This window comes from Saccostrea echinata, unplaced genomic scaffold, assembly GCF_033153115.1.
Source record: "Saccostrea echinata isolate AGI-Se365-2 ecotype Australia unplaced genomic scaffold, CSIRO_AGI_Sech_v1 ptg000064l, whole genome shotgun sequence".
In the NCBI taxonomy this organism is placed as follows: Eukaryota; Metazoa; Mollusca; class Bivalvia; order Ostreida; family Ostreidae; genus Saccostrea; species Saccostrea echinata.
Window position 1 is genome coordinate 3,960,966 of NW_026889813.1, and position 60,948 is coordinate 4,021,913.

The window sequence follows — 60,948 nt, forward strand, 5'->3', positions numbered from 1 at the left end:
ATTCTATAGTACTTTGAAAGTGCTGCTAGAATCGTGTGGTCAACAGGGATTGATGACAAATCCTTGATCGTATGTACAATACGTAGAAATTTTGGTAAGGTTTCATGCGAAACTTTTTGAATATTTTTTCTGTGTCGGTAGAGGAGGATTCTAGCAGCACTTTTTATGGCCCAATGATGTTTTTACAGTATTATTTTCACAAAAAGAAATGAATTATCCCCGGGGTAGTGTTGAACTTTTCACTTTCTCATTAAGGCAATTTTTCTATTTATAGACGTCATGTGATGACGTCGTAGCGGAGTGCCTCTTTAAGCCTAAAACTCAATGAAGTCTATGCAATGGATAATAATAGTAAATGTTTTATCTATGGCTTTTCCGATTTATCAATGTTACATTTTACGAAAAAGTCTAAATTTGCCGAAAAACGATCTGGGCACTGTCTTAACCTACCTGAGATGAATCAATTACAGCTGTGTTTTAATAATTTTTTTATTTCTTTAAACATGAAAGGTGATTGTAACTGGATTTTTGTCTTTCTCTTGTGCATATTGAAATATTTGAAGTAGCGTAACGAATTTTAACTTTTGCTTTTGGTTATTCTAGTTAAAAATAAACTCACTAAAGTTCAAGGATGTAGCTTGAGTTAGGTGATTAAATATTTACCTCAGGATCAGTGTAGAAAACTTCTAGCATGTTTAGAATATCATCCCCCCCTTTAACTCCCCTTTCCGGAAAATTGTTCAGTATTTGTGCTCTATTAGTGATCGGACAACAAACACATTTTCCAGATAGTCAATTCTCTTTTGTACAGTTTTTCAAAATGTATACTGCTGAATTGTAACATTAATGAATCTTTATTGTAAATAAAAATGAAATATTGTATTAAAAAAGTACTTTGTTAGCACATAAATAAGTGATTATGTCAGAATTGGTTCTTATACTTTTTTTTTAAAGTTGTAAATGTGGTTTTTTAAATAATCAGAAATAATACCGATTATTTACGTCTGTTTATATGGTCGATAACCTAAATTTTAGCAAAAAATGTTTCCTTTTTACACATTTTTCTCCATTATACTCAGTACATGTGTCACAAAAATGCCACACACAACTACAATTTATGCTTCCAAATTATTCCATATGATAGATTGTTAATATTGGTTATAAGGGAATACATAGTCATCTTTTACATGTTAAATGTCGTGAAAAATTTGATAAATATACAAAGTCTTTCGAAAATTGTTAAAAACCATTTACTCCCATTGTATTTTTAATTTTGAATCCTTCATTTCTTCATTGAAGACCTGATCAAACTTGTTATTCTGTTCCTCAGTAAACATCGATTTCCAATCACCAACCTCTCCTAAAGTATGGATGCGAAAATTCAGAACATTTATTATACAAATTTGTATACTTTTTTTTAAATGGATTCTTTTCTTGAAAGATATTTCATCTTAGATTTAGAAAACTCTAAGTTTTATCCTTTTCTGTAGATAAAGTTCCATATTGAATCCTTTTCTCTTTCTTTTACTTTCGCAAAGGTACATTCATCATTAACAGCCTGAAGAAATGTAGGATCAGACGAGGTTCCGAGAAAATTGGATATCTGTCGCATCGTCTCCATCCCATTCTCAATTAAACATTAAAACAACCTATGTCCAGTATCTTTTAATTAAAGAAAAAGTGGCATTAATTACAACAGAATGCCTGGGGATGTTAACGCAAAAAGTCACTTTGTTGAACATACTTTCTTAAGATCTTCATAATAGAAAATCAGCATCTTTTCGGGATTTTTTCGTGCTGCTTCTTCCCACACTTTCTCTCGTTCAAACCAACTTCCATAGTAACAGTCTGTTTAAAATTAAACTTGAGATGAGTATTTCTAACGAAGAATGTATATGGCACGCAGCTCTGTTAAGGCGTACTACGAAGGATCAACGGAAAATGGACGTCCATAAATACATGCCATTTTTAAACTGAATTTATTTTTATAAATCTACTATATGACTTTAATATTAATCGAAATAAAATTGTATACGCCTCCCTGTATTGAATTTGCTTTGGTCACGTTATTTGACAGCCACGTGATAAATGTATATAATGTGTACTATATGTAGGTCATGAACAAATATCAATATCGCAAGGGCATACAATAGTTAAAATTAAAAATTTAAGTAATAATTTGTTTACGAAAAATGCTGCTGCTTTAAATAGAATTTGCATTTTATTAGTTTGAATTTCAAAGCTCTAGTCGAATATATGTGACCTTTACCAAGTATTTTATGCATTTATTAAGTAATGCTCTCGATTTCAGGAAAGCAGCAGCACTTTTCAAGTTAAGGAATATGACCGTTATGTGTATTTAAAAAAAATGGTCAAGATCTATTAAGTGTATGCCCTTGCAAAAAGGCGATGAATGAAGCACCTCGGCGTGAAACATGCAAAAATGTGTCAAAGACAGGGTAGAATTAATTCAACACATTCTCTTGATAGTTTTTAAATAATGGCAGTAAACAAAGGTTTCAGATTTGTATTAATGATCTAACTAACATTTGCAAATAATATTCTCTTTAATAATAAAATGTATTTTTTGCTGTGAAAAATTACTTGATTTGACTCTCACTGCACAAAAAATGCGTCAAATTTTACCATGATGACGTCACATGGACAAGTGCATAGCGATCAGTGACTTGTTTATATCTTGCTGTGTGGGATTTAAATAGCAATAAAAATGAATGCAGTGGTAAGTTTTGATGTTGTTCGTTATTCTTATGCAATTAAAATCGCAAATTATTTCATTTTCATTTTTCAAGAAGGTGGGCCAGTCAAGAGGCACGTAGTCCTTGATAAATGGATCTTTTGTATAATGATGAAAAGCGGACACTACAATGTCTTTCGAGTTACGAATGGATTGGATAATTTTTCCATTGTTTTCCTTTGGAATATATTTAACTGGAAGATGGGATGCCATTATTCGAGGCGAAGGAACAGTCTCCAATTCCTGTAGATTTGGTATAAACTCTAAGAAGGTGTCGGTCATTTTGTGAGGGGTGTCCAGACATGAATCTAAAGGCGGGGAACGATTTCATTCAGCCAATGGTTTCCTTTTTGAAATTAAATGAAGTAAAATGAGTTCACCATGCATAGGACATATACCTTGCTTCGGACATATTTAAGCAATAATCTTGGATCAACTCTGAATGTTTCTGTGTTTTGATTTGTTTCTGTCTTAAAGCCTAAAATTTAAACTTTTTAATGATGCCGATATTTACTATCATGTTGTGATAAAAATACCACGATAACGACATTGAAGTGACGTCATATTTAACATCATCATAAAAAGGAAATAACCAGAATTTTACGATTTTTCAAATTTAAAGTTGTCTTTCTTTCATTATACCTCAAGGAAACGAGTCCGTCTTTGGTGAAATTGGTGAAGTTGCCATAGTACCCAGCTTTGCAAAGCATTTTTATGCGATGTGATGCATTTCAAATCTCTCCATCCTTGTGGATCGATTGAAGCAATCAAATTAAGCTAGAAAGTATTTCAGAGATAAATATTAAAAATATTTTCATGCCTCTTATTTAAAAGCTCAAGTGTTTTAAGGGTCAATGAGATAAAAATATGACATTTGTATGGATCAAAAGACTGTTTGTCCGCTGCATGGTGAATATTGTCCGATTCATGGTGAAATGAGGCTCCTTCCATAAAAATTCATTTTTAATGATTTTTTCTTAATAAATAGCATTAAATAGTGTCACAAATTCATATCTGGATCACAGGTTACATGTTTAGATTCATTTTGATAATATTCGGTAATAGCAATATCGCTAGAACTTGTTCAAGTACGAGGGTGTCCGATGCATGGTGAATTAACCCTTCTCTCATGATGTCAAATTTCATTGGATGCACCCCAAAAAAAATTGATATAAAAGATATAATGAAAATTAAAAATTCTATATTTTTAAGGATATTCCTTGTTAAATCATCCAGAGGATTCAGAAGGAGACATAGCTAATACATTTAATTGGAGCATGTAGACTCAATGCATCTTTGAACCTCTCAAAAACGCATACGTTTGCCATTATCATTAAATACAATTACATATCTTTGTAATTTTGACATCAAATAAATTCTTTATTTTTCTTTCTTTTCATTTGTTTACATAAGTTTTCTATGTATATTTCAAATGGTGCAATTGTTATAATACATATAATTTTCAAAAAAATCCAAGTGCATGTTTTTTTCCAACTGGGGAACAATTTCTGTATAAAGACAAATAGAACAAATCCGAAAACGTATAATTTTCTAGCGTTCCTGAGTAGACAAAAAGATGGCTGAAAGAGGATAGACTATCAATGATCAGGAAGTAAACAGTTTTACACTGTTACATCAATCACAAATACTCCTTATGATCCATACTTAGACATAATCTACTGCTGAATAATTACTCAATCTAATTATCATTAATAATATTTTTAACAAAAAATATTGAGAAATTAAACTAAGATTCAGTGCACGTTTTGATTTCTATGACACAAAATATCAACTGTTGTTATCAAGCATAAAAAATGACATATAGTCATATGTAATTTGTGTTTGAAGGAAAGCAATGAACGATTTCACAGTAACTGCAGCGCTCATCACAAATGAAATCCTCCGATTGAATTGAGATCTCCTACGTTTGCTGAAATGCTGATAAAACTTAGTTTGTAAAGTTCATTTGAATGTACTAGTTGAAGCTTTCTTTTATATTCTATATAACTTCCATTATCCTATGTTATGTAATTTTTTAATAGTCGACTTATCGAATGTGCTTTACGCATGGATTAGAAAGGTAGAGATCCGTGGGTATATTTCATTGAATTGCAAATGCAATGTCGAAATACAGTTATTTCTTTCATTGCAAGGTTCAAATTTGGCCACATAAAGAAGTGTTAATCCAGTTGGTAGATACTCTTTCATGCAAACGACAGATGTGTAACAACTAAATACATGTACATTACTAATAAGAAAATGTGTTTTTATTCAAATAAAAACGCATTTTAAGTTAACAAAAATATTTATGCATTTACCTAAATCCAGAAAATAATAATTTCGCTAAATTTTAAACTTTCACAATTTAGAATACTTAGATCGTAATAATTATGAATTTTCTTTATCTTATATATGTTTCAGAATTATTATATAAAAATAACATTGTCTTTCATTTTCCACAGATAAGAAAAGATAAGAGCTATTTGAAATATTTATCTACCGTTCTAGAAACAAGAGAATAGATACCATACGAAAAAAAGTACCTGATTTTGGATAGCAAATACCAAAAACGTCATCTTTCCTAATGGGTAAATTTTCAATACCTGCAATTCGTTTCCGGGCGTCTGTTAAGGTTTGAAGTGGCAAAATGCTGGAACTAGCAGTCCGTCTACACTTAACTTTTCCTTTGTCGTCATCATAAAATCATAAACTGTCTCCTCAAAGTAACATATCAAACTGAAGTTAAATTGACCCACTCTGCTCTCACCCCTCAAAACTTGCTTAAATAGCGAAGTTTAAGGCAGTTTCAAGTATTTTTAACAATAGCACTTTACCATTCTGCATTATGATTTAGGTCAAAAATGCATTATGTAATATTGCAGACACGCTTTTTCCCAACTGGAAATAATTTATGCTATGTCACAAATTTTCTGCGGAACTTTGTCACGTCACACTTAAAGTGCATTTGAACATAAAATTGCAATCCAAGAAATCTTCGTAATTTTATACCCGCGGATTGAAGAGAATTCGAATTTTTCGATTCCACGGAACTATGTCTCCGTGGGGGAAAAGTATGTGTACAGTATACCTTTCGTGTTGAATAACATTTTAAACTAGTGAAATATGGAGATTACAAACAGCATTCAAGCTCAAAGTCGATTAAAACAATACAAATCGGGAGCACAGCGAACACGGACCTCCAAACACAGAGGTGGGATAAGGTGCCATGGAGGAATGAGCATCCCCTTCCGACCGGTCAAACCCGCCGGATGCATCTTGTCATGATCGGTAAATAACGGAAAAATCTGTCGACAATTCAGTGTGTAAATATTGGCCTACCAATTAGTATGAAAAACGTCAGTCAGCATATGACTTAATGATAGATTGCATTTGCTGACTAGGTCATTGTATCGACCATAGAACTTACGAAATGATGATTTTAAACGAGACTGTTGATATTTTTGTTTCATCAACTTGTTTGTCAATAACTTACATCGTTCTAGAAATTGTTCACACGAATCGAAGAGCATGCTTTTGCGAGAGTTACACACCCCATATGCAAGTGATAAGGGTACATTGATGTATAAGTAAGGGAAGTTAACGATTGAAAAGTTAAAGTCATCACGTTTATCATAAAGCTTGGTTGTTAGATTACCATTAACGACTTTGTCTAGTAAAATATCCAAGTATGAAAGAGATGTGTCAGACTCTGTGGTATCTTTTATTTCAAGCACACTTGGATATATCGTGTCGATATATATATTGTGTCGATATGAATGGAAATAACTATTGTTAATTGATAATACGTCGTCGATTCATCTAAAATGTCGAGTCGAATGCCACAGCAAGAGATTTTTCTCATGTATAAGATTTTGAATATGCTTTATATAAATACAAAATAGGTCTGCTAACAACGGGTGCAATTGGTACCCATGGGAATTCCAACAGATTGTTGGAAGACCTGGTCTCCTAAAACCTCATAGATATTGTCAATCAGAAACTCAAGCATCTTTTTAACTTCAGAGTACTTGTATAAGCAGAATGCTTTTTTAAAAAAATAATTTTGCAAATGACCAATGACAAGGTAAGTAAATTTACGAGTTCCATTTTTATTGAAAAAGCAGCTGCCAATGATGTCATAAAAGGCCTGGGCTTTAATTTATCGTGGGGAATGGTTGTATGCAGAGGTGAAAAGTCGTAAGTTTTTATGTTATTGATTTTGGTAAAATATTGTGATTTCAAATTTTCCAAATTTTTCTTGGAATTTTTAAGTATCTACATCTAATTTGCAACACTTCCCGAATATATTGTTAACAGTACTCCTGAAGTTTCTCCTTAATTGATTTTAATGTTATAGTGAGGAGCAAAGAATGAAGCTTGGAAGAACGCTTACTGGAATCCGCTATGTATCTTTGTAAGGATTTTTATGAAGTTTTGGAATCCAATTTAAATATGATAATTCAAATTCATTTGGTTGTTGGGAATATTAAAAATATTTGAACTGACATATGATTTTCAAGATTTTCTTCCTTAGAAAGGGAGCTATGGGTGTAAGTTGCATTGCCATTTGTAGAATTAAATCCCATTTCTTCTATATTACAATTAAAATAATAAACCTTACAAACAAAGACAATGTTGTTACATGCTTGGTAAACTGGGACCAGTACATACTGATCTTGTAGTATATCTTATTCTTTTTTCACTTCTGAATTATTGAACACAGAAGGATAGATGGTTTTCATATTGCCCCTGAATTGCTAAATGATAAATAATAAATTGATAAATAGATCAATAATGAAAAAGCAATCGAATGTAAAATACTGACGTATAAATTTTTATGTGAAATGTTTACCTTTAAATTTTAAACCGTTACATCACTAAATAGGATGAATATAATGAAACTCGTTCACTCTGTGAATCTCTGCCACTAGAGAGAGAGAGAGCGACCACTCTCTAAAATTTGTTAACAATAGCACTACTTTGCTACATGAAACTTTGCATATTATAGGATTAAACGTTCTTTTTGAAAAATGTATCGATGTGTAAACTCTTGACATTTTACTCACAAACTTAACATAAAAGTTAAGTTTGTGAGTATAATGTCAAGAGTTTACACATCGATACATTTTTCAAAAAGAACGTTTAATTCTTATAATTCCAATTACGAAGTTTAAAATTATTTATCTTTGAAGCCTCCATACAATCCGTTATTTCTGTATATAGCGTAGGAATACTTTATGTCGCGATGTGGAAATAAAACGTAATTGAGATGGACATCGATAAAGTTTAACTTAAATTATCAAAACATTCAATAAAACAAACTTATAAAAACTCTTTGAATATTGTTTAAGTCAACGAATATCGTATATACAGGTGGACTTTAGAAGAATTCGTCCTTGACCATGTTGACATTAACGACAGACGCTCTTAAATGAAAGAAGCATACTGACGACACCCTTGATTTGCTCTGGTTTGTTGAAAGACGGGACAGAAAATAGGATGTAGAAATATGAATTTGATGCTGATAAGGAAAGATTCTGAGGTACGTTTCTTTTTCCTAACAGCTACCGAGAACTGAGCTGATTTGCTTTGCATTAGGAACGACGATAATATATTATGAGAGATTTAACTCGTGATCTGACAGTGACATAAACATAATATTCCCGTCTGTCAGTCCTGTATGTCGTCAGTATTGTTTTTATTTAATTTAAAGTTTCTTTGAGCGTTTAGCTGAAACGGACTAAAAGTAATGATTTGTTTTATTTTTTTTTTCACAATAAAAGCTACATGTAGGACAAGAAAGTAGTTGTGGTCTGGTTGAGAGATTTATTGATGTGTAAACTTTTTCTTGAATTTGCTCTTGTCCAATCAAAACACAAGAAATCTATAAATAAAATTTAATTGGAATTATTGGGCAGTGAAAGAAACCATGGAAGAAATTTATATTTTTTAGCATGAATCAGTTACAGCTGTACTTTAATATTCTTTTTTATTTGTGTAAACATGCCAAATTGATTGTTAATTGATTCCGTTATATATTTGAAATATTTGCTAAATAAATAACATGTGTATTGATACATGCACAGTTTGTTACTGGGATTTAAAATTTTTAGACGAGGCAAAAACATTGTCCTGTTAATACTAAGAATGTCTTTAAAGATTTTTTTCTATCTTATTTACAAATGTAGCCAAAGAATGAAGCTGTGTGAAGAAAAGAGTAATTGAATAAAAGCCTTGTCGATATCTTCATCGAGAGGGATCTCTTCTTTCGAAAAACAACTGTAATAACATAGAAATCTTACGTTCTTCAAGTATTGCCCGTAATATATACAGAGTTGTAGGGAAAAAAGGAAAACTATACATATACTTTGAATTTTCAACATAACATTAAATATTTTTACTCTTGAGAGTCAGATGATTTGTACATGTAAAATTGAGTATTATAAACTTGGTTACACAACCACCAATACGTTACAAAAAATGAAGCAGCCAACCTCAGACTCCATGTTTTACTAATATCAGAAATCTTCAGCAAAAAGGATTTAACTATTTAAAGTCTTAATGTGTACAAAACGTTCATACTTTTAAGTTCAAATCTTTACTTAAAAGCAATTTATTTAAAGTATTTATTTTATTTAGGGTTTTCTACTTCATTTTGTCACAAAAGTATTCATCATTTCATACTATTCTTGATCAGAGTAGACTTTACTTTCCTTTTTTGTTGCTTCTTCTAGAAAATTAGCATGGTGACATATTTAATTTACCTGCTTGCCTCTACGTTTGTCTATCTTGAATCACACTACACTGCATTGAAGACTCATTTCTTGAAATTCTTGTTAGATATTATAAACGTTGGCTGATACTTTAATAAACCAATGACTTTCATATTCAATTTACTTTTCAGTTCAAGCGCAAGAAAGTCAAGCAGATACAACTTGAAGCTCTTCATTTATATGTCCAGGCATTGTAGAGTTAAACAAGAAAATTGAGATGTCAAAAGCCTGCCGTACATATCATATCATATCATGTATATATATATATATATATATATATATATATATATATATATATATATATATATATATATATATATATATATATATATAATTTTTAGGGATGTCAAAACGGTCAATTTTTGATAATCGGTTACTCGGACGTTTTTCCGATCGAGTACCCGGGTACTCGGTAAATATGTAAATACAAGTGTGTGTTAATTTTCGTGAGCCTCGTTAAGCTCTGCTTAACCCCAAAGCTGTTTTTGTCAAGTTTATAAATAGAAACTTGACCCATTCATATTCAAAAATCATTTTTTATGTCTCTAATAAACCCATTTTCCACTAAATGTGCTTTCCTGTCAACTTAAAAAACAAATTATAATCAATCAAAAAGTCATTCAATAAAATAATTTAATTAAATGTGTTGAAGATGACATTATTGAAACATTATTTTAGAAAAATAAAACTTTTCTGTGAACTTTGATAAATGAGAAATATATTGTCCCAGAGCGGGGGACCGTCCTCGCCTTGTACACCCCTTTCGTTATTTATCAAATAAACACAAAAGACACAATTAATACATTAAAATTACAAATGGTTTACAGTTCTTGTTTAGGATCTATTTCATCAACACAGAAGGAGCTTGGACAATCTGTTGCGCAGGTTTGCATTGTGATTATTAGACTAGCGAAAGAGAAGGAACGGACGTTGCTGGGATCGCTAGTCTAATATTATTTCATTTGTTGTTTGTCCCCTCCCCTCCCCCCTTCCCATATACGCTTAACTTACTAGGCAAACTGACTTTCCAAATTTATTTTTAATCTTTAGTTATTTCTTCACTTTTGAAGTGGGTTATGCATGTCCGATTTCGCTGTAGTATATTAACTGAATAATTTAAAAATGATTTGAGGATAATAGACCATACTTAAACGATGTTCACTGAAAACAATTATTGAAGCCATCCAAAAATTAATTAAGCGCCACAATAGGTGAGAACAGTTGTGTACCAAATTATTGGTCACTAATTACTGTATATACACAGCCACAGGCGATAACGGGTGTTTTACAGGTGTAGATGACGACACGCTAATTACCGTGTGCATATTTAAGTTATTTTTTGACAGGTTTTTGATAAAAATATGTACTTTGAAATAAGAAAAAATACACATCCTTGTAACCAAGTCCCATTTTTAGTATTCGATACTCGGACGTTCGATCGAGTACCCGGTTAACCGGGTACTTGTTGACATCCCTAATAATTTTGTTTGTATTCTAGTTTCTGATTGGTTAATATCCAAAAAGGAACACAAATTATTTCTGTATAACCTGGTTTGGTATGTGCCCCCCCCCCTGACAACCATCTGAATCATCTGTATCCATATAATCCTCTCATTTCCAGTCCTCGGGATTCATGGAAATTTCCAGATTTAATAAATGTACATGTACCTTTAGCTTCAAACAATAATTCGATCTTACCACATGTAAACAAACAACAAGACTGCTAGGCCTATGTATCAGTTTTTACCTCCCCTCGCTTCTCATCACTTCCGTTAATTCCGTTACTACGTCTGTATTATTGAGCGGCAAATTTGAACTAATGAAAAGCAACGAAATTTTACACCCATGGTTATTTAATGATTTTAAAATTAAATAATAAGGAATGACTCTAATTCTGGTCCAAATTATTCGAGTATAACTTGGTTTGGGTCAGTTTACGCTGTTTTATTATATATATATATATATATATATATATATATATATATATATATATATATATATATATATATATATATATATATATATATATATATATATATATATATATATATATATATATATATATATATATATATATATTCCTTCACCATTTTCAGATTGTTTAAGAGGTTTCCTAAGTGCAAAACAAAATTTAATTACCACTCATTGCTTTGTACCTCTCTCTCTCTCTTCAATGAGGTTTAGATGTCTTTAGAAATTGATTTTTAAATAAAGCAATATTTTACATTACAGTGTAATATTTGACAAATATAGCAATAGAAAATTTGAACGTTTCAATTTTATTTCATTTAAGAGCAATTCAATTATCAGAGATATGCTTATAGACACTTTGCAAAGCGAAACTTGTTACTGGATTACTAAATTTTGATCGGGCTCCTTGACCCCATTTTCGCAGTTTTAAATTTTAGATAATTTTGATGAATGTCATGATATATACAATTTATTTTTCAAATCGTTTGAATTTATTGTTATAATATGTCAACTAAATATGGTTATAATACAACCTTAAATAAGACAGTTAAGATTTTTCAATGACTCTTGTACATGTAGATAATTTCGTTATCTCTTTCTTTTACTGTGTCATCATAAACAGCTTGAAGAAATGTAAGATCGGGCGAGGTTAAAAATTTGATATGCATTGCATAGTCTCCAAGCCTTTCTTAATTTTGCCATAAAAAAAATAAATGTGTAGTTTCTGTATCTTTTAAAGGAAATATAATATTTACTACTAACAACTTGGTTTACCTAAGGATACTGTACCAAAACAGATAATATATCGCTGAACATTACTTTTTTCAGATTTACATAAGAGACAATCAATTTGTCTCGCTGCTTTTTGCTGCTTCTACCAAATCTTTCTGTGTCTCGTTCAAACAATTTCAGTAAAACACTCTGTTTAGAATGTTTAAAAAAAATCAACAAGAAATGTAAATGACTTCTCTATTTTGATTATCCGTTTCTAAATTGTAAATATCAAAGTTTTTGTATGACTTTTGAAAAAAATCTATGTACAAGTTCTACTGACAAAATGAATACCTGCATAACAAGCTACTGGGACCAATCATGAAAAATACATTATCCTAATCAACTATTAATATATTTAATATACGTAACAGGTTTTCTGTCCAAACAAAAATGTTGTTGAAGTACAAGATCATCTTATTGAAATGACAACGATTTGACTGTGCTATGGTGGAAAGATGAATCTTTCCTTTGTTTCTTTTGATTTAGTACTGGAACATGGGAAGTCATGTATATTCGAAGCGAAGGAACGGTCAACAATTCCTCAATATCTGATAAAACGTGTAGAAAGGTGTTTAACAGTTTGTGAGGGTTATCCATACATGAATAATGAAGGCGGGGTATGGTTGGTTTCGTTTTGAAATTTAATTCACTGCAAATTTATTCCAAAAAAATAATGATCATAAAAATATAAAATAAAATGTTTAAAAGGGTGGTTTTTTGATATATCTCTCACTAATCAGAGGATACTATTTCTTTCCATTAGTCAGAAAGCTGAGTCTTTATCAGTGATTCGAGCACATAGGTTTCATACCCTTTTGACTTTTTTGCCATTACATGGACTGGCTCTACATATTACATATAATTAGTTATGGCCTGACATAAATGATTTTATACTATAAATGCCTTATATTTTATTAATCTTTTCATTTACAAATCTGTAGTCATTCACCTTTTCTTTGTATCTCTGAAGCTGCCTAAATATCATTAGTACTGAAAACACATTTTTTTTTTTTAGGATTTTATATTAATTGGGTAATCATAATATATATATTTTTAAAGTGCTTTTATAATAAAATACATATAATCATTTATTCAAAAACCAAGGTAAACTTTGATCTTTACGTTTTCTAAACAAGTCACTTCAATACAACAAGTCGTCCGCGTGGCGCAGTGGTTAGAGCGTCTGCTCTAGAGTTGCGAAGTAAGGAGTTGATCCTTACGTTGCGGGTTCGAATCCCACTGCGGGACGTGGAGACCGGTCCTTCGGATGAGATCGTATAAACCGAGGTCCCGTGTCGCAGTAGGTGCTGGCACGAAAAAGACCCCTCACTGCTCAATGGCCGTAAGTGCCGAGCATAGGACAAAATCTGCAGCTCTCCACCGGCAAGTGGTGGCGTCTCCATACATGTATGAGTGAAAAATTCTCGAGAAGGACGTTAAACAACATACAATCAATCAATCAATACAACAAAATACCAACCTTCTGCGATATCAATGAATATAAGAATGGCTATACTCCTTTTGTATGTCCGATTTCTTGTACATTGTAAATAGCGTTTAACTACTCCACAGAAGGAAAGTGATTACTGAGCGAATGCGGAAGGGAATTTTTGAAAGGATGGAGCAATGAACGGAGAGCGATTGCAATACGCTGAAGGAGCGAGCGTGAATATATAATGAAAACTGACAAAGAGCGAAATGAAATTGAAAGAAGAGTGAGGTTTATACACTGAAAGTGAGTTCTTAATCAATTTATTGTGTTTTTTAAATAAAACTGATGTACAAAACAAGTTAATTATTACATACAATGTTTATCATGAAATAAGAGAATATGAAGTGTAATTTTGATGTGCAAATAAAATGCAATGTATATTAACTAAATATAATTATCATTTTGACATGCTGACCTGATTTTATTATGATCATCTTGATTATTGAAGATTCAAGTATAAAAGAATTGCATTTATTTTTATTCACATATTTCATTTTTTTCCCCGTTTTTGCCACTTGTTTGCATTGCTGCAAACGGTAATTAAGGAACTCTGAATATATTGCAAAATGCCATTTTTCAAACCTTGGGGTACGTTTCCATGGAAACAATAACATGTAACAACCATTGTTTGCCTGATTTGAGTTTCAGACTTTAATCATGGAGAGTTCTCGAAATTCTAAGGCTATGCGTGTCACAGCTCCTATATAAAATTAAAGTAATTACAGAGAATGGTTCTTAATACTTAATCAGAGAAAGCTAAGACATTCATATATTGCATAAAATGGTTTGATAACCTCATTTATTCAGTTTTTCGATGAAACTATGCATTTAGATGATGGCCTGAATTAAGCAAAAACCTCATCGATTTCTGTACTAAATGTGAAAAAAATAAGTCATTGATTCATATATGGTACGAAATAGTTTCCAGATTCACTTCAATATTTTCAGTATTACATTACTCCTATTGATGAGGGCGAAGGGAGGCAGGGATCAATTAAAGGTCATAATTTTCCAAATTTCTCCAAATTACTGTCTACAAAAATGTAGTTTGCTAGGTATGCAAGGGCATTTACCACAGTTGGAAATGCGGGATAATTTGCATAAAGAGGGAAGCCCCCTATGCATAAATTATCCCACGTTTCCAACTGTCTTTCATGTCCCAGGTATACCCAACAAACTAGATAGCGTATCTTTATATTTACATTTATATGTGAAATAAAAATTTAAACATAAAGAACAAGGTACAGTTTCAATACAAATCTTGCCCAGTATTTTTCAAAAATATGAAAGTGATGTAAAAAATTAAAACTCATGCTTTCTGAGTTGTTGAAATTCCATGCAGTAAAAATATAAAAATCGTTTTTCTCATATGACTTCTTAAAGGCTAATTATGACGTCATACACTTGTGCATATTCCCGTATTTTCTTTAAAAGTTGCAGAAGACATCAATTTTCAGTGAATTTTTCTCTCAGATAATATAGAGCACATGCATCGCCCACAAAGATTTCCAGAAATATGATTTTTCAAAGGATTTTACACAACATATCCAAAAATTGCAATGGGCGACGGCTGTGGACACTATTTTCTTAAGGAAAATAACCCAGGAAATGAGTCATTTTGAGGCTTTTTCTGTTAAAAACTTAGAAATGTACCAAATTAATGACGTCATATTTCCAGAATGGTCATCCTTCATGCCGTATTCTTTCATGATTTATCACATTCATATACTCACCTCATATTTAAGCCAATTCCATAAGTTTTTGAAAACATTAAATTTTTAGGGCACAATAAAGCCAAAACTGTACCTTCTTTAAAAAAATGCTGCCTAAAAAAGACTGAAATTCTAGAAGCATAACATGATTAGTTCCATAGTTCCAACACATTGAGGCACTCGTTTGTTGCAAAAATGTTACACACAACTCAGATTTATAATTTCATATCGTATTTTATTTATAAAGTTTATTGGGGAAAAAATAAATATTACTACATTTTAGTGTAATATACGAAACAAAATTAATAACTGTATAAAATCTTATGAAAATTGTCAATATCCATTTAATTCTATTGAATTTTTAATTTTGAACCCTTCATTTTTTCATTGAAGACCTGATCAAACTTCTTATTCTGTTCCTCAGTTAACATCGATTTCCAATCACCAACCTCTCCTGTAGTATGAAAAGAAAAATACAGAATGTGTAATATAAAAAATGTATATGTTTCTTTAGATGGGTATATATATCATTTGGATTCATATCTGAAATTCATTTACGAATTAGAGCACAATAGTTTTAACCTTTTCTATAGATAAACGTCCACATTGTATCCTTTTCTCTTTCTTTCACTTTGGCAAAGGTATATTCATCATAAACAGACAGAAGAAATTTAGGATCAGACGAGGTTCCAAGAAAATTGGATATTTGTCGCATCGTCTCCATAGCATTCTAAATTAAACATTAAAACAACATAGGTCCAGTATCTTTTAATTAAAGAAAAAGTGGCATTAATTACAACAGAATGCCTTGGGATGTTAACGCAAAAAGTCACTTTGTTGAACATACTTTCTTAATATTGCTTACCAAGTTTTGAAGGTCAGTGCTCTAGCCTGTTTGCAGTGACATTTCTCTACACATGCCCCACATAGGTCTCACCAATGTGCTCTGCACAGGCATATGCCTAGGTACACAATATTGCTCACACTGCAGAAGACAATAAAAGACACCATCTGAAAGAGCGTAAAATTTCGAATCAAATGAGTGTTTCAAGTGCCAAATTGCACCAAATATGACCGAGATATCACCATTTTAAGAATCCCACCCCGTCACTCTTAGTAACGATTCATTCCGCTTATCCAAGAGACCACTATGACGTCACAGTAAAAACATTCATTTTTCTAACAAAACTTAAAACAAACTCCAAAAAGTCATTTATGCATCCATTTTCAGGCGGTTTTGAGTGTTGGGTTCGGTTTAATACTCTTTTCCGACACCTCAGATGACATCAAAATAAAGCTCTCCTATTCGCCTTTTTTTATTTAGTCAATTTGAGTGCTGTGTGCTCACTTATCTCAATCCTATTGGCGTTAAGCGACAAACTGTGCACAGATCTTGTCCCGGACACCTAGATGTATACGTATTTTGCACATAAGATCTTCATAATAGACAATCAAAATCTTTTCTGGATTTTGTCGTGCTGCCTTTTCCCACTCTTTCTCTCTTTCAAACCAACTTCCATAGTAACAGTCTAAAAATAGATGAAATATCAACAAAGAATGCATAAGACATTCTTAATGTCTCGGATAATCTATTGATACATTTTAAGGATCTAGGATTTTGTTAGCATATTGAAAATCTACATGGTTTTGGACAATGTACTGTTACGAATTCGGCATTCTCCACTATGGTTATGAACAAGTAAACAAATGACACTTTATTTCTTGCGGAATGAGTCATTAAAATAATGAGTGGATGAATGATTGGATGAATAATATATACTGATGAATTATTTTCATTTAGTAATTGTTATTATTAATTAAAGACAGGATCTTGATAAGAAAATGTCGTATAGTGTACACCTCATTCCGAATTTCCTCCATGTGACTAGGGAAATTCAACAGACAATGTAAATACACCATTAATGGTTCAATAACTACATTATTATACAGCTGAATATGCTTACCTCTGGTAATTTGGATAAATAATGAGACCAGTCTCTGAAAATTTGGGTAAAACCTTACAATTACACTTCAGTTTTCATATTAAGCGGTAAAAGCTGTAAAGTACGTTCGGAACACCTCGGATGAGTATAGTAAACTAACTGCACCCGAAGTGTTCCAGTGATTTGAAGTTATGGCGCCAAATCGTCATGCATTGGACGTCATACAGTGTCTAACTGGTATAAATACGAGCTCCGCGGGCTCTGACAGACAGACGTCTGCAGTCTCAATCACAGAGAGGTTCTACCTCAGACTATTAACCTGAACAATGACGCTTGCAGAGCAGAGTTCTGAAGAATTTAGATGGGTAATTATCATTAACCTAATCTAATACTAAATTTGTTAGCAACTTTTGATTGCTATATTATTGTTTCTGCATTTTACAAGTTTCTCTCAGACAGAAGTAGTGTTCTGAACTCACTATTGTTGGTTACTATTTACTCAGGCACAAGAAGTGACCTTAAATTGATATTATAACTCCTGACATTATTAACAAAGGCATGGTGCATTGTATTGAATTTTACTGAGAAATTAGCATAACTTTTTGTCCCTATACAAATAGTTGTTTGCTATAACCTCTGATATTTTATTCTTATACTTGCTGATGAAGAAATCACTAGTTCAATCTATTAACTTAGGCCTAAAGGTATTAGGTCTATTTGTGTTTACTAAAGGGTTTGTTTAAGGGTGGTTTAAGAATTAACATTTTTAGTGGAAAATATGATTGGTTTATTTTTATTTCAGGTGCAGACTGCAGAGTCAAATAAGAGTTTCGTGTATATTTATTTGAATAAAATCTAATAAAATAATAAAAACAATTTATATCTTGTTGTCTTTCATTCAACATTCAGATTAAGGAGCCCCACAATGTTACGCCGCTAAACATAGACAGCTGTAAGCCGTAACACATCTTTCAGAATTATATTATCATAACAATCAAACATTTCATCTTTTAAGTGTCCTTGTATCTTAGGAGTAATATATATATATATATATATATATATATATATATATATATATATATATATATATATATATATATATATATATATGGACCGCTCTCTGACAAAACCGGGCTTAATGACATAAGCATTGACGTTGAGAAAAACGTGTTTATTGTGACGTCAAAATTTCGCGTCTAAAACGCACATGTTCCTTTTTTCTCCCTTTTCACTTTCCTTTGTTCAGTTTTATTTTCAGAGTGAAAGTATAAATGGATGTGTATTATGATCGTCGTATCGTGTGTAAAATACGTTTCTTTGCCATTTTAAAAATATTTTCTCAAGTTACCACTGAGGGGTATTCTAATATATTACTTTGTATTTACTGTTATACCTTTGTGAATCCTACATACGTATGCATTTCGCTGACAAAGTTGAACAGCTGTTGAATGTACACAATATACAAATATCTTCAACAAACTTTTGTTCAGTTATTTTCGCTAGTTTTAATATCCTAGTAAAATGAATAATTAAAACCCCACGCTGAAACAAATAATGTGTCATAAATTCTTATTTATACGTAAACCCGCCTCTGTGAATGTAAAGTATTATGATCCACCAAACATCACAAAAGCCATCTTTATTTACATGACGTCACTAAAGCCAGACCTCAAAGTATAGCGAGTGAAGGCATGGAAGGGATAACCACAGACAGAAGAATGGACGATGAATTATTAGTAAGTATAATGTTTGTTCTTTGAAAGTTTGCATATACATGAAAATTGACAATATTAAATAAGTTTGCAATTGATTATTTTTTAATATCTTTGTGCGTTCACGCAACATACATCAACCTGTTCTATGCAGCATTTTGTTAGTTGGCGGATCGAAATTCATTTTGTTTTCCGATATTTATTCATGTATAATACTTTTGAAGTTTAAGAAGTGAAGGAAAGCGGTTCTACCTCTACATCCCCACCCCTGATCCACCACCTTTACGAAATAAGTTTTTCACGTTTGAAAGGGGTGTACGTTTTTGTTTGCTTCTTTTTGCTAGTCAACCAAAAAGAAAAAAAAACCCAAAAAAACTATGGTTATGATTTTTTTTTACTAGTGTGGAATCCCCCCCCCCCCTCCCTCTGGAAAAAAAAAATCTTGGATCCTGGCTTGATTCCGATACATAATGGTGTAAAGCCAAAAGAGGGATAGAGAGAGTAGGATACTGATATATCACAGGCAATCCTATATTTTTAAAAACATTCTCCGTCAAATTTGTCATTCTTATTATTCTGTACTTTTATCAAGAATTCAAAAGCAAAGATATTCACACAAAAAATTGTAAGTGTCTCAAAGATGGTTGATTTGATTTAAATAAAGCAAATACCGAAAAGTAACTCAACCGGAGAAGGGGAGGGTGCAATAATTTACCATTATATACCAGGGTACTTCACAATAGAAAACAAAGTTTATTAAAAGTTTTACCCCTAAAAACTTTACCAGTAAATACTTTACAAAAGAATAGAAAGATAAGTTACAGATGTGCACCTCAAAAGTAATGTGACTTTTTCTGGTTTAGTTTGTTAACTTTTTTCTGTTAAGCTGATCCCCCCTCCCCTTTCAACTAAAATTACCTCCTACAGCCTGTGTACAACATGTTAAGTCTACTTTAATCTTATTTCGTTACACTTTTAAAATAACATATTCAAAATTATATATAGCATGTTAAATTTATGCGTGTTAGCTTGGTTTATTTACAGAAGCTTGGCAGTTTCAACGCTTAAAACTTCTCTCGGACACGGTCACAAGTATTGTACAGTGACATCACAAAAACTAATTTTCCGCTTCCATCGAGTTATACCTCGCTATGCTCTCCAAATGGGGCCTCCCTATAATCAAGACTCTGCAAAATCCAGATCTTTGGTTTCCGAATAGACGATATCCCCCCCCTTTTTTTTTTTTAAATTTCTTAACATGAAACTATCAGACTATAGTGTGTGAAGGTACAAATACTCATGGGCCAGAAACAGTTGTGGACCAGTTTTCAGTCGCAATCTTAGCTCCCGAGTACCCTGCATGACAGTTGCTGGAATGGGAGATTTTTCTAAGCCTCTACGAGAAATACAAAATTACCACTGATTTCAAAGTACAGAGCCTGGTATTATGTCCGTAGAAGAATAAATTTCATTCATAGCAGAAGTAAAGATCAGCATTTTAAAAGACGAGAAATTGTAACCAGAATAGACCAGATATTTTATCGCAGACGCTCGCATGCATTTTCCCATCGGGCCTGTTAACCGCTTGAATAACGTACATGTAATGATACTTAGCTTTGTTTTGTATTTAGTTTCCTATTTCTTTGTAATCATAGTTATTTTATTAGTCGTTTTCAACATTTATTGAAAGAAAGATTTGTTGTCTACCTTTATGAAATTAATTTGATATACATGAACATAATGTCATTCGCTGTGCAACATGTACAGATACACACAATTTATAATTTAATAAATGTGCTTCGTGATATTTTTATTCAAAATGTAAGGAAAAAATTAGGTTATTCTATTTTATCATCAAATTAATCTTAGTCTCTGTTTCTTAGGCGTCATTTTTTTTTAACAAAGTTAACGTTATTGAAAGTCTGTGTTTTTAAGACGTCATTTTTTTAAACAAAGATGACGTTATTGAATAACGACAATGACGCTATCTTTTCATTACGACATGTTGTGTTAAAATACGCATAGCTTAAAAAGTATAGCAAATTAAATGCTCAAATTTTGACTGTGTGTCCTAAATTTGTTGTAGATTTGAAATATTTGAAAAAGTCAATTTCGAAAATTTTGTCATTAAGACCCCTCTTCCCAGAGAGCGGTCCATATATATATATATATATATATATATATATATATATATATATATATATATATATATATATATATATATATATATATATATATATATATATATATATATATATGAAAATAAAAAAATAACAAGGCAACAATGTTAGTAAAACGTAAGCGCTTTCATTACTTCTTCAGACGTTTCACATTCCAAAACAATTGATTGTTATGATAATATAATTCTGAAAGATGTGTTACGTCACATGTTTGAATTGTTTTGGAATGTAAAACGTCTGAAGAAGTAATGAAAGCGCTTACGTTTTACTAACATTGTTGCCTTGTTATTTTTTTATTTTCATATTAATTACCGGACACTGTGATATTTCTTTTCAATATTGTATATATATATATATATTGATGTCAACGAGTACCCGGTTAACCGGGTACTCGATCGAACGTCCGAGTATCGAATACTAAAAATGGTACTCGGTTACTCGGATGTGCATTTTTTTCTTATTTCAAAGTACTTATTTTTATCAAAAACTTATCAAAAATTAACTTAAATATGCATACGATAATAATAGCGTGTAGCCTTCTACCCCAGTAAAACACCCATTATCGCCTGTGGCTGTGTATATACAGTAATTAGTGATCAGTCACCCAGCTGTTCTCACCTATTGTGGCCATTAATTTTTGGATGGCTTCATTGATTGTTTTCAGTGGACATGGATTGTATATTAATTTTAAATCATTTTTAAATTATTTAGTTAATATACTCAGCGAAATTGGACATGCATAGAAATGCCGCTACCCACTTCAAAAGTGAAGAAATATTTAGAAATAACTAAAGATTCAAAATAATGTTGAAAGTCAGTTTGTGTAGTAAGTTTAGTGTCTACGGGGGAAACAATCAACATATGAAATTGTTTCCCCCTTATACACTAAACTTACCAGAATATTAGACTAGCAATCCCGACAACGTCCGTTCCTTCTCTTTGGCTAGTCTAATAATAACAAACATGCGTAACAGATTGTCCTCCTTTTGATGAAGTAGATCCTAAACAAGAACCGTACCCCATTTGTAATTTTTGATGTAATAATTGTGTCTTTTGTGTTTATTTGATAAATACATTTAGTACCAAAAAGCATTTACGTTGGAATCGATGCTTATATACATTAATAAACGTGAAAAAACAGCTTTTGGGTTAAACGGAATTTAACGGGGCTCAAGAAAATTAACACGCTTGTATTTACATCTTTACCGAGTACCCGGGTACTCGATCGGAAAAACGTCCGAGTAACCGATTATCAAAAATTGACCGATTTGACATCCCTAATATATATATATATATATATATATATATATATATATATATATATATATATATATATATATATATATATATATATATATATATATATATATAATTCATTTACTAGATAAAATAATACTTTTGACATGCTATCCTACAGTACATGAATGATCAGTAGATTAGACCATTAGATGTCCTAATTTGATAATTTTACTTATCAGGGTGAAGAAAACTATATAACATATCGCCTTTCAACTCTTTGAGGTAGCATATAGTATTACATTTCCGGGTGTAGCGTTGAATAACATTCAAGAGCTTTTTACAATTGAATAGCCGTTTGAGCTTCACTGTGCTAAACACCGTATATAGACTGCTGTGTAGATGTAAAATCATTACTTTTAGAGAATTCGAAATCATATTTTTTTTTCATAATCAACGGCATCACAATATGTATTTCAAGATTTTATACAACCCTTCCTCTCTACAAATTAAGGATTAGTCCTTTTGACATCATTAACAACTCTTTTTTCAACAAAAATAGCTTAGAAATTTTCTTATTAACTGACAAATCATCTACAAAATTACTTTAATTTCTTTTTGTGATTCTACATGTATAGATAAGTACGCTTAGTTAACACGATGTTGGAGTTTCTCATTAACAATTTCTTTGATGTATTTGGAGACCAGTTCTTCAAACAATCCGTTGGAATCCCTATGATCACTTACTGACCTACTTTATAAGCAGACCTGTTTTTGTATTCTAATGACAAATAGTGACACATAAAAAATGACTGTGGATGGATGAATGAGATATCCTAAAACTTAAAAAATATTAGCCAAGGATCAAACAGTAGAGACTAGCTTATTAATTAACCAGGCGGAACTACATACTACTAGTCCTCTCAGTTAAATCAATTAAAGAAAGCATAAATGTGTTCAAAAGCACACTTTTATTCTGATGCATCATATTATTAAACATTTGCGAATATAATAGCAAATATACATAAGTGCTTTAAAGGCTGCATGAACATTTAATCTGAAAAGATAAAGAGTACACAAAAGATTAACAAATAATTTTTTTGGATAGTCAATTCTTTTTTCTAGACTTTTTTCAAAATAAATTCTGTTGAATTTTAACATTAATAAATCTTTAATGTACATACACATAAAATATTTTATTCAAGTCTTCTTTGTTAGCGGTATCATGTATTTGTGATCATGTCAGAACTGGTTTTGATCTTTCTTAGCGTTGTAGTTTTGTTTTTGGTAAAATAATCAGAAAAAATGCAGAACATAACTCTTTATATGGTAACTTCGAATTAATTAAACAATATTTCTTATTTATACAGTTTTTCTTTATTTTACTGAGTACATGTGACGCACAAATGCCACACACAATTACAATTTATGCTTCCAAATAATTTCATTTGATATATTGTTAATATTAATTGGTTATATGGGAAACATAAGCATCCTTTGCAAGTTGAATATCGGGAAAAATTGATAAATATACAAAGTCCTTCGAAAATTATTAAAAACCATTTACTCCCATTGTATTTTTAATTTTGAGTCCTTCATTTCTTCATTGAAGACCTGATCAAACTTCTTATTCTGTTCCTCAGTAAACATCGATTTCCAATCACCAACCTCTCCTGTAGTATGAACACGATATTTCAGAATGTGTACTACATGTATTAAAGGTTGTATCTTTTACTTCACATGCATTTCATATTTATCAACTGGATTTATAGCTTTTTTTTATTTCACTTTAAATTTAGAGTATTTTAGTTTCAACCTTTTCGGTAGATAAAGCTCCTTATTGTATCCTTTTCTCTTTCTTTTACTTTCTCAAAGGTACATTCATCATAAACAGCCTGAAGAAATGTAGGATCGGACGAGGTTCCAAGAAAATTGGATATTCGTCGCATCGTCTCCATACCATTCTACAGTAAACATTAAAACAAACATAGGTCCAGTATCTTTTGAAGAATAAACAGCATGAAGTTCAACAGCACGCCTAGGGAAATAAATACAAAATGTCACTTGTAGAACATACTTTCTTAAGATCTTCATAATAAACAATCAAAATCTTTTGGGGATTTCGTCGTGCTGCCTCTTCCCACTCTTTCTCTCGTTCAAACCAACTTCCATAATAAATATCTGTTTAAAATAAAACATGAAATGAATACTACTATCTCAACAAAGAATTATATGACATTTATAATTTCTCAGGTAATCTATTCATGCGTTCGTAGTATCATTGTTTTCAAAGCATATTGAAACTACAAGGTTATGGACAAAGCGCAAGTAATTGCACCACTGTGATGGTAATGGTCAAATGATAACGACTTGATCTTGTCAGAAAACAACAATGACTTCAACTTACCCCCGCGTAAGAAATCGTCAAAGAAATTTGGCCAATCTGGAAGCCAGTAGTCTTTAATTATTGGGTCGGTTGTAAAATGATAAAAAGCAGACTCTGCAATGTCCTTCGGGTTACGAATGGGGTGGATAATTTTCCCATTATTTTCCTTTGGAATATATTTAACTGGGACACATGAAGTCATTATTCGAGGCGAAGGAAGATTCTCCAATTCCTGTAGATCTGGCATATACTCTAGGAAGGTGTCTATCATTTTGTGAGGGGTGTCCAGACATGAATTCTGAATGCGGGGCACGATTTCATGCAGCCAATGGTGTCCTTTTTGAAAATAGATGAAGTACTATCATGATGTCCAATTTCATTTCCCCCACACACACCCAAAATCATCATTAAGCATATAATAAAAAAGAAGTTTTTGAATGTAATGATATTCTTTGTTAAATCATCTTTTCTTTTCCATTAACTAGAAGACAGTGCTATTATATTAAATGGAGCATATAGATTCAGTGAATTTTCGGGCCTCTCAAAAATGCATAATTTTGCCAATATAATTAATTACAATTATATGTTATTGTACTTTCAACATTAAATATTTTTTTATCGTTTTCATTTTGTCGTGCTGCAACCAATCAAAAATGAAATCGTCAGAAGGAAAATAATTGTACATGTATGAGTATCTCCTACTTTTACTTAATTGCTAATATAGTACCCGCAACGTTATTCTTCACATGATAAACGATAGGATAGGATACAAAAATATTAAAGTCCAGGTTTTTTTTTTTTTACATCTTAAACAGCTGCTTCTTCAATAAAAATGGAACTCGTAGATTTACTTACCTTGTCATTGCTCATTTGCAAAATCATTTTATTAAAAAGTATTCTGATTGTACACAAAAGTATTCTGATGTAGATATTAAAAATGTTCTTGAGTTTCTGATTGACGATATCTATGTAGTTTTTGGATGTCAGGTCTTCCAACAATCTATAAGGTTTCTCACGGGTACTAATTGCGCCCCGTTATTAGCAGACCTATTTTTGTAAAAGATCCCTCACTGCTCAATGGACCTGATTGCCGAGTACAGGTCAAAATTTGCAGCTGTCCACCGGCAGGTGGAGGGGCTGCTCCCGATTTGTATTGCTTCAATGGACTTTTGAGCTTGATTACGTTTGTCATCTCCATATTACATACACATACCATGCGATAGGATATATTCACGATACAATAGAGTTCACATAGGGTACGACAGGATTAACAGTTTTCACTATAAACTCAAAACCGATAAACACAAAATCTGATAAACGCAAATTATTATAAACACGATACCTGAGAATCGCAAAACTTGATAGGATACATGATTGGTAAATTAAAGTAGAGATAAGTGTTATACAAAATATTATATTTATCTTGAATAACTTTCTTTTTTTATTTCGTTAATAAATTTTATTTATGTACGTACATGTATGTATTCATTATTCATTACTTATAAATGCAATGTATTTCTTTTTCCCTTTGATAATATTTAAACATACTGATAGAAGACTTGTTGCTAATTTTACTAATTTTCATGTGTTCCATTACTACATTAGATTTACATGTGTATATTAAGCAGAAGTAATGATACAAAGCATGAAAATTCGTTATTATTTTCCGTTTTCTAAACATAGCTTTATTACCAATAGAAATGCATACATATTCCACCTCATTAACAGGGTATGAAAATCATGCAATATTTATACATTTGTTTTCTCCAAAATAAAGGACATCGTTTAGTTTGCATAATCATTGTTCTTCTTGGCATTCGCTGGACTGGACTTTTGTGTATGTTTAATAGCTGCAGCAATGGCGTAAGCGACTCAAATACATGTACCTGCTTGTTACTTAATAAAAACAAATCACGTCTCCTTCTGTTATTTTTCCAGTTTAGATAGGCCTGAAAATTAATAAAGCTGAAATGATACAGTTTTTTATAATTCGTGAAAAAAGAACACAAGTCATGTTTGTATAAGTGAAATGAGTTAAACCACATACGAGGGTTGTCCCAGAAAAACGCGAACATTTAAAATATTTCATAAACTACCTAACCAAAATTATTCATATTTAAAGCAATGTTGGGAAATGATATTAACGTCATTTTGGCTAAATAATTTAAGGTTGTTATGTCATATGCATTTAGAAAGAACATTGAAAGGGTGTTAAATGTCGGTGGTCGGCGCACGGTAATTTCTTGACTTTCAAAAATTGCGTTGACAGCGATGTTTTCTTTATTATGTCAGATTATACGGAAATATAATGTGACCAAAATTACATCCATAGATGATCTAGAGCTCTCGTGTGTAAAAAAAATCAATACTCTGACATTATGAATAAGAGAATTTTGACTTTATATGCACAAACACTATTAGCTGGATATTGTCAAAAACGGCGACGTCAGGCGATATAATTCGGCAAATTTTTAGTAATTTTTGGACCAAAACTAAAGCAGGAACACTTTTTAGAAATGCTTATGGACAGACATTATGCTTTCTCATCCGAAAACTAATAATTTAAAGCGTAGATACGACTTTTAAAGAGACTATGCACGACAAATTAAGGCCAGATAAATTCATGAAATTACTACATGTAACTTTTTAAAAAATATATTGTTGCGCCTCCCACCTCGGGAGAGAGTGGGGCAACTATGTGGGCTTTCCCCTCTCGTACGTCAACTTTATTAAGAATAAATAATTAAGTCAGAATAAATGTTCAACAAATAAAATTTATTTACACTATGTACAATTTGATATGACTATTGTAATAATAAAAATCACAATATCTGACACCAAAAAGTAATGTCACTCCCACAACCCGAATATGAATAATCTAAATCTCCCAAAATAATTATAAAAATTAGCTACTTGTACTAAAATATACTTTCCTTAATTTAATATATTTTATTTATACCTAACCTATAAGTCCTATATAGTTTTATTAATAAATTGTAACTCCTATAAATTCTCCCATAAGTTTTCCCGTCGATGGGTCTCCCAACTCTACTTATGGGCCTCCCACAGGGATATCTCAGCGTCTCCATTTAATATAAGTTGACTAATATAATTACCCATCTGGTCTGCATTAGGTCTGCCATCCCTCTAAAATGCATATGATGGGAGAACTTCAGAAGTTAACGACTTGGAGGCCTCAGTTATCCTCCCAACTTCTCCCCCCTTCTCTCTCTAGCAGTCGAATTTTTGGCTCTTTATATACTCTTACTGTACCCACTGGTTACCTCAATTAACCAATCGCTGAACCGAATCGACCCTACGCCACTTCCGGAATAAACAAATCAGGGAAAGTGCACGCAGTGAAGTTTTCTAATGGAGAATCATTAATAACCATACAAAATGGGATTTTATCTTCCAAAATGTGATAAGTACAAGTAGCTATTACTTTATTAAGTTGATATAAACAATGACAATGAAGTGTTCAAAGATGAAACGTGATAAATGACATTAAACATGCTATCGAGATCGAGACCGGGTCGAAATACAGTGAACCCGACTCCAAAACAATAATATACGATTGACAGCATATAATCAATATCTTTTACAACTATTTACCGATTATTTAATCACAATCATAGCAAGTATTATATTGTTACTATACATATTAATCTGATGAAAACAACGATTGAATAATACAATATGTATACGCTACGAGTGATCAACTGGTATAAATACACAACGTTAAGAAATGAATTTCGTAACAATATATATTTTGTAAAAAATTTAATGATCTCTACCGAGGAGCGGACCTTTACAGACTGTTATAAGGAAATTGAGTTTAAACATTAAAACTTAATTTACTCTATTTTCATATAACAGCCCTCCTTTTATGTCTACTTCATTTTTTTTATTTGTGAGATTTTTTTCCGGTTGGGGGGAGGGAGTGGTGAGAGTTCTTTTTAAAAGGGTATAGTTAGAACTTTAAAATGTAAATAAAACCAAGTTCCCTTATTCATTAAACATGCTATCGAGATCGAGACCGGGTCGAAATACAATGAACCCGACTATGTTACGAAATTCATTTCTTCACGTTGTGTATTTGTATCAGTTGATCACTCGCAGCGTATACATAAAGTATTATTCAATCGTTGTTTTCATCAGATTAATATGTATAGTAACAATATAATACTTGCTATGATTGTGACTAAATAATCGGTAAATAATTGTAAAAGATATTGATTATATGCTGTCAATCGTATATTATTGTTTTGGAGTCGGGTTCACTGTATTTCGACCCGGTCTCGATCTCGATAGCATGTTTAATGTCATTTATCACGTTTCATCTTTGAACACTTCATTGTCATTGTTTATATCAACTTAATAAAGTAATAGCTACTTGTACTTATCACATTTTGGAAGATAAAATCCCATTTTGTATGGTTATTAATGATTCTCCATTAGAAAACTTCACTGTGTTCACTTTCCCTGATTTGTTTATTCCGGAAGTGGCGTAGGGTCGATTCGGTTCAGCGATTGGTTAATTGAGGTAACCAGTGGGTACAGTAAGAGTATACAAAGAGCCAAAAATTCGTCTGCTAGAGAGAAGGGAGGGGGGAGAAGTTGGGAGGATAACTGAGGCCTCCAAGTCGTTAACTTTTGAAGTTCTCCCATCATATGCATTTTAGAGGGATGGCAGACCTAATGCAGACCAGATGGGTAATTATATTAGTCAACTTATATTGAATGGAGACACTGAGATATCCCTGTGGGAGGCCCATAAGTAGAGTTGGGAGACCCATCGACGGGAAAACTTATGGGAGTTAAAATTTATTAATAAAACTATATAGGACTTATAGGTTAGGCATAAATAAAGTATATTAAATTAAGGAAAGTATATTTTAGTACAAGTAGCTAATATTTATAATTATTTTGGGAGATTTAGATTATTCAAACGGGTTGTGGGAGTGACATTACTTTTTGGTGTCAGATATTGTGATTTTTATTATTACAATAGTCATATCAAATTGTACATAGTGTAAATAAATTTTATTTGTTGAACATTTATTCTGACTTAACTATTTATTCTTAATAAAGTTGACGTACGGGAGTGGATAGCCCACATAGTTGCTCCACTCTCTCCCGAGGTGGGAGGCGCAACACTGGTGTCAGAAGTGAGATCAATCCCTTGTTAGGGAAGAATTTTCCGCATTTCCGGTTAGCTTTATTTAATTCAAAATATTACAAACATTTCAAAATTAATATTGTACAATAAAATATTAAACACAGAAAATGTGAGATTTAGAAGAATCTGGGGAAGTCACTTTCAGACCCATAGGTCAGCAAGTTTTTAGTCCCACTGGATCCGTCATGGAAAATGGGAAAGTCCCTGCTCCTGCAGAAGGTATCTCAGCAGCCATCTCTCCCATACCTGAAAATGCAAATGTTTCATTAGTTAGAATTTTACAAGAGCAATTTTCTTGTGAATTTGCAAAGATGAATCGAAGGATAGGAGAGCAATTTGTAAGCATTAGGGAAGAAATTGATGGGAAGTTAGGAAATATGCAGAAAGAAATTTTGAAGTTTAAACATGAATCCCATTATTGGAACGGGATCAAACAAGGGTAAAAAGATGCCCACATAAATGATAGACCCCCATATCAAATGCCATCGCATTTAGGTAAGGACAATTTTAGGGAAAATAGATACCCAAGCTCATTTGACCAATACAGATTGGGAGGAGCTAATGGGATGAATAGAGGGATTATTGATGATCAATATAACTTTATGGGTGACCTCCCTGAAATTAGTAGGAAAGACTCAAGATCAAGGTCAGGGATGGGAGATTACCATCAGTTACCTAATGTACCCAGTATGAACAGATTTAGCACTCCCAATCACAATGGGAATAGGAATGTGTTAACGCCCACTAGGGATCCCCCCAGAGAAAAGGCCAAACCCAGGATATTTGATGGGAATGAGGACTTTGACGATTATCTCTCCCAGTTTGAGATAGTCGCCGACCTTAATAATTGGGATTATAGAACCAAATCTTTACAGTTAGCGGGTCATTTAGCTAAAGATGCATGTGGTTTGTTGGGAGAGTTGGACCCAGATCAGAGAAGGGATTATAATACCCTGATAACAGCATTAAAAAGACGCTTTGGGGCAACAGAAAGATCTGAAATGTTTAGAGAAAATTAAAAACCCGGGTGAGGGGTCAAAATGAGAGCATCTCTGAACTGGCCCAGGCAATAAAGAAATTAACCAGGCAAGCCTATCCCAGCGCTGAGCCAAGTCTCACTAATGTATTAGCATTAGACCAATTTATAGACGCGTTACGAGATCCCGACATTAGGCTGCGCCTGAGGGAGGCCCGACCTAGGGATATAAATGAAGCAGAAACTCTTGCAATTAGGTTAGAAACTTATAGGCTGGCAGATACACAGAAAGGTACAAAGTTTAACAGTGTTAACGCCATAGATTCTAGTGGGAGTAGTAACACCCATGATTCATTGACAAAGTTGTTAGGGAGATTGAATGAGAACATAGAAAGGTTAGGAAAAAACAACCAGTAGACAGAATCCCAGCCCACCTATTAGAAGGGGAAATTGGGAAAATGGGAATCAGGGAAATAACCAGAGAGATTTTGGTTGGAGAGCCCAAAAATCTAATTTTAATGGCCCAAACCACAGGAGGGAAAATAGGAGTAGCTATTCTTGGAAAACCCAAAATGGGAGTGCCCCAAACCAAAGTCCTAAACAGGGAAATTCAAACACCTGTAAACAACAAGGAAACCGTCCCGTGTCGACTTCGCGGGTAGGAAATCGGCAAACATTAGGGGGAGACCCACTCCATTAGAAGCAAGTAAAATGAAACCCCAGAAAAATGATACAAAGTGTCAAGAAAATTTTAGTGATATTAAATATGATTCAAAAATTTATGATATGTTTTTGACCTCAAATGAGGGAAATGAGAGTGAAAAGGTTGAGAGGGAAAAGGGAGAAAACTCTGTCCCAAAAGAAACATTTACTCAGGCTACAAAAGTAGTTGTTCATAATGCAAACCAAATTGAATCAGGTATTTTTGTTCCCACACATATCAATGGGAAAGAATGTAGATTATTATTAGATTCTGGGGCAGATGTTACCATTATTAACACCCACTTTTTAGAGAAATATTTGGATGGGGAAGCACCTTTCTTAGAACCCTATGATGTGAAACTAGTCTCTGCTACAGGAGACCCAATACCAAATAGTGGGAAGTGTGAAGTCCATTTTAAAATGGGGAAAAATGAAATCACCCACAAAGTGATAGTAGCTGATATTAGGTACAATGGTATCTTAGGTTTAGACTTCATGACTGAACATTCATGTGATATATTAGTTCAAAAGATGTGTTTACGTGTTAAGGGTCAGGAAATCCCTTGCTTTAGATATAGTAGTGATGAGGTAGATCACACATTTAGAGTTGCATTAATGGAGGACGTGAAAGTACCTCCCAACTCAGAATTTATTGCCCAAGGTAGAATATTAGATTCTATTCCTAAATGGGATGAGGCATTAGTAGAGCCAAATATAGAATTTATGGGTAAACATGAAGTGTTAGTGGCTAGAGCACTTGTTAACCCCACATCTGGGATAATCCCATTGAAAGTCATGAATGTGTCAGACAGGGAAATCGAACTCCATAAACATAGTCTTATGGGGGCAATGGAAAAATCTCTATGTTTAGAGGTGATAATTTCGCTATATCAGAAATCAGCTTGGTAGATACCCCCACTAAATTACCAGAACATCTGAAAGATTTGTATGAAGAGTCATGTATTGGGATAACCGAAATTGAAAAAGTACAATTAGAGGACTTACGTGTAAAGTATCAGGGTTGTTTCTCTAAAGATTCAGAAGATATGGGACTTACAAATATGGCAGAGCATAGGATAGATACTCGGGGATAGTAGACCCATTAAACAAGCCCCAAGAAGAATCCCTCTTGCTAAAATGCAAGATGTTAATAGGCAAATTAAAGAAATGTTAGCTAAGGGAGTGATTAAAGATTCAGATAGTCCCTGGAGCTCCCCTATAGTGCTAGTTAAAAAGAAAGATAACTCAATAAGGTTTTGTATAGACTTTAGAAAACTCAATGAAGTTACTATAAAGGATAGTCACCCTATTCCTAGGATAGAGTCAATCTTGGATGCCCTTTCAGGATCAAAATACTATTCGACTATAGATTTGAAAAGTGGATATTGGCAGGTTAAGGTAGCAGATGAAGATAAACCCAAAACAGCATTCTCAATTCCGGGGGTTGTCATTGGAATTTTACTGTCATGCCATTCGGTTTGTGCAATGCGGGGGTAACTTTCCAAAGACTGATGGAAAAAGTACTCTCTCATTTGTCATGGGAAATTTGCATGGTATATGTTGACGACATTATTGTCTTAGCCCCTAATTTTTCCCAACACCTTAGGAACTTAGAAAAAGTGTTCAGTAGATTAAAGAATGCAAACCTTAAAATCAACCCTAAAAAGTGCAAACTTTTACAGAGGGAAGTAGCATACTTGGGACATATTATAAATGAAAAGGGAATAAAGACTGTTCCTGACAAAATCAATGCGGTCCAAGATTGGCCCATACCTAAGAATGTTAGGGATGTCCGTAGTTTTCTGGGCATTTGCTCCTATTATCGGAAATTTGTCCAAGGTTTTTCTATTATTGCTAAGCCCTTGCACAAGTTAACAGAAAAATCCCAAAAGTTTGTATGGGACTCAGATTGTCAAGAAGCCTTTGACAAGTTGAAAAGAGCTTTAACCAGTAGCCCAATACTTTCTTATCCTAAGAAAGAGGGACAATATGTCATAGATACGGATGCCTCAAATACGGGTATGGGGCCTGTCCTATCACAAATCCAAGATGGAGAAGAAAAGGTCATATGCTATTATAGTAAACTATTTAACACGGCTGAACGCCGATATTGTGTGACTAGACGGGAATTGTTAGCCATTGTTCAGTCCATCAAATAATTTCACCATTATCTTTATGGACAAGTATTTAAAATCAGAACAGACCATGGTTCACTGCGATGGCTTCTGAAATTTAAGAATCCCGAAGGTCAGATAGCCCGTTGGCTAGAGACATTAGCTTCTCACCAATTCGAAATAGAGCACAGGCCAGGTCGCTTGCATGGGAACGCAGACGCTTTATCCCGTAGACCTTGTGCTGATGTAGAGTGCACATACTGTGCTAAAGCAGAGGTAAAATACCTACCTGAAGAATATACACAAAAATGTTCAGTCGTTGAAATTGGTCGAAACAAAAGGTACCTGAAAATAAAGAAAGTATAGGTAACACAGAAAATTTTGATGTAGTAAAATATCAAAATGAAGACCCAGATTTAAAGAATTTTATTAAGTGGGTACAAGATGGAACTCAAAAGAAGATAACTCCCATTTAAGTGAAACTTGCAAATTTTACTGGGTAAGGTTTGAATACTTAGAGTACAGACACAATTTTCTGTACTACGTTCAAGATGGGTTAGATAAGAAATATTGTATTGTCATCCCAAAAGCTTTAGTGGGAGAAGTTATGACCCTGTTACATAACAGTACTACAGGAGGTCACTTAGGTATTAAAAAGACCCTATCTAAAGTAAGGGAAAGATATTTTTGGTACAAAATGAGAACTGATACAAAACATTGGTGTGTAACATGCGACATTTGTGAATCTAGAAAATCCCCTAATAGGAAAATAAGAGCCCCACTTCAAAAATATGTGGTTGGTGCTCCTTTGGAAAGGGTAGCAGTTGACATTTTGGGACCATTGCCCAAATCCAATAAGGGAAATCTTTACATCTTAGTTATGGGCGATTATTTTGCGAAATGGGTGGATGCGGTACCCATACGTAACCAGAAAGCCATTACAGTAGCTCAAAAGTTGATTGATAGAATAGTTAGTATTTTTGGAACCCCCATGCAAATCCATAGCGATCAGGAAAAATCATTTGAATCAGATGCATTTAGGGAAATGTGTCGGATATTAGGCATTGAGAAACCCGAACCTCACCATATAGACCTCAATCAGATGGTTTGGTAGAGCGGGCAAACAGAATAATAGAAAATATGTAAGCATCATTTGTCTCCCAAAATCAAAAAGATTGGGATGAACATTTATCCTTACTCATGTTAGCTATAGGTCCGCCCAGCACGAGTCACCTGGTGTAAGTCCATGTGAGATGATGTATGGTAGTCATGTTTCTCTCCCAGCTGATTTAGTATTGGGAAGGCTATAACCTGAAAGTACATTAGAAATGTCAGAATATGCTTACAAATTGTCTCAAACTATGGATAAAATACATGAGTTTGCTAGGAATAAAATGGGTTTAGCTACAGAAAAAATGTTAAGAGAATACAACTCAAAAATAAATTTTCAAAGTTATGAAGAGGGAGATCTTGTATGGTACTCTGCCCATAATATTAATAAAATGGGATCATCAAAGCTCCAATGTCATTGGTTAGGACCTTACTTAATCCTGAGAAGAATAAACGATGTTATATACAAAATTAGAAAAACGACAAAAAGCAAAGCCAAGGTTGTTCACTATAATTTGTTGAAGCCTTACAAAGGAATTAATAAACCAAACTAGTAATATGGGATCTTCCTAGAAATATATGTAGCTTAGGGAATATTAAATAGCTCATCATTTTGTCATAAATTTTAGTAGGTCATTTTCTGCAGTATTATTTATGCCCATTATTGATATTTTGGGATATTATCACAGAAAAAGGGACTAAGTATCCCTTTATCACTTTGAAGGTCCAAAGATTCAGATGTGGCCTTTGTGAAGAGGACACTACTGGACGAAAAATGTGCTGAGAATATCAAATTTTACTGATAATGTTTGATAATTACTGATACGGTGCTGTTCTTGCTGATAAATACTGATATTTACTGTTATTATTACTGTCGTTGCTGATAATTTTAGTTGTTTCTGATAAATACTGATAATCACTGTCGTCTTTACTGTGGAGTCTGATAAATACTGATAAATACTGTTGATGTGCTGTCGATGCTGAGATTTACTGATAATTACTGTGGTCTTTGTTCTTAAGCTGGGAAGGGGTAAAGAAGAACTGAGAGCTGTAAAAACCTTCTTTCTTTTAATTATAAATTATCATTACATTTTCATTTTTCTTTAAATGTTCTGCTAGTGACAAAAATTACGCTGATCTCATTTACTACAATACGGTTGTGAAAAATATTGACAATAAATAAACGAAACCTTCCGCGTATATTAAGCAAATGTTTTCTACCAATCTATGAAAATAGTATAATTTATCTGTAAGCAAGATAAATGGAATTTTATTAATGTACTGTAAATAAAAAGAAAATAAGGCTATCTTTTAAAAAGATTCATCGCCGCCCTCTCCCGACTCCAAGTTATTTGGGTAGGGAGGTTCGTGATGGTTTTTTTTTTTCAATAATAAGAAATAGTTCTTAACGGGTGAAAAAAAATCGGGATAAAAAATATTTCCTGCAGGTAAGAAAAGTTTGATTCGCACGGTTTCACTCCGACAATTGGTCAAGAGAGGACGACATTTTCTTTTTAAATATGACCTTTCATATAGCTATTTTTGTATTTTCTTTCTCAAAGACATTTATTTTTTTTTTCATTTTTAAATGTTCGGTTTTCTGGTCTCTGTCAAGATATTTGAAAATTTGCTCGAAAACTAGAAATTTTATGCATTTTTAAATTTAATAAAGAGATGAAAACAGAGGTGAATATGTTCAATCTGGAGACACAGATTATTTATTTATTTATTCATTCATTTATTTATTTATTTATTCATTCATTCATTTATTTATTTGAACGTAATATAAGCATTTTAGATTCTTCCAGAATATCTCTTCTACATCTACATGTACACGATACATACATGTGCAACCGGCAGATTGGGGGCTGATTAAAAAATAGTGCATGGTCAGAATCCCCCGTGTCAGAGCGAAGGTACACATGTGTTTATGTTATTTTGATGTTGGTCTCTTAAAATTTCATGACACGAAACATTTTTATTCAATAAGTTTTAAAATCTCATTAATTTTATTTTATGGAATATGAAATAAGAAATGAGACCTAATATAATATGCTTACTTAGTAAAGTACATGTACGTATATGATCAAATTGATTCATTTTAATCTTGTGTGGTCAAAAATTGCATGGAATAAATTGATCTTCATTGATCAAAAATCGAAGATCAGTCTCTGATTTGGCTGTATTGTGAACAGGTCTTCCGCCCCGCGGTAGAACGGGGTACAACTTGTATATTCCATGTAAATTGTAGTGGTCAGCGTAACAATGGGCACTAATTACCTATTGTTCCTCGTCTGCGGCCACCGGTGTACATAATAAACAAACTACCTACACTGTACATGTACTTTCTTTCTTTACGGTAGCACGGAAAAAAATATCCTGTTATATTCAATTTGTTGACGAATAAAATTGAAAATTGAAAAAACAAAACAAAACAAACTATTTAGCAAAATAGGACATTGCAGTACTAAGATAAAAAAAAAGAAATGAAGTTACATACATATACATTGTACAGACTTAATATTCAATAATTATTTTAATTCACATAAATCTATCTTTGCTCAGTATTTAATTTTATTTGTTAGTTTTATGCACATTTCTTGACATGCTTGAGATAAATTTAAAAGAAAATCCCGGGGAGGGGGTTACATGTATTTTCAATTCTGAATCTCGGTTAACGATGGTTTGGGGCCCGTGAAACGGAGACGAGAAATTGATACGGAACATTTGACTTCATCTTATAATTAAAACATGCAAAATGTACATATAAATTAAAAAAAAATGGTTTATTGAAAGCAATTATTGAAATTATATTAGCATTAACTGTTCACAGTTCAGAAACAGGGAATTAAACTCCACATCGCTCAGGATCCGTGAAAAAAAAATCTTATATGAATTTTGAATGACAGTAACATGACGTTGTTTATCGCATTCATGAATAAATATTATAGTTCTGAATTTGGTATCGTTCATTGATTCTCTGAAATAATCTTATTTATGTTTATAGAAAATATGTAATAAGTAATAATAACATGTATGACTTATTAAACATAAAACTAAGGAATCAACCTTGCGCGTATCAGTTTTAAGTTAACAGTATTTCATCTCCCACCCCCCTTTTTGTGCTACAATAAAGCATAATCAAGTTGGTAAGCGCCCAGCCTGTACTGTTCGTTTATACAAAGGTCTCCGACAAGCAGAAAAAGGAATTGAAAAAACATTATAATCTCTGTACAAAACTATTTCTAATTTTACAAAATTCATGTCGCACGATACACAAAATGTACTAATAATTGACCCGATTCTCAAAACGAAAGTAGAACTTGTACACGTGGTTGACATGTGTGTTCCAGAACAGCAATTTAGCTAGACGGCATTCATGGACGAAAGTAACTTCAAGTTTTGTTTTATTTTATTTTGTTTTGTTTTTTTAAACTGACTGACCGCGTACAACATGTACATAAGCAGTTATTTAATTGATCTCCCTGATACTGGCGTATGTCCATAGCCATTACGCAGATTTATGTACTATTAACAAAGAATTAAAGAAAGACGTGTATTTCATTGATTGAAAATCACACTGAATAAGATTTATAGTGTACTGATGGCTTAACAGTTAAAATAAAAAAAAAAAAAAAAAAAAAAAAAAAAAAAACAAACCCGAAAGATAGAAAGCGTCGATACCACACAATAAAATCAAATTCGCATCGAGGACATAATCAGAGAACTAGAGCGCACTGGCTATACATGTATGTATATAAAACAGATTATTCTACAAATTAAAGATGTTTTATTTTTATTATTGAAACCTGTCACATTCTTCAATAAAAGGACATAGTGTACACAACATAAAATCAGAATAGATTTTTTTTGTGAGATATATTTAATACTGGCTATAAAGTGTCTTCTTAAAATGAGAGTTGTATGTAAATAGAGGGGGGGGGGGGGGGGTCTCAACTTATTTAGCTCATACAGGTTCAGTTCTCCACACGAAAAAATAAATTGACAATAACAACCATTGACTATATTAAAGATGCTCTCTAAAAGCTTTTGATGACAATACAAATACACGTGGAAAAGATATGAGATGGGATTTTTTTTTAACCTTTAAAAATAAAAAGTTGTTTTAAAAAGTACTTGGGAAGAAAAACCACTGCAATAACAAACAATTATTATTTTCTGCATATATTGAAAACTTTGTGAAAGGAGAATTATAAAGGTCAAGAAAAACACAAACATTTATGATCTAATTTTAACATTATGATGTAAAAATGATTATAATAAAATTGATACATGAAATATGAAAACAAATAAAAAGTGTCCTTTTTTTCTAGAATATTTTTTTTTGTTAGAATACTTTAATGAATTTGTTGATATAATACTTTCTTTAAAACAAATAATCATTTCTTAGGTTATTTTAGTCTCTTCCCAGATTAAAAACAATGACCACAGTAATTTTCAGTAAATCTCAGCATCGACAGCACATCAACAGTATTTATCAGTATTTATCAGACTCCACAGTAAAGACGACAGTAATTATCAGTATTTATCAGAAACAACTAAAATTATCAGCAACGACAGTAATAATAACAGTAAATATCAGTATTTATCAGCAAGAACAGCACCGTATCAGTAATTATCAAACATTATCAGTAAAATTTGGGATTCTCAGCACTTTTTTCGTCCAGTAGTGGGAGAGAGAGTTCACCCAACAAAGTCATTGTGAACGTCATATGACGGCAGTCCATTCCGGCTTTGTGTTTAAGTGCGCCACTTGTGGAATGATCCTGGGCCGTAAAGACCAGAAGCATGGTTGCGAGGGGAGGACCCTACAGAGAGTGAAAAAAATCCACCTTAACACTTGCAAGGAACTCGAGGCGTTACAGCGCGGGAGGGGAAGGCACGTGGTGCCCTTCATGAAGGAGCTCCCCTTGGTTTTCAGCGAAAGCCATACCATCCAGGCCAGGCCAAGAGGAGGTCCCAATTCACAGAGCCGCATCGGGTAAAGAAGGGTAGGAAGCAGACGAAGAGGTCCACTCCAGTGCCACCACCCGTGCCTTCCGAGAACACTGCGTCAGCACAGAACCCCATCCCGCCAGTTGATGCAGTTGTCCTACCTGTAACTTCACCACTCAAGAGCCGATCAACTCCTGGGACACCCACAAGGAAGTCCTTTAAGCGAATCTTTGGAGACACGCTGAGTGATTCCTCAGAGGAAGAGGCCCTTCTGTCTCCGGATGTCTCCATTGACGAACCACCGGCAACTTCAACACCTATTCGGACGGTTACCACCATCACCGATAGGGAGTTTGACAAGAAGGACGCCTCCATCCAAGCATCTCTCCCCAGTAGCGTGCAACCCTCATCCACAATACCGCAGGAACGAATTGGACTAGATGTAGGAGGGAAATTATTTGTAACGACAAGTGCCACAGTAAGGAACCACCCAGATTCGTTGTTTGCGCGGATGATGGAGGACCCTAATATTATGCCATCATACACCATTCGTGACCGAGGGGACCTAAATGTGTATTTTGTAGACCGAGACTCTACGTATTTCGATATAATACTTAGAGACGGGGCCAAGAACATCAACTGTCATCTGCCCAGTGATGCCAGAACATTACGTAAGATACACATTGAAGCCGTTTTCTATAGGTTAGAGACTTTAGCTGAGATAATTGGAAGTCAAATGTTTGTAATGATCTTGGGACATAAGGAATTTTTAGAGGAATAAGTGTGATTTGTGTATGATATTCAATGCTATAATGAAGTCAAGGTATTAATTTTCTGTTTGAATATATGTTCATGTTAACCATTCATAAGTGAAGTGTTTATTATGCATTGATGGTAGGAGAATTATATGTATTTTAAAGCCCACTAGATTTCTTTTGATTTTGCATTTGTTGTTTTTAATATATGGATACTTGATGGAAGAGATATTGTTAATTCTTTTGTACATTACCAAACATGTATTATAATTATGTTGTATAAAGATGAAATTAAGTTAAGAGTGATACAATTGGTTACCATTTTTTTTTCATTAATGTCATTTGTTGTCATTTCATGCATACATGTCATTGCACATATACATTGTATTTTTGTCATTAATTCATACTTACTTATATATAGCTGCAAGTAATGATATCAGTAGACCCATGTCCAGTTGCATTCAGGACGAATGTTTTCTTCAGGAGGGGGCTATGTTACGAAATTCATTTCTTCACGTTGTGTATTTATATCAGTTGATCACTCGCAGCGTATACATATTTTACTATTCAGTCGTTGTTTTCATTTGATTAATATGTATAGTAACAATATAACACATGCTATGATTGTGATTAAATAATCGGTAAATAGTTGTGAAAGATATTGATTATATGCTGTCAATCGTATATTATTGTTTTGGAGTCGGGTTCACTGTATTTCGACCCGGTCTCGGTCTCGATAGCATGTTTAATGTCATTTATCACGTTTCATCTTTGAACACTTCATTGTCATTGTTTATATCAACTTAATAAAGTAATAGCTACTTGTACTTATCACATTTTGGAAGATAAAATCCCATTTTGTATGGTTATTAATGATTCTTCATTAGAAAACTTCACTGCGTGCACTTTCCCTGATTTGCTTATTCCGGAAGTGGCGTAGGGTCGGTTCGGTTCAGCGATTGGTTAATTGAGGTAACCAGGGTACAGTAAAGGCATATAAAGAGCCAAAAATTCGTCTGCTAAGGAGAGAAGGGGGAGAAGTTGGGAGGATAACTGAGGCCTCCAAGTCGTAAACTTTTGAAGTTCTCCCATCATATGCATTTTAGAGGGATGGCAGACCTAATGCAGACCAGATGGGTAATTATATTAGTCAAGTTATATTAAATGGAGACGCTGAAATATCCCTGTGGGAGGCCCATAAGTAGAGTTGGGAGACTCATCGACGGGAAAACTTATGGGAGAATTTATGGGAGTTACAATTTATTAATAAAACTATATAGGACTTATAGGTTAGGCATAAATAAAGTATATTAAATTAAGGAAAGTATATTTTAGTACAAGTAGCTAATATTTATAATTATTTTGGGAGATTTAGATTATTCAAACGGGTTGTGGGAGTGACATTACTTTTTGGTGTCAGATATTGTGATTTTTATTATTACAATAGTCATATCAAATTGTACATAGTGTAAATAAATTTTATTTGTTGAACTTTTATCCTGACTTAATTATTTATTCTAAATAAAGTTGACGTACGGGAGTGGGATGGGTCTCCCAACTCTACTTATGGGCCTCCCACAGGGATATCTCAGCGTCTCTATTTAATATAAGTTGACTAATATAATTACCCATCTGGTCTGCATTAGGTCTGCCATCCCTCTAAAATGCATATGATGGGAGAACTTCAAAAGTTTACGACTTGGAGGCCTCAGTTATCCTCCCAACTTCTCCCCCCTTCTCTCTAGCAGACGAATTTTTGGCTCTTTATATACTCCTACTGTACCCACTGGTTACCACAATTAACCAATCGCTGACCCGAAACGACCCTACGCCACTTCCGGAATAAGCAAATCAGGGAAAGTGCACGCAGTGAAGTTTTCTAATGGAGAATCATTAATAACCCACAAAAATGGGATTTTATCTTCCAAAATGTGATAAGTACAAGTAGCTATTACTTTATTAAGTTGATATAAACAATGACAATGAAGTGTTCAAAGATGAAACGTGATAAATGACATTAAACATGCTATCGAGATCGAGACCGGGTCGAAATACAGTGAACCCGACTCCAAAACAATAATATACGATTGACAGCATATAATCAATATCTTTTACAACTATTTACCGACTATTTAATCACAATCATAGCAAGTATTATATTGTTACTATACATATTAATCTGATCAAAACAACGATTGAATAATACTATATGTATACTCTGCGAGTGATCAACTGGTATAAATACACAACGTGAAGAAATGAATTTCGTAATATATATAGTGTAAAAAATTTAATGATCTCTACCGAGGAGCGGACCTTTACAGACTGTTATAAGGAAATTGAGTTTAAACATTAAAACTTAATTTACTCAATATTTTCTTTTTTCCGGCTGGGGGGAGGGAGTGGTGAGAGTTCCTTTTAAAAGGGTATAATTAGAACTTTAAAATGTAAATAAAACCAAGTTTCCTTATTCATTATTTCATCAAATTCGTCGTAAATTTATTGTTACATTTTTTCTTCCTGGGATAAAAGCAGTCTTTGGCATAACAAAAAAAAATTTTATTTATTCTTATTCCATCAATTATTTTCTGTAAACAATATATATATATATATATATATATATATATATATATATATATATATATATATATATATATATATATATATATATATATATATATATATAAATCATCAAAACAACTATCGAACTATAACATCTCCAAACTTTAACTAATTTTTCAGTAAATAATCTCTCTTTCATTTGATTGATTGATTGATTGATTGTATGTTGTTTTACGTCCCATTCGAGAATTTTTCACTCATATCGAGAAGTAACCATTTGCCGGTGAAGGGCTTCAAATTTAGACCTTTACTCTTCACTCAGGGCCATTGAACAGTAGGGTTCTCTATCGTGCCAATTTACATTTATCGTGCTTTCCGTCTATACTTTTTTTTACAATGTGGATTACTGTTTTTCTTTTTCTAATTCCACAATTTATGTAGATAGGAATACCTCGATCTTTTTCGTGAAAAGGGTGGTAAAATAAAATGCCTTCCAAATGCACACGATAAGCGGAAAATCTGATAAACCCAAAACCTGATAAACGCAATATACGATACGATAAACGGAAAACTTGATAAGATACACGCACGATACTACAGGAAATGCACACGATAGAATTGTCAAGAAAAACGTTGCGGGTACTATAATACTAAGTTCATAAAGCTAATCAAAATGACTTTCGACACTTTCCCTCTATATGAAATATGGGGATAAAGAACAGTATTCAAGCTCTAAAGTCCATTCAAAAATTCAATATTCATTTTTCAATCTAAAGTGTCATGCTGAAGGTCAGACTTTGCAAACATAGCTCTTAAACTATGGACTGAATATTGACATCTTCCGCTATTTTTACTACCCTCCCCCTTCCCCAAGTTTGATGTGTGTACAAGAGAAATTCATTAACAAATATTTTATCATAGAATGCAATATCCTATTGTCAATTTATCAAATGATTCTTTTACGCATGGATTAGAAAGATAGAGATCCATGGCATTATTTATTAAATTGCAAATCAAAAGTTAAGACATATTTTTTTCATTGCAAGGTTCATATTCGACCACATAAAGAAACTATATGTATTTCTTTGATCTTTTTCCAGTTGTTCGATACCCGAACTACAGAAGTGTATCCACTTATACAAGTAGATTAATAATAAGAAAATGTGTTTTATTTTTAAACTAAAACGCATTTCAAATTTACAAAAAAATATTTATATACTCATATATTAAAACAATATTTTCCCGAAACTCCCGAAATTCAGAATGTATTTTGTATCAATAGTTATACATTTTTTGTATCAGTAAAATCTCGTCTGTTATTTAAAAATGTTCATTAATAAAAACGTACCTGATTTTGGATAGCCAATAACAAAAACGTCATCTTTCCTCGTAGGTAAATTTACAATATCTGCAATTCGTTTTCGGGCGTCATTTAGGGTTTGAAATGACGAAAATGCTGGAAAAAGCAGTCCGTCTACGGTTAACTTTTGTTTTGTCGTCATCATAAAATCATAAACTGTTTCATCAAAGTAACTTGCAAAACTGAAGTTAGATTGACCCACTCTTCTCTCACCCTTTCAGTCCAGACGTGCTTAATTGCTAAAACAACAAGTTTTAGGCAGTTCCAAGGTTTTGTTACCAACAACACTTAACCGTTCTGCACAATAATTTAGGTCAAATATTATGTAATTCTGTAGGCATACTTTTTCCCGACTGTAAATAATTTATGCAATGTCACAAATTTTCCGCGGAAATTTGTCACATTGCACTTAATGTGCATTTAAAACACACAATGGCAGATCCAAGAAATTCGCGTAATTTTATACCGGCGAATTGAAGAGAAATGAATTGGCCCCATGTAAAAAGTACGTTTTACAGTGCCTTTCGTAAGGAATCACTTTTTAAACAAAATAAATAATGAAAAAACATTCAACTATAAAATTTTTAAGCTGCTTCGATCAATAACCCATTGTCTTTGATACTTTTCCCCTAATAAATGCAGCACTTATTTTCAAATGCATAAATGTCTGGATTGATTCCAAATTAAATGTTGAAAATTAACAGTCACTGCTCCTTTTAAGAAAGAGAGAACACCCTTTAAAATTTGTTAACAATTATAGCACTCGTACTATTGATTGTTTCATCAAATGTTGCATACTTGGCAGTGAAAAAAACTATCTAACCTTGAAAAGAAATTAATTTTTTTGTAGCATCGTGGGTATGTTAAGGCTGCACACAGATATCCTACTTGCCTGTACAATACGACGTCATAGTAAGCTGTGTGACGTGAACTTTAGAGATAATGATTATTTAATATCTCTATTTTAAGTTTAATTTCAGGTCCAAGAAATAAATGGAAACATTTAAAAACATAATATTAACTAAAGTTTATCGTTTATGGGTGGTTTAAATAGCTAAGTATTTATAACAGGGGTTAAATACCAAACCCAATTCATCATAATTATTGATCAAATATTGCCGAGTGAAAATTAAGCATGACGAGAATTCAATGTAACCAAATATATGAACTGGGAGTTTTAAAGCATATACCGTGAATGTCATGTGTGATTCATAGGGAATTAAAGATTAAGAATTTATTCTTATCGTGTTTCCTTATAATGAACACAGGCAGTTTTGAAATCCCGATCAGATTTTCCACTGTCGTTCTAACAACAAAGATGCAAAAGTTCAACACTCGCCGCATACTTTGAAACATAATTTTTTCTGTATCGAGAGTTTGTATTCTATAGTACTTTGAAAGTGCTGCTAGAATCGTGTGGTCAACATGGATTGATGACAATTCCTTGATCGTATGTACAATATGTAGAAATTTTGGTAAGGTTTCATGCGAAACTTTGGGAATATTTTTTCTGTGTCGGTAGGGAAAGATTCTAGCAGCACTGTTTATGGCCCAATGATGTTTTTACAGTATTATTTTCGCATAAAGAAATGAATTATCCCCGGGGTAGTGTTGAACTTTTCACTTTTTCATTAAGGCAATTTTTTTATTTATAGACGTCATGTGATGACGTCGTAGCGGAGTGCCTCTTTAAGCCTAAAACTCAATGAAGTCTATGCAATGGATAATAATAGTAAATATTTTATCTATGGATTTTCCGATTTATCAATGTTACATTTTACGAAAAAGTCTAAATTTGCCGAAAAATGATCTGGGTACTGCCTTAACCTACCTGAGATGAATCAATTACAGCTGTGTTTTAATAAATTTTCTTATTTCTTTAAACATGAAAGGTGATTGTAACTGGATTTTTGTCTTTTTCTTGTGCATATTGAAATATTTGCAGTAGCGTAACGAATTGTAACTTTTGCTTTTGGTTATTCTAGTTAAGAATAAACTCACTAAAGTTCAAGGATGTAGCATGAGTTAGGTGATTAAATATTCACCTCAGGATCAGTGTAGAAAACTTCTAGCATGTTTAGAATATCATCCCCCTTTAACTCCCCTTTCCGGAAAATTGTTCAGTATTTGTGCTCTATTAGTGATCGGATAACAAACACATTTTCCAGATAGTCAATTCTCTTTTGTAAAGTTTTTCAATATGTATACTGCTGAATTGTAACATTAATGAATCTTTATTGTAAATAAAAATGAAATATTGTATTAAAAAAAGTACTTTGTTAGCACATAAATAAGTGATTATGTCAGAATTGGTTCTTATTTTTTTTTAAAGATGTAAATGTGGTTTTTTAAATAATCAGAAATAATACCGATTATTTACGTCTGTTTATATGGTTGATAACCTAAATTTTAGCAAAAAATGTTTCCTTTTTACACATTTTTCTCCATTATACTCAGTACATGTGTCGCAAAAATGCCACACACAACTACAATTTATGCTTCCAAATTATTCCATTTGATAGATTGTTAATATTGGTTATAAGGGAATACATCATCATCTTTTACATGTTAAATGTCGGGAAAAATTTGATAAATATACAAAGTCTTTCGAAAATTGTTAAAAACCATTTACTCCCATTGTATTTTTAATTTTGAATCCTTCATTTCTTCATTGAAGACCTGATCAAACTTCTTATTCTGTTCCTCAGTAAACATCGATTTCCAATCACCAACCTCTTCTAAAGTATGGATGCGAAAATTCAGAACATTTATTATACAAATTTGTATACTTTTTTTAAATGGATTCTTTTCTTGAAAGATATTTCATCTTAGATTTAGAAAACTCCAAGTTTTATCCTTTTCTGTAGATAAAGTTCCATATTGAATCCTTTTTCTTTCTTTTACTTTCGCAAAGGTACATTCATCATAAACAGCCTGAAGAAATGTAGGATCAGACGAGGTTCCGAGAAAATTGGATATCTGTCGCATCGCCTCCATCCCATTCTCAATTAAACATTAAAACAACCTATGTCCAGTATCTTTTAATTAAAGAAAAAGTGGCATTAATTACAATAGAATGCCTGGGGATGTTAACGCAAAAAGTCACTTTGTTGAACATACTTTCTTAAGATCTTCATAATAGACAATCAGCATCTTTTCGGGATTTTTTCGTGCTGCTTCTTCCCACACTTTCTCTCGTTCAAACCAACTTCCATAGTAACAGTCTGTTTAAAATTAAACTTGAGATGAGTATTTCTAACGAAGAATGTATATGGCACGCAGCTCTGTTAAGGCGTACTACGAAGGAGCAACGGAAAATGGACGTGCATAAATACATACCATTTTTAAACTGAATTTATTTTTATAAATCTACTATATGAATTTAATATTAATCGAAATAAAATTGTATACGCCGCCCTGTATTGAATTTTTCTTTGGTCACGTTATTTGACAGCCAGGTGATAAATGTATATAATGTGTACTATATGTAGGTCATGAACAAATTTCAATATCGCAAGGGCATACAATAGTTAAAATTAAAAATTTAAATAATAATTTGTTTACGAAAAATGCTGCTGCTTTAAATAGAATTTGCATTTTATTAGTTTGAATTTCAAAGCTCTAGTCGAATATATGTGACCTTTACCAAGTATTTTATGCATTTATTAAGTAATGCTCTCGATTTCAGGAAAGTAGCAGCACTTTTCAAGTTAAGGAATATGAACGTTATGAATATTTAAAAAAAAATGGTCAAGATCTATTAAGTGTATGCCCTTGCAAAAAGGCGATGAATGAAGCGCCTCGGCGTGAAACATGCAAAAATGTATCAAAGACAGGGTAGAATTAATTCAACACATTCTCTTGATAGTTTTTAAATAATGGCAGTAAACAAAGGTTTCAGATTTGTATTAATGGTCTAACTAACATTTGCAAATAATATTCTCTTTAATAATAAAATGTATTTTTTGCTGTGAAAAATTACTTGATTTGACTCTCACTGCACAAAAAATGCGTCAAATTTTACCATGATAACGTCACATGGACAAGTGCATTGCGATCAGTGACTTGTTTATATCTTGCTGTGTGGGATTTAAATAGCAATAAAAATGAATGCAGTGGTAAGTTTTGATGTTGTTCATTATTCTTATGCAGTTAAAATCGCAAATTATTTCATTTTCATTTTTCAAGAAGGTGGGCCAGTCAAGAGGCACGTAGTCCTTGATAAATGGATCTTTTGTATAATGATGAAAAGCGGACACTACAATGTCCTTCGAGTTACGAATGGATTGGATAATTTTTCCATTGTTTTCCTTTGGAATATATTTAACTGGAAGATGGGATGCCATTATTCGAGGCGAAGGAACAGTCTCCAATTCCTGTAGATTTGGTATAAACTCTAGGAAGGTGTCGGTCATTTTGTGAGGGGTGTCCAGACATGAATTCTGAAGGCGGGGAACTATTTCATTCAGCCAATGGTTTCCTTTTTGAAATTAAATGAAGTAAGATGAGTTCACCATGCATAGGACACATACCTTGCTTCGGACATATTTAAGCAATAATCTTGGATCAACTCTGAATGTTTCTGTGTTTTGATATGTTTCTGTCTTAAAGCCTAAAATTTAAACTTTTTAATGATGCCGATATTTACTATCATGTTGTGATAAAAATACCACGATAACGACATTGAAGTGACGTCATATTTAACATCATCATAAAAGGGAAATAACCAGAATTTTACGATTTTTCAAATTTAAAGTTGTCTTTCTTTCATTATACCTCAAGGAAACGAGTCCGTCTTTGGTGAAATTTGTCAAGTTGCCATAGTACTCAGCATTGCAAAGCATTTTTTATGCGATGTGATGCATTTTAAACCTCTCCACCCTTGTGGATCGATTGAATCAATCAAATTAAGCTAGAAAATATTTCAGAGATAAACATTACAAATATTTTCATTCCACTAATTTAAAAGCTCGAATGTTTTAAGCGTCAATGAGATAAAAATATGACATTTGTACGGTTCAAAAGACTGTTTGTCCGCTGCATGGTGAATATTGTCCGATCCATGGTGAAATGAGCCTCCTTCCAAAAAAAATCATTTTTAATGATTTTTTCTTAATAAATAGCATTAAATAGTGTCACAAATTCATATCTGGATCACAGGTTACATCCTTAGATTCATTTTGATAATATTCGGTAATAGCAATAGAACTTGCTAGAACTTGTTCAAGTACGAGGGTGTCCGATGCATGGTGAATTAAACCTTCTCTAATGATGTCAAATTTCATTGGATGCACCCCAAAAAAATTGATATAAAAGATATAATGAAAATTAAAAATTCTGTACTTTTAAGGATATTCCTTGTTAAATCATCCAGAGGATTCCTTTCCATTCAGAAGAAGACATAGCTAATACATTTAATTGGAGCATGTAGACTCAATGCATCTTTGAACCTCTCAAAAACGCATACGTTTGCCATTATCATTAAATACAATTACATATCTTACATTTCTTCCGAAAACGTATAATTTTCTAGCGTTTCTGAGTAGACAAAAAGATGGCTGAAAGAGGATAGACTATCAATGATCAGGAAGTAAACAGTTTTACCCTGTTACATCAATCACAAATACTCCTTATGATCCATACTTAGACATAATCTACTGCTGAATAATTACTCAATCTAATTATCATTAATAATATTTTTAACAAAAAATATTGAGAAATTAAACTAAGATTCAGTGCACGTTTTGATTTCTATGACACAAAATATCTTTTGTTGTTATCAAGCATAAAAAATGATATATAGTCATGTGTAATTTGTGTTTGAAGGAAAGCAATCAACGATTTCACAGTAACTGCAGCGCTCATCACAAATGAAATCCTCCGATTGAATTGAGATCTCCTACGTTTGCTGAAATGCTGATAAAACTTAGTTTGTAAAGTTCATTTGTATGTACTAGTTGAAGCTTTTATATTCTATATAACTTCCATTATCCTATGTTATGTAATTTTTTAATAGTCGACTTATCGAATGTGCTTTACGCATGGATTAGAAAGGTAGAGATCCGTGGGTATATTTTATTGAATTGCAAATGCAATGTCGAAATACAGTTATTTCTTTCATTGCAAGGTTCAAATTTGGCCACATAAAGAAGTGTTAATCCAGTTGGTAGATACTCTTTCATGCAAACGACAGATGTGTAACAACTGTATACATGTACATTACTAATAAGAAAATGTGTTTTTATTCAAATAAAAACGCATTTTAAGTTAACAAAAATATTTATGCATTTACCTAAATCCAGAAAATAATAATTTCGCGAAATTTTAAACTTTCACAATTTAGAATACTTAGATCGTAATAATTATGAATTTTCTTTATCTTATATATGTTTCAGAATTATTATATAAAAATAACATTGTCTTTCATTTTCCACAGATAAGAAAAGATAAGAGCTATTTGAAATATTTATCTACCGTTCTAGAAACAAGAGAATAGATACCATACGAAAAAAAGTACCTGATTTTGGATAGCAAATACCAAAAACGTCATCTTTCCTAATGGGTAAATTTTCAATACCTGCAATTCGTTTCCGGGCGTCTGTTAAGGTTTGAAGTGGCAAAATGCTGGAACTAGCAGTCCGTCTACACTTAGCTTTTCCTTTGTCGTCATCATAAAATCATAAACTGTCTCCTCAAAGTAACATATCAAACTGAAGTTAAATTGACCCACTCTGGTCTCACCCCTCAAAACTTGCTTAAATAGCGATGTTCAAGGCAGTTTCAAGTATTTTTAACAATAGCACTTTACCATTCTGCATTATGATTTAGGTCAAAAATGCATTATGTAATATTGCAGACACGCTTTTTCCCAACTGGAAATAATTTATGATATGTCACAAATTTTCTGCGGAACTTTGTCACGTCACACTTAAAGTGCATTTGAACATAAAATCTCAATCCAAGAAATCGTAATTTTATACCCGCGGATTGAAGGGAATTCGAATTTTTCGATTCCACGGAACTATGTCTCCGTGGGGGAAAAGTATGTGTACAGTATACCTTTCGTGTTGAATAACATTTTAAACTAGTGAAATATGGAGATTACAAACAGCATTCAAGCTCAAAGTCGATTAAAACAATACAAATCGGGAGCACAGCGAACACGGACCTCCAAACACAGAGGTGGGATAAGGTGCCATGGAGGAATGAGCATCCCCTTCCGACCGGTCAAACCCGCCAGATGCATCTTGTCATGATCGGTAAATAACGGAAAAATCTGTCGACAATTAAGTGTGTAAATATTGGCCTACAAATTAGTATGAAAAACGTCAGTCAGCATATGACTTAATGATAGATTGCATTTGCTGACTAGGTCATTGTATCGACCATAGAACTTACGAAATGATGATTTTAAACGAGACTGTTGATATTTTTGTTTCATCAACTTGTTTGTCAATAACTTACATCGTTCTAGAAATTGTTCACACGAATCGAAGAGCATGCTTTTGCGAGAGTTACACACCCCATATGCAAGTGATAAGGGTACATTGGTGTATAAGTAGGGGAAGTTGACGATTGAAAAGTTAAAGTCATCACGTTTATCATAAAGCTTGGTTGTTAGATTACCATTAACGACTTTGTCTAGTAAAAAAAACCAAGTATGAAAGAGATGTGTCAGACTCTGTGGTATCTTTTATTTCAAGCACACTTGGATATATCGTATCGATATATATATCGTGTCGATATGAATGGAAATAACTATTGTTAATTGATAATACGTCGTCGATTCATCTAAAATGTCGAGTCGAATGCCACAGCAAGAGATTTTTCTCATGTATAAGATTTTGAATATGCTTTATATAAATACAAAATAGGTCTGCTAACAACGGGTGCAATTGGTACCCATGGGAATTCCAACAGATTGTTGGAAGACCTGGTCTCCTAAAACCTCATAGATATTGTCAATCAGAAACTCAAGCATCTTTTTAACTTCAGAGTACTTGTATAAGCAGAATGCTTTTTAAAAAAATAATTTTGCAAATGACCAATGACAAGGTAAGTAAATTTAAGAGTTCCATTTTTATTGAAAAAGCAGCTGCCAATGATGTCATAAAAGGCCTGGGCTTTAATTTATCGTGGGGAATGGTTGTATGCAGAGTTGAAAAGTCGTAAGTTTTTATGTTATTTATTTTGGTAAAATATTGTGATTTCAAATTTTCCAAATTTTTCTTGGAATTTTTAAGTATCCACATCTAATTTGCACCACTTCCCGAATATATTGTTAACAGTACTCCTGAAGTTTCTCCTTAAATGCTTTTAATGTTATAGTGAGGAGTAAAGAATGAGGCTTGGAAGAACGTTTACTGGAATCCGCTATGTATCTTTGTAAGGATTTTTATAAGTTTTGGAATCCAATATAAATATGATAATTCAAATTCATTTGATTGTTGGGAATATTAAAAATATTTGAACTGACATATGATTTTCAAGATTTTCTTCCTTAGAAAGGGAGCTATGGGTGTAAGTTGCATTGCCATTTGTAGAATTAAATCCCATTTCTTCTATATTACAATTAAAATAATAAACCTTACAAACAAAGACAATGTTGTTACATGCTTGGTAAAATTGGACCAGTACATACTGATCTTGTAGTATATCTTATTCTTTTTTCACTTCTGAATTATTGAACACAGAAGGATAGATGGTTTTCATATTGCCCCTGAATCACTAAATGATAGATAATAAATTGATAAATAGATCAATAATGAAAAAGCAATCGAATGTAAAATACTGACGTATACATTTATCTGAAATGTTTACCTTTAAATTTTAAACCGTTACATCACTAAATAGGATAAATATAATGACACTCGTTCACTCTGTGAATCTCTGCCACTAGAGAGAGCAGTAGATAACAGAAAGCAGGCAAAGTGTACTTCTCCAACTTCATTTCTCTCAGAGATTTGATTGAACAAGCTTCCTATTCAATACAAAACCACAGGTTATTATTATTTTTTAATATATATATATATATATATATATATATATATATATATATATATATATATATATATATATATATATATATATATATATAATTTTTAGGGATGTCAAATCGGTCAATTTTTGATAATCGGTTACTCGGACGTTTTTTCCGATCGAGTACCCGGGTACTTGGTAAAAATGTAAATACAAGTGTGTGTTCATTTTCTTGAGCCTCGTTAAGCTCTGTTTAACCCTAAAGCTGTTTTTATCAAGTTTATAAATAGAAACTTGACCCATTCATATTCAAAAATCATTTTTTATGTCTCTAATAAACGAATTTTCCACTAAATGTGCTTTCCTGTCAACTTAAAAAGCAAATTATAATCAATCAAAAAGTCATTCAATAAAATAATTGAATTAAATGTGTTATGCTGACATTACTGAAACATTATTTTAGAAAAATATAACTTTTCCGTGAACTTTGATAAATGAGAAATATATTGTCCCAGAGCGGGGGACCGTCCTCGCCTTGTACACCCCTTTCTTTATTTATCAAATAAACACAAAAGACACAATTAATACGTAAAAATTACAAATGGTTTACAGTTCTTGTTTAGGATCTATTTCATCAACACTAGGATAATCTGTTGCGCAGGTTTGCATTGTGATTATTAGACTAGCGAAAGAGAAGGAACAGACGTTGCTGGGATCACTAGTCTAATATAGTCTGTTCCTTCTATTTCGCTAGTCTAATATCATTTCATTTGTTGTTTGTCCCCTCCCTTCCCCCCTTCCCATATACACTTAACTTACTAGGCAAACTGACTTTCCAAATTTTTTTTTTAATCTTTAGTTATTTCTTCACTTTTGAAGTGGGTTAAGCATGTCCGATTTCGCTGTAGTATATTAACTAAATAATTTAAAAATGATTTGAGGATAATAGACCATACTTAAACGATGTTCACTGAAAACAATTATTGAAGCCATCCAAAAAAATTAATTAAGGGCCACAATAGGTGAGAACAGTTGTGTACCAAATTATTGGTCACTAACTACTGTATATACACAGCCACAGGCGATAACGGGTATTTACAGGTGTAGATGACGACACGCTAATTACCGTGTGCATATTTAAGTTATTTTTTGATAGGTTTTTGATAAAAATATGTACTTTGAAATAAAAAAAAATACACATCCGAGTAACCGAGTACCATTTTTAGTATTCGATACTCGGACGTTCGATCGAGTACCCGGTTAACCGGGTACTCGTTGACATCCCAAATAATTTTGTTTTTATTCTAGCCTCTGATTGGTTAATATCCAAAAAGGAACACAAATTATTTCTGTATAACCTGGTTTGGTATGTGGACACCCCCCCCCCCCTGAATCATCTGTATCCATATAATCCTCTCATTTCCAGTCCTCGGGATTCATGGAAAATTCCAGGTTTAATAAAGGTACATGTACCTTTAACTTCAAACAATAATTCGATCTTATCACATGTAAACAAACAACAAGACTGCTAGGCCTATGTATCAGTTTTTACCTCCCCTCGCTTCTCATCACTTCCGTTAATTCCGTTACTACGTTTGTATTATTGAGCGGCAAATTTGAACTAATGAAAAGCAACGAAATTTTAATATATATATATATATATATATATATATATATATATATATATATATATATATATATATATATATATATATATATATATATATATATATATTCCTTCAGCATTTTCAGATTGTTTAAGAGGTTTCCTAAGTGCAAAACAAAACTTAACTAGATGCTGTCATGAGACAGTAATACCCGCACTAAGGTGTTTGCCTGTAAATGCACACTCCTTCATATTGGGCCTACCAAGGAAAAAGCCAAAATAATTCTATAATTTACACAGTACATGTGTTTGTCAAATCGAGCATAAAATGCTCAGGTGACCATGTGACCTATGAGCCTCTTATAGGTATTTCCTTTACTTAATTCATTACCAATCTGAAATAACAGAATTTAATTAATGATGTAAATTAGGTTTTGATAAAAGAGGGATATAAATTTTTGACCCATAATTGAACTTTTTTTAATTTATTTTCTCAACAACAAATAATATTATTTTAGTACAAAGCGTTTTTAATGAATTTATCAAAATGTGCAAACTTTCTTTTAGTATTTAATTAGGCAAAAACCCTCTTGAAAAGCCCTACCCAATCAATTTTGTCACCACCCTCCCCCCCACACACACACACAATTTTCCTGATTTTGGAAATAGGCCTATAGCTAGATGGTAAAGTTATGTTAAAAACATCGTTTGTTGTGATAATTTAAAATTTGTTTTTGTACTGTACATGTATGTGAACACTTTTTTGAAAATTTCTTCATCACATTGGGCTTGCGTCACCCTACTAGTACTAGTTTTACCATTATCATTTTTAGATTGCACATGCATTCGGCAAACCTTGGCTGATTCCGTCAACCTTCATCAAACGTTAGAACGTTAGATAAGGTACGAATCGGCCGAGGTGTGCCGAGTGATTGCACATGGTGCAGTGTGTGAAAACATCATTACATGTATATCAGTAAGAATTAATTCATTTTGTGTTTTAATTGGATTATATTTCATGAAGTTGACAGGACCTATGACAGTCGGTAAGTACAAATTTAAGTGTAGACTGGGGTAAAATAAACCGAAATGCAAATGGTTAGGTTAAAGTTTAAAAAGGATCAAAGATCATCGGATGAGACAGTAGACATATTTCACATTCTGAAGAGTTATATCCCGTTGTCGACATTACATTCAATAACATGCACAAATCCAGGATTTTTTTTTTTTTTTTTTTTTTTGGGGGGGGGGGGAGTCCCACACCTCAGTCAAAAAAATTTCCAGCCCAGAATTTCCTGTGAAGCAAAGAAAAAAACCAAACAAACAAACAAAAACAAACAAACAAAAAAAAGCAATGATGGCGGGGTCCGTTTTTTTTTTTATGGGGGGGGGGGGGGGGTCCAGTCATTTTTTAATTTGCTTCTGTAAATCAGTATAATCATAGTCCTATTTAAATAACTCTGCAAATTCCAGGGGGGTGGGGGGGGGGCAATCTCCCTAGCCGCTCCCTGTCCCTGAAATGACAAATGGTCATGTGACTCCAAAAAAGTAGAAAACTTTTCCATTTGACTATGCATAATTTTGTTTCTTGTGTTATTATGTTATGTATATCTAATGGTTTAAGGTTATGAACCTCTGGAGGTCATCCCAACTCTCTTAATGAACTGGAAATGTTCACAATATGACTACATCAAATTAAATAAAAGTGCATCAATGATAAGATTGCTTGACATTTCATTCGTGAATTCGGGTCAACCCATGTACCCTCCTAGAATTAGGAATGAAAATCATTCAAACAGATGGACCATTAAACTATTTGTATATATTAACATTTTTTTTATGTCAAAACAAAGTATTAGTTTGCATACATGCATGAACAAACAGGGGTCTGGGAAGGAGAAGGGGCGAGGGGAAGGAGTTATCTCTTTACGTCTTAATTGTTGAAAACTCCTAAAATGAATGTTAACCTCTAATCCGACTTGTACGTCTTCATTATTTTTAAGTGGTGGTGTCTCCATATGAGTGAAAAATTCCCGAGAGGGACATTAACAACAAACAAACAAATGACTTAAAAACACAATATACATGTACATGTTTATTAGTCAACAGATATACTTCTGGTCATATCTCTAGTTTTCCCTTGAATCAGAAATGATGATATAAATATTTTAAGAATGATTAAGAGTTGAAAAGGTTGTGCATCTTAAAATTGACTTAACCTAAGCTCTGTGGTTGAATTAGCTATACCACTTTAGCTTATTTTGCTACTCAAAGCAACTTAACATGCTTAAGATTAATTATTTTTAATCATACTGTTTTCTAAAATGTGCAGTTTTTTCAACATGGATACAAGTCATACATTTTCAGCTTCTTAGAACAATGCATGAAAAAAAAAACTGCTTTTCAAATACTTTAACTCTTTCTAAAGAACTTGTGATCATAAGTTTTTAGCTCACTAGCTTGAGTTCTTCTGGTTTTCTGATAACATTTTGTCTGTCATCCATCTGTCCGTCTGTAAACTTTTCACATTTCTGTCTTCTTCACTAGAACCACTGGGCCAATTTTAACCAACCTTGCCACAAAGCATCTTCGGGTAAAGGGGATTCAAGATTGTTCAAATGAAGGGCCACACCCTCTTTCAAGGGGAGATAATCAAGAATTAGTGAAAATTTGGTGGTATCATTTAAAAAAGTCTTATCAAGAACCACTGACTGGGCCCAAAAAGTTGACACTTTCTTTTACATAGACTTAGTGTAGATTCAAATTTGTTCAAATTATGACCTACTGGGGTAGGGTGGGGCCACGTATGGGGATCCAAAGATTTACATAGAAAAATGCTGGGGATTTTTTCCATCATAAATCTTCTTCTCATGAACAGCAAGGGCATTATTGTCCCCCGTTTTCGCGAAAGGGACCTAGGGGATATTAAATCTCATTTGTCTGTCAGTCTGTCTGTTTGTCAGTCTGTTCGTCTGTTACAATAAATTTAACCTTGGTCATAACTTTTGAATAATAAGAGATAGGGCTTTCATATTTCACATGTACATAACCTACAAGAACTTTCTAAATATACAATGATCTTTGAACCCATGACCACGACCTTGAAGTTTGACCTACTTTTCAAAAAAATTAACATTATTTTAAATGATCATTTTGAAAGAGAAAAGATAGGGCATTCATATTATACATATATATTACCTGTGACAAGACCTTTTTAAATATATCATGACTTTTGACTCTGTGACATTGACCTAGAAGTTTAACCTACTTTTCAAAAATGTTATATTTCCTTATAACTTTTGATTGAGAAGAGATAGGACTTTCATATTTGACATGTACATTACCTGTAACAAGATGTTTCCGAACATGCTTTGATTTTTTACCCCTTGACGTTGATGTTTTACCTAATTTTCAATAATTTTAACTTTGGTGATTACTTTTGAATGACATATGATAGGGCGTGCATATTTGAAATGATTTGTTATAAATAATGACATCCCATCCACTAGGACATAGAAAGTAGGGGACTGCAATTCTTTGAATTTGCTTGTCAGTCATTTTGACATGGAAACAGCTTCATATAGTGTAGTTTCAAGTTTTATATGCCCCACCATGAATATGGCCGAGGCATATAGTGTTTGTCATGTCCGTCTTCCGTCTTTCCATCCTGCCGTCTGTCCTTCTGTCACGCTTTGCTTTTAGCTCAGTTCAGAGCTCAGTTTCAAAAAACCATCCATGATATTTTTATCAAACTTATATGCTGATAGATATTGATAAGAGCTATGCAACTGCATCAACATTTTTTTACCTTGACCTTTTCTTTGACCTTGACTTCACTTTTCTTTAAATTAGTGTTTAGCTTAGTTTTAATGAAATCATTCAAAGTACTGTAATAAAACTTCATATGCTGATACATACTGATGTAAGCTTTTCAACTGCATCAACCTTTTTGACCTTGACCTTTCCTTTGACCTTGACCTCACTTTTCTTAAATTAGTGTCTAGATCAGTTTTGAATAAACAATTCAAGATATATTTATCAAACTTCATATGCTGATACATACTGCTGAGAGCTATGATTATCATCAACTTTTTTGACCTTGACTTTTTCTTTGACCTTGACCTCACTTTTTTAAATTAGTGTTTATCTATGTTTTAAATAAACCATTTATGATATTTTTATCAAACTTCATATGCTAATAGTAAATACATACTGATGTTAGCTTTTCAACTGCATCAACATTTTGACCTCAACCTTTTCTTTGACCTTGACCTCTCTTTTCTTAAATAAGTGTTAAGCTCAGTTTTGAATAAATCATTCAAGATATTGTAATCAAACCTAATATGCTGATATGTATTATTGAGAGCTATTCAACTGCATCAAAAACTTTTCACCTTGCACTTTCCTGTGACCTTGACCTCCCTTCTCTTTAATTTGTGTTTTTCTTAGTTTTAAAGAAACAATTTAAGATATTTTTATGTAAGCATGCACTTATACATAATTTGGTGAGAATTTATCAACTATATCCAATTGTTTTTAGATTTTAGTTTCAATTTTAAAGAAACTGTTCAAGATATTCTCATCAAACTTCATACACTCATACAAATTTTCATGTTGCATTAGTAATATACATTCGGCTGGGCATTCATGTCCTATGGACATATTTCTAGTTTTCAAATCATAACCTCCAAGGGTAGGGTTAGGCCACAAGAAGGGGTAATATAGGAATAAAAGGGGAAAAAATCTTCAAAATTCTTCTTTTCAAGAACAACAAGAGCATGATTAATATGGAAACATTCTCAAGAAGTGTAGATTCAAGTTTGTACACATCATGACCCTATGAGTTAGGGAGGGGCCTTTTTTTTCCTGCCCCTATTTGCCATCCACATGGAAATGCAAATTTTGAAACCATTTTACACATCCACAGGACAAAACCAATCATCTTCCAAATGATCATGATTTAAGGTTAATGCATAAAATATAAGGGACGTTCTGGGAACCAGGGTGTTTAAACATGTTAAATATTTAGAAGAAAAAAAAATTGAACCCCATTTGACCCCAAGGGTGAAAATAAAAATTCCGAAATCTTACTGCACATCTACAGGAAACCACCAAACATCTCCCAAAAGATGATAAGGCTACTGTGTAAAATGTAAGAGGAGTTCAGGGAACAAGGGGCTTTTTGCATAAAAAACGTCATTTTTCGACCCCCATTTGACCCCCAGGGTGAAAATGAAAATTCCGAAAACCTTACTGCACATCTACATGACACCACCAAACATCTCCCAAAAGATGATTAGGCTACTGTGTAAAATGTAAGAGGAGTTCAGGGAACCAAGGGCTTTTTGCATAAAAAACGTCATTTTTCGACCCCCATTTGACCCCCAGGGTGAAAATGAAAATTCCGAAACCTTACTGCACGCCTACATGACACCACCAAAAGATGATTAGGCTGCAATGTAAAATGTAAGAGGAGTTTGAAAGAGAAGAGTGTGACAGACGGACGGACGGACAGACATGAGTAACAACAATATACCCGAACTTTCTTTAGAAAGTGCGGGTATAATTACCACTCATTGCTTTGTACCTCTCTCTCTCTTCAATGAGGTTTACCTGTCTTTAGAAATTGATTTTAAAATAAAGCAATATTTTACATTACAGTGTAATATTTGACAAATATAGCAATAGAAAATTTGAAAGTTTCAATTATAT

At 32.8% G+C, this 60,948-nt stretch overlaps 1 protein-coding gene across 1 annotated transcript; it reads right to left on the reverse strand.

Annotated features, from left to right (window-relative positions):
- Positions 1-23,656: 23,656 nt before the first annotated feature.
- LOC133175975 (sulfotransferase 1B1-like) lies at positions 23,657-44,802 on the reverse strand. The gene is made up of 5 exons (XM_061311136.1): positions 44,640-44,802; positions 24,956-25,270; positions 24,626-24,729; positions 24,365-24,512; positions 23,657-24,221 (listed from the first exon to the last, which is right to left on the reverse strand). The coding sequence occupies exons 1-5, from the start codon at positions 44,794-44,796 to the stop codon at positions 24,112-24,114; spliced, it is 834 nt and encodes a 277-aa protein (XP_061167120.1). The 5' UTR covers positions 44,797-44,802; the 3' UTR covers positions 23,657-24,111.
- Between the last annotated feature and the right edge of the window lie 16,146 nt (positions 44,803-60,948).

Bases quoted from the DNA above. Each gene is read 5' to 3' on its own strand.
- LOC133175975 (XM_061311136.1), bottom strand. From the start codon at position 44,796: ATGATGACGACAAAACAAAAGTTAACCGTAGACGGACTGCTTTTTCCA. The intron at 25,271-44,639 runs GTACGTTTTTAT...ATTTTCAAAAAG, and splicing joins TATTGGCTATCCAAAATCAG to GACACCATTGGCTGCATGAA. The intron at 24,730-24,955 runs GTAAGTTGAAGT...TATTTTAAACAG, and splicing joins TGACGATTTCTTACGCGGGG to ATATTTATTATGGAAGTTGG.